This window comes from Schistocerca americana, chromosome 3 (genome assembly GCF_021461395.2).
Source record: "Schistocerca americana isolate TAMUIC-IGC-003095 chromosome 3, iqSchAmer2.1, whole genome shotgun sequence".
NCBI classification, from domain to species: Eukaryota; Metazoa; Arthropoda; class Insecta; order Orthoptera; family Acrididae; genus Schistocerca; species Schistocerca americana.
This window is the reverse complement of record NC_060121.1, coordinates 770,661,324-770,733,412: the sequence shown is the minus strand read 5'-3', so window position 1 is coordinate 770,733,412 and position 72,089 is coordinate 770,661,324. Positions and strand designations below refer to the sequence as shown.

General features: G+C 40.8%; 1 protein-coding gene across 1 annotated transcript; it reads right to left on the bottom strand.

Moving 5' to 3' along the window:
* Positions 1 to 21,051: 21,051 nt before the first annotated feature.
* LOC124606393 (UDP-glucosyltransferase 2-like) lies at positions 21,052 to 65,949 on the bottom strand. Its single transcript, XM_047138374.1, has 4 exons — positions 65,779 to 65,949; positions 63,634 to 63,782; positions 48,348 to 48,587; positions 21,052 to 21,328 (listed from the first exon to the last, which is right to left on the bottom strand). The coding sequence occupies exons 1-4, from the start codon at positions 65,947 to 65,949 to the stop codon at positions 21,052 to 21,054; spliced, it is 837 nt and encodes a 278-aa protein (XP_046994330.1).
* Between the last annotated feature and the right edge of the window lie 6,140 nt (positions 65,950 to 72,089).

Here is a 72,089-nt window from a genome sequence, read left to right as displayed (position 1 = left end):
CTCAAAGCATGGCTGACCATCACTTCAGCATTCAACACTTGTTTACAGTATTTTGGAAAAAGAACTACAACACATGTTTTTGTTCATTTTATTTGCATACCAGCATGCTTTTCAAGCGAAATGGTGTAATTTTAGTACTGTTTCTAGCTCAAGATCAAAGAGAACTGGCGTAACTTTAGTGAGATTTCTTTCTTGCATTTGAAGAGAAATTGCATAATTTTAGTGCGATGTTTACAGTGTACTGTAGCACATTTGCACGTGATCAATGGGCATCACAGCTTCACTTATTTTACGTGCTCTGCCCCAGAAAATAATACCATAAGTCATCTGGGTGATAAATATGCAGTATAAGCCAACTCCCTTGTCTTTATGTCAACAAAATGAGAGCGGAACATACTGAACTGATCTTTTTGATTAATTTATCTCTGTGTTGATTCCATTTTAATTTTCTGTATTACTGGAACTCATGGAATTTTCAACCAGGCATTTCATATAGTGTATGACTATGAATGTCTACTTCTGGTGCTGTAAAGTCATTTTTGCTCATTTGAAATGATGTAAGTTGAGTATTTACAAGATTTTGCACAGTTTGTCGTAAATCAGTTGTATTACCATTCAGCCATTACCTGACTTTTGTATGGAAAGACTGAATTTGGACCCTTGATTAGTATTTTTGGGCCATCACAAATATCACAGTTTTCTAACCATCCTTTAAAGTAATAGGAAGATCATTGATGTGGTTAAGAACAGGAGTGGATCTAGTATTGTTACTTGTGTAATCCTACATGTTATGATGCCACATTCTGAGATTAGTTCAGTCTTGTGAGATAGTCTTGTCAGGGTGCCCTTTTGCAGGTAAATGTAAGTGAATATAAGCTCTCTGCACATGTAATTAGAGAAAATATGGAAAAAGGAGGAGGTGCCATATATGTCAAAAGTTATCATTGTGCAAAAAGTATAGAAACAAATAAGTTTTGTGTAGAGAAACATATAGAAGCATGTGCCTGTGAGCTTAAATTAAATAAAGGCACATTTATAATTGTAACTGTGTATAGGTCCCCATCGGGAAATTTTCATCTATTTCTGAAAAATTTGGACTGCTTCTTGTGCTATCTGTCAGACAGGGGGAAGCAAAGTATTATTTGTGGGGACTTCAATGTAGATTCTCTGAAAGAGGGTAATAGGAAAAATGTCCTTGAAGTATTACTCGGTTCTTTCAATTTGACACCCGTTATTGATTTTCCTACTCGGTTGGTAAAGGATAGCAGCTCACTGATAGATAACTTCTTTATAGACCAAGATAAGTTTAACCAGATAAATGCTCAGCCTGTTGAGAATGGTCTTTCTGATCATGGTGCACAGCTAGTTACAATATATGACATAGCTCCATTCAGCAGTACTAAACAGTCCTCCAAAGTAGTACGTTCAGTCAATGATTCAACAATTGCAAATTTCAGGGAAAGCCTACAGCAGTTAGACTGGGATAAGGTGTACCGTGAACCTGATGCCAATTTAAAATATAATTTATTTCATGACACTTTTGTAAATGCATTTGAAAACTGCTTCCCCAAGAAAATAGTTAAATATACTTATAAGAAACCATGTAACAAACCATGGCTTACTAAGGGTATAAAAATATCTTGTAACCGGAAAAGGGAAATGTATCTGACAGCAAGAAAGAATTGTGACCCAGAAACTATCAAAAATTATAAAAACTACTGTGTTATATTAAGAAAAGTTATTAAAAAATCCAGAAGTATGTGTATCAGGTCTGAAATCAGCTACTCTGATAATAAAATTAAAACAATTTGGAATATTATTAAAAGAGAAACAGGTTAACCAAGGGCACAGGAAGACAGTATTACCAATAAATTCAACGAAAACTTTACGAACAAAAGGTCAGAAGTTGAAAATATTTTTAATAATCATTTTCTATATGTTGTGGATATAGCAGGATCCAGGTGTTCATTAGAAGATTCTAGGCTGTTAATGGAAGAGGCCATACCTATGCAATTTGATACAATTGAAATCTCACCTACTTCTCCCTCTGAAATTAGGAAAATAATAAACTTGCTTAAAAGCAAAAACTCACATGGAATTGATGGCATTTCCAGCAAAATACTAAAAGCTTGTTCTCAACAGATAAGTAAGATTCTCAGCCACCTGTGTAATAGCTCTCTGGAACAGGGCATTTTCCCTGATAAACTGAAATATACTATTTCTATAACTTTGCATAAAAAAGGGGATAGATCTGATGTCAACAATTACCATCCAATCTCCCTTCTAACAGCTTTATCCAAAATTTTTGAGAAAGTAATGTATTTAAGAGTAGCTTCACATATCTGTAAAAATGAAGTACTAACAAAATGTCAGTTTGGTTTCCAGAAAGGTTTTTCTACGGAAAATGCCATATATGCTTTCACCAATCAAATTTTGAATGATCTGAATAATCGAACACCACCCTTTGGGATTTTTTGTGATCTCTCAAAGGCTTTTGATTGTGTAAATCATGAAATTCTGCAAGACAAGCTCAAGTATTGTGGCATGAGTGGGACAGTGCACAAATGGTTTAATTCGTACCTAACTGGAAGAGTGCAGAAAGTTGAAATAAGCAGTTCTCATAATATTCAAAGATCAGCACATTCCTCAAACTGGGGAACTATCAAGAATGGGGTTCCACAAGGGTCAGTCTTGGGTCCTTTGTTGTTCTTAACATACAGGGTGAGTCACCTAACGTTACCGCTGGATATATTTCGTAAACCACATCAAATACTGACGAACTGATTCCACAGACCAAACGTGAGGAGAGGGGCTAGTGTAATTGTTTAGTACAAACCATACAAAAATGCATGGAAGTATTTTTTTAACACAAACCTACATTTTTTAAAATGGAACCACGTTAGTTTTGTTAGCACACCTGAACATATAAAGAAATACGTAATCAGTACGGTTTGTTGCATTGTAAAATGTTAATTACATCCAGAGATATTGTAACCTAAAGTTGACGCTTGGACCCTCCGACGTTCAGTTGCGTGTTGTAACAAACACTGGCCACGGTCGGTGAGCAGCATCTACAGGGACATGTTTATGATGACGACCGTGTTTACAAGTGTGGCTGTAGTGCACTGTTGTGGTTTGGTCTAGCTGCCGCAGTGTCCGCATGTAGCGCTTGCTGCTATTGTTATTCTGCATTCATCTCCGCACGCAGACCAACTGTAGTACACCGTGTTACCAGACGTCTGTGATAGTGTAGTGTTGTAGGAACTGTGACCATGGTGTATTCGAACTCTGAAAAGGTGGAGATGATACTCATCTATGGCGAGTGTCGACGAAATGCAGCTGAAGCCTGTAGGGTGTATGCAGAACGGTACCTGGACAGAGAACGTCCAACGTGCCGCACATTGCAAAACATCTACCGCCAACTGTATGCAACAGGTATGGTCGTAGCATGCAAACAGGTCCGTAACAGGCCTGTCACAGGAGAAGCGGGTGCAGTTGGTGTGTTAGCTGCTGTTGCCATGAACCCTCACATGAGTACACGGGAGATTGCGAGAGCCGGTGGACTGAATTAAAGTAGTGTCATGCGCACACTGCATCATCACCACTTCCACCTGTTTCATGTGTCGCTACATCAGCAATTACATGGTGATGACTTTAATCATCGAGTGCAATTCTGTCAATTGGCATTAACAGAGAATGCGTTGCAGTTCTACCTGTTTACCGATGAAGCGGGTTTCACAAACCACGGGGCAGTGAATCTACGGAGCATGCATTACTGGTCCGTGGACAATCCTCGCTGGCTCAGACAGGTAGAGCGACAGTGACCGTGGACTGTAAATGTATGGTGATGGTGCGGAATCATTGGCGACCACCTCATTGGTCCTCACTTCATTGCAGGGGCCCAAACAGCTGCAACATACACCGCGTTTCTACAGAATGATCTGCCAACGTTGCTCAAAAATGTCCCACTGGAAATGCGTCGACGTATGTGGTATCAGCATGATGATGCACCTGCACATCCCCCAGTTAACACTAGGCTGACCCTTGACAGGATGTTCGACGGGCGTTTCATAGGACGTGGAGGACGCATAAATTGGCCAGCCTGTTCTCCTGATCTTACACCTCTGGACTTCTTTCTGTGGGGTACATTAAAGGAGAATGTGTACCGTGATGTGCCTACAACCCCAGAGGATATGCAACAACGTATTGTGGCAGCCTGTGGCGACATTACACCAGATGTACTGTGGTGTGTACGACATTCATTACGCCAGAGATTGCAGTTGTGTGCAGCAAATGATGGCCACCATATTGAACATCTATTGGCCTGACATGTCGGGACACACTCTATTCCACTCCGTAATTGAAAACGGAAACCATGTGTGTATGTGTAGCTCACCCCTCATGGTAATGTACATGTGCGTCAGTGAAAAAAACCAATAAAAAGTTGTTAGCATGTTGACGTAATGTGCTGTTCCAGTCTCTTCTGTACCTATGGTCCATCACCGTTCCCTTTGGATCCCTACGTAATTCGGTGCTCTCTGATACACACGATCGAACAGCGGAGGAGTGGTACGCAAGCATCAACTTTAGGTTACAATATCTCTGGATGTAATTAACATTTTACAATGCAACAAACGGCACTGATTACGTATGTTCAGATGTGCTAACAAAACTAACGGGGTTCCATTTAAAAAAACCTAGGTTTGTGTTAAAAAACATACTTCTGTGCATTTTTGTATGGTTTGTATTAACCAATTACACTAGCCCCTCTCCTCACATTCGGTCTGTGAAATCAGTTTGTCAGTATTTGATGTGGTTTACGGAATATATCCAGTGGTAATGTTAGGTGACTCACCCTGTATATTAATGACTTGCCATTCTATATTCATGAAGAGGCAAAGTTAGTTCTCTTTGCTGATGATACAAGTATAGTAATCACACCTGACAAACAAGAATTAACTGATGAAATTGTCAGCAATGTCTTTCAGAAAATTGCTAAGTGGTTCCTTGTAAACTGATCTTACTGAATTTTGATAAGACACAGTACACACAGTTCCCTTCAGTAAATGGTATGACGCCATTAATAAATATAGACCTTAATCAGAAGCATACAGCTAAGGTAGAATATTCAAAATTTTTAGGTGTGTCCATTGATGAGAGATTAAATTGGAAGAAACGCATTGATGATCTGCTGAAATGTTTGAGTTCAGCCACTTATGCAATAAGGGTCATTGCAAATTTTGGTGATAAACATCTTAGTAAATTAGCTTACTATACCTATTTTCACTCATTGCTTGCATATGGCATCATATTTTGGGGTAATTCATCACTGAGAAATAAAGTATTTATTGCACAAAAGTGTGTAATCAGAATAATAGCTGGAGTCCACCCAAGATCATCCTGCAGACATTTATTTAAGGATCTAGGGATATTCACAGTAGCTTCTCAGTATATATATTTTCTTATGAAATTTGTTATTAACAACCAAACCCAATTCAAAAGTAATAGCAGTGTGCATAACTACATGACTAGGAGAGAGGATGATCTTCACTATTCAAGATTAAATCTAACTTTGGCACAGAAAGGGGTGAATTATACTGCCACTAAAGTCTTTGGTCACTTACCAAATAGTATCAAAAGTCTGACAGATAACCAACAAGTATTTAAGAAGAAATGAAAAGAATTTCTGAATGACATCTCCTTCTACTCCATAAAGGAATTTTTAGATATAAATTAAGAAAAAAAAGAAAAAACAAACAAAAAATTATAAGAAAAATTAAAAAAATAAAATAAATAAGTTGTTATATTAACTTAATTATGTTGTTAAATCAACTTAATTATGTCATGTATTGGAAAATTTGACTCGTTCCACATCATTACGAAATATCGTATTCATGATCCATGGAACTAGTATTAATCTAATCTAATCTAAACTTTCTGTTGTGAAGATAAGACCCTGTCTGTACAAGTGGGATGCCATTAATGCCATAACATTTTAGTCTGAAAAGTATAATTTTGTGGTATGTACAATTAAGAAAGCTTTAGTATGGTCACAAGACATACTTAACACAAAAATTCTTCTTGTTTGCTTCTTCCAGGTGTGGTGTAACTACCTTCCTGGGGGAAAATGTTGTCAAAAGAAAATAATTCGAAGTGAACATGCTTATGAAATATTAATTTTGTTAATTGCAGCTGAAATAAATGTTCTTTAAGTTGGGTAGGTGTAACTCGGTTTGTTCAAAATAATAAGAATTGACCCCAAACTTATCTTCATTTTGTTCCTTTGTTGAAGATAACTCCTCCTGTAGGTTTCTTATGCGAGGATGGCCAGAGAACACTGTGGTTCTCAAAAGATGTGAAAAGTCAGTTATTGTTTCAGCTGTACAACTTATTATGTCACACAGTGCTGCTCAATATCTTACATCATACTGGATCTTCCCACATGATTTCTCACAGATCTTATATACTTTTCGTAATAATTATTATATCATTGCATGTAGTAAATTCATTAATTACAATTACAGAAATTGTTGGTGATTACAAAAAAATGTTGTCATCCATTGGTTACAATTGAAATGCATGGATAAGATATAAAGACAATCACAGGTCTTTTGTTTTCATGAAAAAATAAATGAAATGACATGAATTAACAGTGCTGATTCTTTTTGTTAATTACACTGAAACTACATTATCTCAAATATTCCATCATGTTTCCTATTTCAAATATGAGTACATTATTTTTTAGTGTGAATAGAATTTCAATATATAATACAACAGCCCAAATAAACACTTTGTTTACATTCTTAACTTGGTTTCATTCGATTAATTACAATAAATACAAGGTTTCCTATTTCAAATATGAGTACATTATTTTTTAGTGTGAATAGAATTTCAATATATAATACAACATCCCAAATAAACACTTTGTTTACATTCTTAACTTTGTTTCATTCGATTAATTACAATAAATACAAGGTAATTAGATGTTGTTATGTTACACAATAGCATAGCAAGCTGACAGTGTGATAAGCAGAGCTGTTAGAGGTTTCAAACATTGTAATTACAGTATATTTGGTATCTCTTTTGATACTCAATTTTTTGTAAATGTAAAGACCTAATTGTAATTAAATGAATCTACAAGACATGTTCCTATTAACGGATGGGCGTAATATTACTGAGTTCTTGGACATGAAGTTGTTGAAAATTACATTATAGAACTCATAGGCAAAATTACACAATGGGTCCCACTTAATGACATAATGGTTAATCAAGCAATCCAAATTAACTTTGAAATCATACAAAAATAAGCTTTGAAATCATACAAAAATAAGTTTTGAAATCATATGAAAAATTAGATGCTACATTTAACAAGACTTAATTTGAAATTTCTTGTATGGCTTTCTCTCTAGAGAATCCCACACAAAGGAAAACAGAGAGGCAGTCAACAAGTTCTGCTCATAGTAGTGAGTAAGTGTTCTGTCATAGGCCACATTCTCAAAACTCTTTCAATAAACTACAATGAGTGAAATGAGTTTTCAATTAGTAGTGGTTTACTTATCTTCATTTTTGTATACAAATGTTATCATGGCATAGCTGATTACAAAGATAGCTTCAGGGCTATCCTAACTAGCCAGTACAGTGTGGTGATGCTTATGAACACCACCATACTCAGCACAAATATTGCTTTATTGTGTTGGGAATTTTATAATTTCCTAAGGCATTTTCCCTTTAAAATTAATGTCTGTTGTGACTCATACGGTGTCTGCTGAAGAAAATCTAATGCATCTGTAGTTGGTATTTTGTGAGTGTGTACAGTGCTTGCTGTAAATGTGTGGAAGTAATCAATGAGTTTGGTTACCAATGATTCCAGTGTGTCATCATTTCCACAACAGCTATTTCCTGGGCACTGGATTTAATTTGCAAAACTACTTTTGTTTATTTCTTCTGCAATAACGTTTCTTATTGTTTTTCACTTATTCTTTGAGTTTTGTTGTTGTTGTTGTTGTTGTTGTGTTCTTCAGTCCAGAGACTGGTTTGATGCAACTCTCCATGCTATTCTATCCTGTGCAAGCCTCTTCATCCCCAAGTAACTGCTGCAATTTGGAATTTGCTTAGTGTATTCATCTCTTGGTCTCCTTCTACGATTTTTACCATCCAAACTTCCCTCCAATACTAAATCGGTGATCCATTGATGCCTCAGAACAAGTCCTAGTCCTTCTAGTTACATTATGCCACAAATTCCTCTCACCCCAAATTCTATTCAGTAACTCCTCATTAGTTACATGATCTACCCATCTAATCTTCAGAATTCTTCTGTAGCACCACATTTCAAATGCTATTCTCTTGTTGTTATTGTTCATATTTTCATTTCCATACAAGGCTACGCTCCACACAAATACTTTCAGAAACGACTTCCTGACACTCAAATCTATACTCGATGTTAACAAATTTCTCTTCTTCAGAAACGATTTCCTTGCCATAGCCAGTCTACATTTTATATCGTCTCTATTTTGACCATCATCAGTTATTTTGCTTCACAAAAAGCAAAGCTCTAAGCTCATCTACTACTTTAAGTGTCTCATTTTGTAGTCTAATTCCTTCGGCATCACCTGATTTAATTCAACTACATTCCATTATCCTCGTTTTGCTTTTGTTGATTTTCATTTTATATCCTCATTCCAAGACACGGTCCATTCCCTTCAACTGCTCCAAGTCCTTTGCTGTCTCTGACAAAATTACAATGTCATCGGCGAACCTCAAAGTTTTTATTTCTTCTCCATGAATTTTAATACCTACTCCAAACTTTTCTTTCATTTCCTTTACTGCTTGCTCAATATACAGATTGAATAATGTTGGGGACAGGCTACAACCCTGTCTCACTCCCTTCACAACCACTACTTCCCTTTCATGTCCCTCGACTCTTATAACTGCCATCTGCTTTCTGTACAAATTGTAAATAACCTTTTGCTCCCTGTATTTTACCCATGTCACCTTCAGAATTTGAAAGTGAGTATTCCATTTAACACTGTCAAAAGCCTTCTCTAAGTCTACAAAGGTTAGAAATGTAGGTTTGCCTTTCCTTAACCTATGTTTTAAGATAAGTTGTAGGGTAAGTATTGCTTCACATGTTCCAACATTTCTATGGAATCCAAACTGATCTTCCCCAAGGTCGGCTTCTACCAGCTTTTCCATTCACCTGTAGAGAATTCATGTTAGTAGTTTGTAACTGTGACTTATTAAACTGACAGTTTGGTAATTTTCACACCGGTCAACATCTGCTATCTTTGGGGTTGGAATTATTGTATTCTCCTTGATGTCTGAGGGTATTTCGCCTGTTTCATACATATTGTTCACCAGATGGAAGAGTTTTAACTTGGTTGGCTCTCCTGAGGCTTTCAATAGTTCTAATGGAATGTTGTCTACTCCTGTGGCCTTGTTTCAATGTAGGTCTTTCAGTGCTCTGTCAAATTCATCACACAGTATCATATCTCCCACTTAATCTTCATCTATCTCCTCTTTCATTTCCATAATATTGCCCTTAAGTACAACACCCTTGTATAGACCCTTTATATACTCTTTCCACCTTTCTGCCCTTCCTCGTTTGCTTATGACTGGTTTTTCATCTGAGCTCTTGATATTCATACAGGTGGTTCTCTTTTCTCCAAAGGCCTCTTTAATTTTCCTGAAGGCAGTATATATCTTACCCCTAGTGATGTATGCTTCTACATCATTTGTCCTGTAACCATCCCTGCTTAGCTATTTTGCGCTTCCTGTCGATCTCATTTTTGAGATTTTGAATCCCTTTTCACCTGCTTCATTTACTGCATTTTTATATTTTCTCCTTTCATCAATTAAATTAAATATCTTTTCTGTTAATCAAGGATTTCTGCTAGCCCTCATCTTTTTACCTACTTGATCCTCTGCTGCCTTCACTATTTCATCTCTCAAAGCTACCCATTCTTCTTCAACTGTATTTCTTTTCCCTTTTCTTGTCAATCATTCCCTAATGCTCTCTCTGAAACTTTCTACAACTTCGTATTGTTTCAATTTATCCAGGTCCCATCTCCATAATCTCATACTGTTTTACAGTTTCTTCAGTTTTAATCTGCAGTTCATAACCAATAGGTTGTGGTCAGAGTCCACATCTGCCCCTGGAAATGTCTTACAATTTAAAACCCAGTTCCTAAGTCTCTGTCTTACCATTACATAATCTATCTGAAACCTTCCAGTGTCTCCAGGCCTCTTTCATGTATACAACTTCCTTTCATGAGTTTTAAACCAAGTGTTATCTATGATTAAATTATGCTCTGTGTAAAATTCTACCAGGTGGCTTCCTCTTTCATTCCTTATCCCCAGTTCATATTCACCTATGTCTTTTCCCTTCTCTGCCTTTTCCAACTATCGAGTTCCAGTCCCCCATGACTATTACATTTTCATCTCCATTAACTATCTGAATAATTTCTTTCATTGCATCATACATATCTTCATCATCTGCGGAGATAGTTGGCATATAAACTTGTAACACTGTAGTAGGCATGGGCTTCATGTCTATCTTGGCTAAAATAATGTGTTTTCTATGCTGTTCATTATTAAACCTACTCCTGCATTTCCCCTATTTGATTTTGTATTTAGAACCCCATATTCACCTGACCAGAAGTCTTGTTCCTCCTGCCACTTAACTTTACTAATTCCTATTATACCTAACTTTAACCTATCTGTTTCCCTTTTTAAATTTTCTAACCTACCTGCCCAATTAAGGGATCTGACATTCCACGCTGTGATCCGTAGAATGCCGGTTTTGTTTCCCCTGATAGCAATGTCCTCCTGATTAGTCCCCACCCAGAGATCCAAATGGGGGGCTATTTTACCTCTGGAATATTTTACCCAAGAGGATGCCATCATTTAACCATACAATAAAGCTGCATGGCCTCGAGAAAAATTATGACTGTAGTTTCCCCTTGCTTTCAGCTGTTCACAGAAACAGCACAGCAAGGCCATTTTACTTGATGTTACAAGGCCAGATCAGTTAATCATCCAGACTGTTGCCCCTCCAACTGTTGAAAAGGCTGCTGCCCCTCTTCAGGAACCAAACATTTGTCTGGCCTCTCAACAGATACCCCTCAGTTGTGGTTGCACCAACAGTATGGATATCTGTATCACTGAGGCACGCAAGCCTTCACAACCAATGGCAATGTTCATGGTTCGTGGGGGCATGTAGTATTATTTTTGATATACTGCATGGGTTATATTTTGTTTAGCAGTAGGCTGGAACATTTATTAAAACTGGTTGTAATGGAGTTTCAGCTCTTGACTACTGCTTGTTCTCCAAATTTGGTTGACCCCTCTTTTTTTAGTGTGAGGTACTTTAATTCAAGAAGTTACATATCTCCTTTCCTTACTTCTGTTCAGTTTTACCATCATTTGTTTTGGGGGAAAACAAGACTTAAAGTATTATTTATTATATCAACACATGCATCAATTAAAACAACAACTTCAGTACACATTTAAACAAAAAATAGACATGTGCAATTTACACTATATAAACTACAAATGGCCCAGAATGAACATGAATGTTGGAAGAATCAATCCAGTTGAGTGCCTCATGTAGACTTTAGTTTTCCAAATACCACCATAGTCACAAATACTGTCACTACTAAAGACCCACTTGTGCATGTTGTGCTTGCACATACCTTCTCCCATCTGGTATCCATTAAACTGTAAACAGACCTCCCTAGGATGATGAACTTTAACAGCTGCTGATTCTGGTTTTTTATGGCTTGCCAGTCATATTTCCACTCACTTTCCCAGTTGAATCCAGCAGAGAGCATTTGGACTTCTTGTTCATATGTTGGCCTTGTGGATTTGAAGCATTTCTTAGGCAACGAGAGTAAACATTCATGAAAAGAGATTGATTCATTTTTATAAATTTGTGGGCAAAGGTTGTAGAAAGCCACCTTTTGATGAAGATGAACTGGACAGGCGTTTGATAATGTTGGCAGTAAGCACATAGATGTAGATCTTCCACTGCTGCTAGGGGTTATCATAGCTGCATTCAAATGAAAGTCAACTTTCTTCACATGAGTGCTGTGGAGCAAAACTGCTGTGCAAATGAAGCAATGCTCCATGGAGAACAGATGTATTAGCTCTCCATGTACTACCGGCCACATTCCTCATTATGTTCACTCATATTTGTACCTTCTTAGATGTGTTCGAAAAGTGTTTATGATATGCTAGGATTGTTTCTAATGTGACTCCAAGGCACTTTGGTTTATTGTTGCATTTGTCTATGCTAAGGGGGCAAACAATGGACAGACATACTTCTGTTTTAGAAACTTTAGGTCTTAACATATTCATAGAGTTTAGTGAAGCTGCTTGTTAGGTGTTCTTCACATTCAGGAAGTTCTTTATTCTGATAAGAAATTTCAAGTTCATCTGCATATTGTAATTTCTGGAAGGTCAGTCTCAGCAGTTCTGCTGTGTAGAGGTTGTATAACACCAGAGATGGAACAGAGTCTTGAACCAAGCCATCACTGGGCATATACCATCTGCCCATCTTTCAATTTGGTATACTTTAAACTGCCAATTGCTCAACATGTTATTTAAGAGGTTGTCTAGAGTTTTACATGGTACAGCTTTTAAAAAAATTCAACCTTATACCCTCAAGATGACAATGGTCAAGGAGAACATTTGCTCACAGTAGCTTCTATAAGGTCTAAATACAGCTTGTTCAGATGGTACCCCAGAATTACTTATGTCTACATTTGGCTTAATATCATTCTTTCCAACAGTTTTTAAGCACAGTTAAGTGGAGGTAGCAATAATTTTAGCTCTTTTAAAATTTACTGATGATGTTCCTGTGCAAAGAATTTCATTAAAAAGCCAAACTAACTACTTTTATGTTGCAGGTCTACTGTGTTCCAAAAATTTAGGGTGGATCCCATCTCAATCTGCAGATATTCTTCGTTTTATGTGCCGTGATTGTAAATGGAGAAGAGAATTCTGGATTAGATTGTAGATATGTCTTGATTTCAACTAGGTCTTTGTTTACTTGTCAAACATTTGCTTTATCTGCTATAATCCTGGAAACTCTTGCTTTGTGACTGGCAATTGTGTCATATGACATTTGATTACCCTCGATTCGGAAAGTGGATGCACTCAGCAACTGTATGTGACTTACAAATTATAGAGAACTGTTATTGATGCCCAAACAAGAGGGCCTTACATGCACTGAGAATAAAAAATAGCACATTGAGAATGGTTAGTTACTAGCCAAAATCTGGATTTGCATAATAAAATCTAAAAAGGACAACTGATTGCTGCACTCTATAATTTATAAGTCATATGACATTTTCGACTTCATTGTGTTGTGGGACCAAACTTTTCTACTGGAAAGTGTGAGGTAAAGGTGCCTGGTTTCTATCTGACATTTTTCTCTCCTCTGTTCATTCAAGGAAAGGTGCCTAGTTGCTGTGTGACGTTTTTCTCTCCTCTGTTCATTCAAGGAAATTATCAAATTTATAGTTGTTTCTTGGTCCCCAGTTTCCTTGAATTTATTAAATAAACAGCTGATCTCTTGTTTCCATATAGAAATGTATTCTTTACGGCACCCTCTGGGTATCCTTTTTGGCAATAAATAAGTCAGCTCTTGGAAAATTTGAGTATGAGTTTGGTAGGGCAGGAATCTCTTCTACTGGTCCATTCAACCCTTTTGAGATTCTATACCAATCTACTTCTTGAAAGTTCCACTAGAGGAATATGTAGGCTGTAGGGAATGAGAATGGGGCAATGCTGACTTCTGGGGAAGTTGTGAAAGGCCATTCTGATGATAGATCTTGTACTCGTCCCATAAGTGTTCACTGTTGACAGCCAGAGGCCTATTGTGCTCTGTGTGCCCTATCTTCTGGACCAGAATGTGCTCTTTCCTTTTGCATCATAATGGAGCATTTAGTTGTTGGCCTCCATCCATTCTGCAAGACATCTTTCACTTTTGACATGTTCACCACTACCATCACGTTCCCTTCACCTGCTTTCTCTTTGGTAACAACTGAGACATACCTTAGGTCACTGCAAACAAGAGTGGAAATCCTGTGTTGAGGGTGGTTAATGCTGGACACAAATTTATAGCCAGAGATATGACCTCAGTTGCACAGAGTGTTCTCATCTTTGGAGTGAATCACTTGCAGAGCTATGGCATCTCCCGTATACTGACATAAGATTTTTGATAGTAGTTTAGTGTTACTCCTGGAAAGTCCCTCAACATTCAATTGATAAATTCTGAGCACACTTTCAGGTTGCCTCTGAAAAGTACCATTTGTGAAGGAGGTCATATTGGTGTGTATTTTGTTTTCAGTGGCCTTCTGTGTCAGCCCAATTGGATTACTAGCAGTAATCAACAAAAAAGAAGATGCATTTGAAGGCAAACATATTGACTGCACACATGGAGGTCTTGCACTTGCTCCTCACTCAAAGTGCTGTACTCATTTCTATTCTTGTAATTTCTCTGTAAATATTGAGACTGAGTCCTTGTTTATGATTTGGTGATACAATAATTTTCTGCTATGATCTAAAACCAGTTGGTCAAGAACATTTTATGAAATTTACATGTATTAAAAACTGTGAGCCAGGCTTACACTTGAATGTAGAATGTCACCTTTCACAGGATATGGTATTATGTACTGAACTATCCAGACATGCTCACACGTCTTTGTCTGCTACTAGCACTCTACTCTCCAAACTTACAGAAGATCTCCTGCATACTGGTACCTTAAGGATTACCACTCCTGGATGAAAGATACAGTGGAGAAATGGTGAAGCTATTACTCAGGGGTTTGTTACCAGACTGAATATTTCACTCTGCACCTCTCTGATCTGAAACTTGGAAACTAGTGCTTGGACTTGAAACAAGCAAATTGCAAATCAGCCATGCATATAGCCTCTTGCCATGTATTCTCAAGAATGTGCCAGAATCATTCCCAGCTGTGTAATTGAAGATGTTGTCAAAATTGTTGCCTACATTTTGTTCTGTTATTGTAAGATCTTCTTTTCCCAGATCCTCACCCTACAACTTTAAATTACATGTTACATTGTTGATCCTTTCTATTGGCTTAAAAATAAACGTTACTTGTAAAACATCAGCCAAATAATTCTGTGTTAGTTCTGAGATTCCCCTTGTATGATTACTACTAGTGATATCACCATCTTGGTGTTCTTAGTATTTTTCTGCACGGCCTTAGTTTTTGCATATGCCCTCTTCTGTTAGACTGCTTCCAAACTTGTTGTGTTGTCTATATTCTTTTGTTCACAGTTTTCATAACACTGCAGTAATTGGAGGTAGGTAGACTTATGCTTTTAGAACTGTAGACTCTCCTTTATCTCTTCAATGCAGCGTCATTTATAGGGACTGACTGTAATTTCATCTTCTCATCTAACTTTAGCATTAATATAGTAAACTAAAACTCACAACTGTGCTAACTTCTTCTTGTGCTGCTGCCAGTTCCCCTTTAATTTTCAAGATTAACTGCTTTTTTTTGGTGATCATGTAGTGGGAATGATAAATACTTCATTTCTAGAATTGGTTAGCAACATTCTAGTCATAAGCTATATGCAACACACCAAATAAAAATAAACTGAAATACTTAACACCGATTTCCATTCCTGGGTATTCTGTGGCAGCTTGCACACTTGCCCATTTTTACAGCTGCATTTTTCTTGAGCATTTAGTTTAAAGATCTACGTCCAATGAAAGATAATGAATAAAGGATTTGTAAATCTGATTTTTGCCAGACTTCAAATGAAGGAACATTTTTAATAAAACATTTATCCCAAGAAGATTTCATTAACATTATCATCAGGTCCAAAATTCAATAACAAATATCAAGAAAAATAACATTTCTTGTTATAAATATGTATTAACTTGTAGATAAAACTACACAAATATTGTTATAGCTGCAAATGCATTAAAATTAAACTTTTGTGGTAATGAATTTGTAAACAGCAGTATTTAAAGCATTAATTTACCTAAACTGAATAGCTCTTGAATAACAAGACATACCACATAGCACAGCAGTGCAAATTCCATGTTCCCTAGACTAATTAGTAAAATCATTGAATTGAATTGAGTTGTCATCTTACCTATGAAACAGGTAACAAAGAATAGTAATTGAAGAAAATGGTAAGTGATTCTTCTCAAGTTGGAAAAAACAGAACAAGGTGTACCATAAGGATCTTTCCTTGGGCCAATATTGTTCCTGTATTATATAAATGACCTTTCACCTAACATAAATTCAGACACTATTCTGTAAGTGGATGACTCTACAGCAATAGTCTGTTGCAAGAAAAGTGAAATTTTAATCAGTCATCTTCAGCAGTCTCTAGCTGAAATTGAGGCCTGGATGAGAAATAATGGTCTGAAATTAAATCTAACGAAGACACAAATCATTCACTTTACCACAAAACAAGCTGTACAGGATATATTAGAAATACCATATGAGGACAATCACCTTGCCACAACAAACTGTTCCAAATTTTTAGGTGTAATGCTGAACAAGAATTTATCATGGACACACCATGTAGATGTCATATGTCACTGTCTAAATAGTCTAATATTTGTAATGAATATTATAAGCAGTATAATAGAAACACCAGTCAAAAAAGTTGTATGTCATGCATATTTTGTATCTGTGATTAGATGTGGTATAATTTTTTGGGGATCAGAGGAAACAAACTTACAGTCTTTAGGCTACAGAAAAAAAAATCATTAGATCCGTGACAGGTGCAGTAAAAAGACAACTGTGCAGACCTCTGTTCAAGGCCCTTGATCTTATGACTGTTCCCGGCCTCTATGTCTACGAGACAATTAAGTTTTCTAAACAAAACCCACAACTTTTTGAGGATAGCCTGTTTAAGCATGATTATGATACAAGTAACAAATATCAGTATAAGTTACCAATTCATAGGCTAAAACTGCTGGAGAAGACACCTTACTATATGGGTATGAGGCTGGGAAATAAAGTCTGTGAAAAATTTAAAAATTATGAACCAAAAGAATTTGAACATCATTCAATAACATACCTAGCAAGTAAATATTATCACAGTGTAGAAGCATTTATGACTGGCTGTCACAAATAACTGTGCCTCATGTTACATTTTATATTGTCATGCTAAAAAATTACTTTAAGTAAATACTTATTCTTAATTTTACTTTATTTTCAACATGATTATTTTGTGGCACTTAAAATTACAAAATACCTGTAATTATTCTGTATACTTCCAATTAGAAAGTAGTCTTAAACTGTCGAGTGACCTATGTCCCAATCATCTGATTGTATATGACATGTTATGTGACAATTAAGTTTCTGTTCTATTCTACAAGGAACTAACTACCAATTCAACACATGATTTCAGTACTTTGGCTGAAACTCACTGTAGCTAAAAGAGCTACAATTTCTAGTGACTTTATGATTTTTATGTACTTTCCAACAGCTGTGTTGACAGAAACAAACAGTTACCAATACCAGTTTTGCACCAACAATTCATCATCAGACAGCTGTTCAAATTAGATTACAGTTGTTGCTGTTTACATTAATTATCAGCTACATTTTCCTTGCAGCAAAAGTTCATTTGGGTGGTGATCTGGAACAAGTAGTGACAATTTCTGTGTAAATGAACAGTCTTATTAACAGTGGCTGGTTGTTGTTTTCTTCTCTGAAAGAATCAGCCACAGTCTCAAATTGTTAGTTTTCTAGAAAATAGCACTGAGTTGACAAAGCTGATGTCTGCCAGTGGAGACTGCAATGTCTGCCGAAGTAAATCGACTGGATCTGATTTCAATCATCCATTATTTGTTTCAATGTATTTGTCTGCTATTATGAAAAAATCAATGACTTCAGTGACTATGGTTCTAAACAAACATTATCTGTTTTGCAACTGTGGTCTGGCACTTGAATATCTATTTACTTGAAACTTCCTGGCAGATTAAAACTGTGTGCCCGACCGAGATTCGAACTCGGGACCTTTGCCTTTCGCGGGCAAGTGCTCTACCAACTGAGCTACCGAAGCACGACTCACGCCCAGTACTCACAGCTTTACTTCTGCCAGTACCTTGTCCCGAGTTCGAGTCTCGGTCGGGCACACAGTTTTAATCTGCCAGGAAGTTTCATATCAGCGCACACTCCGCTGCAGAGTGAAAATCTCATTCTGGATCTATTTACTTTACTGAGTTTTTTGTTTTAATCCTTAAAGCTCCAAACTGACTCTGCTTTTTTCTTGAAATTTTTAATTTTTTGAGAATAGTGCAATGGTTTTTCTTTTTGATAACACAATGAAGAATTTTGCTATACCTTTATGTCTTGATTGGAAATGACCTTCTGCATCAAATAAAATCAAATTAAACAAAGCCCTCTCCTCCTTTAGGTTCAGCTACTTACGGTATTAGGGTTAATACAAATTTTGATGATAAACGTACCTGTAAATTAGCCTGCTATGTCTATCTACATTCACTACTTTCATATGGCATCATATTTTGGGTAATTCATCATTAAGAGAAAAAGTATTCATTGCGCAAAAGTGTGTAATCAGAATAATACCAGAAGCCCACCCAAGACCACCTTGGTTTTTATTCAAAGAATTCAGGATATTCACAATACCTTCACTTAAAAATCTGCAACACTAGAAGTAATGATGAGCTTCACTGTTCTGAGTTAAATCTGACTTTGGCACAGAAAGGGGTAAATTATGCTGCCACAAAAATCTTTGGTCATTTGCCAAATAGCATTAAAAATCTGACAGACAGCCAACCAGCACTAAAAAAATTAAAAGAATTTCTAAATGACAACTCCTTTTAACCAGCAGATGAACTTTTAGATTTGAAAAATGCAATTCACAAACTTGACTGCTGTCTCAGGCAACTGAAACCACACTGAGAGCAGCAGTACCAGTGCATGATGGAAGCGGAGACTGGGTGGGGTAAGGAGGGGCTGCGGCAAGAGAGGGAGGGATAGTATGGTGGGGGTGGTGGACAGTGAAGTGCTGTAGGCTAGACGAAGGGCATGGGAGAGGTGGAAAGGGGGGGGAGGGGGGGGGGGGGGAAGTAACGCAAAAAGAGAGAAATAAAAGAATTGGGTGTGGTGGTGAAATGACGGCTGTGTAGTGCTGTAATGGGAACAGGGAAGGGGCTGGATGGATGAGAACAGTGACTAAGAAAGGTTGAGGCCAGGAGGGCTGTGGGAACATAGGATGTATTGCAGAGAAAGTTCCCACCTGCATAATTCAGAAAAGCTGGTGTTGGTGGGAAGGATCCATACAGCACAGGCTGTGAAGCAGTCATTGAAATGAAGGATGTTGTGTTTGTGGGCAGGACATTTCTCATTTCAGGGCATGATGAGAGGTAATCAAAACACTGACGGAGTGGTACTGAGTTACGAGGGGAATGCTCCTCTGTGGCTGGACGCTGGGATTTTGGGAGTGGTGGTAGACTGTAAAGATAAGGCATGGGAGATTTGTTATTGTACAATGTTGTTGTTGTTTACATTAATTATCAGCTACATTTTCCTTGTGGCAAAAGTTGCTTTGGGTGGTAATCTGGAACCAGTTGTGACACTGTCTGTGTAAATGAGCAGCCTTATTAACAGTGGCTGGTTGTTGTTTTCTTCTCTGAAAGAATCAGCTTGTATTTTGTACAAAGCCACAGTCTCAAATTGTCAGTGAAGGCTTCAGTGGGACCCTCGACATATTTTGAGAGGGACTACTCATCACTGCAAATGCAAATGTTAAAAAACACCCAGAGGTTTGTGTGTATAGACATTTAAACAGGCTGGAAAGGAACAACTCCACTACCAAAAAGGAGATGTCAGCAGTTACTTACAGAATAACCTATTCTTGATATTTTTACGATCAGAAATTTAAAGTGGTAACAGACCATGCATCATTGTAATGGTTGTTGGAACTCAAAAATCCTTCTAGTAGATTGATGATATTGGCACTCAAACTGAGTGAATTCGACTATGAAGCTGTTCATAAACCTGGTAAGAAACATAAAAATAAAGATACTTTAAGCAGAAAGATCACAGTGCTATAGGTACTAGACAAAAGTGTGATTGACTGGCAGAAGGCGCAAGCATCTGACATCATGGCAAAAGGCAAAAGCACCTGGTATCAGCTGATAGATATTCAGGTCACAGTCACAGTTCATGATGCTTGATGGCTTACTATGCAGGCTGCTGAACTGTGGACCACATGTGGCGGTTTCAGCAACATTTAGAGAAGATGTTTTGTAATATGTGCTTGACCACATGTTAGCAGGTCATAGCACTTGCAGAACGATTGTGGAGTTTTTGTGGCCGAGTGGTTCTAGGCGCTACAGTCTGGAACCATGCGACCGCTACGGTCACAGGTTTTAATCCTGCCTCGGGCATGGGTGTGTGTGATGTCCCTAGGTTAGTTAGGTTTAAGTAGTTCTAAGTTCTAGGGGACTGATGACCTCAGAAGTTAAGTCCCATAGAGCTCAGAGCCATTTTTTTGACCAAACTTGTTGTTTTTCATAAAGTTACACAAATCTATTGCGCAAATCATTATTTTTTCAACCATCTAGTGTTTTAGGCAGTTGGGCTACCTCGTGCAGTAAGAGTTAACTTTTCAAGTAACCTCCATCCCGCTGGTTGGACATCAATTATGTCGTCTTCTTTTACCAGCCCTTCTTTTCAAATCATCCCAGAGAAATTCTGGAGTGGGTCAAACTGGTAGGACATTATCAGCATCTTTTCCAGTAAAATGAAGTTAATTTTAGTCCTGATTATTTATTACAATTGTTTTTATTTTCATTAAAAAATTTTCTTGTTCAATTATAAATATTTGTGAGTGTTCTTTTCTGTTTTAAACTTTCGAATATTTAATGACATGTTCCACGATTCTTGATCACATAAGCAGAGGTCCTACAAAATACGAATAAAGAAGTACACAAAATAAAATCATACTGCACTTTCTTTTGGAAACAAACTGTTTTGCAGTACTGGATGCGGCCAATTGCGAGCAGAAAAAAAGAACAGTGTGTCTGTGTCAATTGGTCTTCTGCTTCTGTGGATGCTTCTGTGCAATTAAGAGCCAGTGGACCACTTCGTAGAGCAGAAATACGGCGACAAACGTGGAAGCCAGTATGAAGGCTATGACATCGAGCAGCAGCAGCTGCCACCATCTCAGGTTCCGGGTTGCGCTGCGCAGGTGAGGGGCCCCCTGGTGGCGGATCACGTACTCCACCCACCACACAGCACGATCCACGGACGTCTCCTGGTGCTCACGGAATACTGCTGAGAACTGCTTCATGTTCTCTTGGTAGCTGTGAACAACACAGGGAAATCATAACGTACTCAATGCAGAATTAGATTTGCAGTCTGTCCGGGTTTCACGAGTCACCATGTGGTCAGCCTACATCTGTTTATTCAGTGTTTCCATAGGATGCTACTGCTTCACTCAGTCCTTCTCCTGTCATCATCTGTACGTGTTGTAGCAAGAGTGACTAATTTGCTAAGACCTGCTGGTTTTGCATTTAGTTGTTCGCTTAAGTCGAAATGGCTCTAAGCACTATGGGACTTAACATCTGAGGTCATCAGTCCCCTAGACTTAGAACTACGTAAACCTGACTAACCTAAAGACATCACATACATCCATGCCCGAGGCAGGATTCGAATCTCCGACCGCCGCAGCAGCGCGGTTCCGGACTGAAGCGCCTCGAACCGCTCGGCCACACCGGCTGGCTCGCTTAAGTCATCATGTAATGTTGCTGTCCTTTTTTGAAAGTCCTTAGAAACTTCATTTCCATTTGCTGAATTTTGGTGTAGTCAGCTCTGTAGATGGTCCCAGTTGCAGAACCAAGAGGTCACTGTCTGCTTCTGGCTGTAAAACCTCTGTGAATGTGTCACTGGCCAATCTCTACTAACGTAGCATTTCCAAATGAGCGTTTTGTAACATGTTAACACAATTATGGAATTTTCTTTCCTGTCATTACATGTCGCACCCTGGCAAGAACAATGACACAACTCAAAAGTGCAATACCTCAGAAAAATCGACTTAAAAAATTTGATACAATTTAACTGACATAGTATAAGCTTGGTCTTAATGTCAAGTAAGTATTAGTGGTGCCCGCCCGGAAAGCCGTAAGTTAGACTGCATGGCCAACTGGGCAGGAAGGAGCGCCGGTCCCCGTCACGAATCCGCCTGGCAGATTTGTGTCGAGGTCCGGTGAGCCAGTCAGTCTGTGGATGGTTTTTAAGCGGTTTTCCATCTGCATCGGCGAATGCAGGCTGGCTCCACTTATTCCGCCTCAGCTACACTATGTCGGCGGTTGATGTGCAAACAAGTTCTCCACGTACGCGTACACCACCATTACTCTACCACGCAAACATAGGGGTTACACTCGTCTGGTGTGAGACGATCCCTAGGGGGTCCACTGTGGGCCGAACCGCACAATAACTCTGGGTTCGGTGTGGGACGGCGGAGGGGTGAAGTGGACTGCGGTAGTCGATTGCGGCTGCGGCAGGGACAGAGCCTCTCCGTCGTTTCTAGGTCCCCGGATAACATAACATAACATAACATAAGTATTCGTGATAAAAAAATTCCATTATATTCTATACAACAGTAATATTTACATATAGTCCTGTTCTCGTAGTCGACTTTTCTCAAGTATTACATTTTTCAGTCTACCGCTGTCTTTCTGGGGAGCGGTACGTATCAGATATGTGTATTATAACGTTTTCATGGGCATGGGATACCGTTTAGTTGGGTATCGATCTTTTAATTCGCCATTGAAATGCGTCATCTGATAGTTCATTTTATTATTTTCGTGGTATGACACTCAGTTCGATAATTTTATCCTTCTTCCCAAACAATATTTCTGTATCCAGAATGAAATTTTCACTCTGCAGCGGAGTGTGCGCTGATATGAAACTTCCTGGAAGATAAAAACTGTGTGCCGGACCGAGACTCGAGCGCGGGACCTTTGTCTTTTGCAGGAGAGTTTCTGTGAAGTTTGGAAGGTAGCAGATGAGGTACTGATGGAATTAAGGCTGTGAGAATTGGTCGTGAGTTGTGCATCAGTAGCTCATTGCCGGCACGGTAGCCCAGCTCGTTCGGTCAGAGGGATAGCTGCCCTCTGTAACAAAAAACCTGAGTGAATGGATGAATGGCGAACAAGAACAAGTGTCATGGGACATCCACCTCGAACAAATATAACGACCTACAGTGAACAAAATGAGATTAATATTTTTTAATAAAGAAAAAAGTGGGTACAGCACTTCCTCATGAAAGGCAAAGGTCCCAAGTTCGAGTCTCGGTCCGGCACACAGTTTTAATACGCCCGAAAGTTTTAATATTTCTGTAAATAACGCTTGTACGTGCATTTGTCATATTCAAACCAACAATGTTGTTGTTGTTGTGGTCTTCAGTCCTGAGACTGGTTTGATGCATCTCTCCATGCTACTCTATCCTGTGCAAGCTTCTTCATCTCCCAGTACCTACTGCAACCTGCATCCTTCTGAATCTGCTTAGTGTATTGATCTCTTGGTCTCCCTCTACGATTTTTACCCTCCACGCTGCCCTCCAATGCTAAATTGGTGATCCCTTGATGCCTCAGAACACGTTCTACCAACCAGTCCCTTCTTCTAGCCAAGTTGTCCCACAAACTCCTCTTCTCCCCAATCCTATTCAATACCTCCTCATTAGTTACATGATCTAATCAAATAATCTTGAGCATTCTTCTGTAGCATCACATTTCGAAAGCTTCTGTTCTCTTTTTGTCTGAATTATTTATCGTCCATGTTTCACTTTCATACATGGCTACACTCCATACAATACTTTCAGAAACAACTTCCTGACACTTAAATCTATACTCGATGTTAACAAATTCCTCTTCTTCAGAAACGCTTTCCTTGCCATTGCCAGTCTACATTTTATATCCTCTCTACTTCGACCATCATCAGTTATTTTGCTCCCCAAATAGCAAAACTCCTTTACTACTTTAAGTGTCTCATTTCCTAATCTAATTCCCTCAGCATCACCCGACTTAATTCGACTACATTCCATTACCCTCGTTTTCCTTTTGTTGGTGTTTATCTTACATCCTCCTTTCAAGACACTGTCAATTCCAAGTCCTTTGCTGTCTCTGACAGAATTACAATGTCATTGGCGAGCCTCAAAGTTTTTATTTCTTCTCCATGGATTTTAATACCTATTACAAATTTTTCTTTTGTTTCCTTTACTACTTGCTCAATATACAGATTGAATAACATCGGGGAGTGGCTACAACCCTGTCTCACACCCTTCACAACCACTACTTCCCTTTCATGTCCCTCGACTCTTATAACTGCCATCTGGTTTCTGTACAAATTGTAAATAGCCTTTCATTCCCTGTATTTTACCCCTGCCACCTTTAGAATTTGAAAGAGAGTATTCCAGTCAACATTGTCAAAAGCTTTCTCTAAGTCTACAAATGCTAGAAACATAGGTTTGCCTTTCCTTATTCTTTTTTCTAAGATAAGTCGTAGGGTCAGTATTGCCTCACGTGTTCCAACATTTCTACGGAATCGAAACTGATCTTCCCCGAGGTTGGCTTCTACCAGTTTTTCCACTCAACTGTAAAGAATACGTGTTAGTATTTTGCAGCTGTGACTTGTTAAACTGATTGTTCGGTAATTTTCACATCTGTCAACACCTGCTTTCTTAGGGACTGGAATTATTATATTCTTCTTGAAGTCTGAGAGTATTTCGCCTGTCTCATACATCTTGCTCACCAGATGGTAGAGTTTTGTCAGGACTGGCTCTCCCAAGGCCGTTAGTAGTTCTAATGGAATGTTGTCTACTCCCAGGGCCTTGTTTCGACTTAGGTCTTTCAGTGCTCTGTCAAACTCTTCACGCAGTATCGTATCTCCCATTTCATCTTCATCTACATCCTCTTCCTTTTCCATAATATTGTCCTCAAGTACATTGCCATTGTATAGACCCTCTATATACTCATTCCACCTTTCTGCTTTCCCTTCTTTGCTTAGAACTGGGTTTCCATCTGAGCTTTTGATACTCATGTAAGTGGTTCTCTTTTCTCCAAAGGTCTCTTTAATATTCCTGTAGGGAGTATCTATTTTACCCCTAGCGATACATGCCTCTACATCCTTACATTTGTCCTCTAGCCATCTCTGCTTAGCCATTTTGCACTTCCTGTTGATCTCAGTTTTGAGACGTTTGTATTCCTTTTTGCCTGCTTCATTTACTGCGTTTTTATATTTTCTCCTTTCATCAATTAAATTCAGTATTTCTTCTGTTACCCAAGGATTTCTACTAGCCTTCGTTTTTTTACCTACTTGATCCTCTGCTGCCTTCACTACTTCATCCCTCAGAGCTACCCATTCGTCTTCTACTGTATTTCTTTCCCCCATTCCTGTCAATTGTTCCCTTATGCGCTCCCTGAAACTCTGTACAACCTCTGGTTTAGTCAGTTCATCCAGGTCCCATCTCCTTAAATTCCCACCTTTTTGCAGTTTCTTCAGTTTTAATCTACAGTTAATAACCAATAGATTGTGGTCAGAGTCCACATCTGCCCCTGGAAATGTCTTACAATTTAAAATCTGGTTCCTAAATCTCTGTCTCACCATTATATAATCTGTCTGATACCTTTCAGTATCTCTAGGCTTCTTCCATGTATACAACCTTTTTTATGATTCTTGAACCAAGTGTTAGCTATGATTAAGTTGTGCTCTGTGCAAAATTCTACCAGGCGGCTTCCTCTTTCATTTCTTAGCCCCAATCCATATTCACCTACTATGTTTCCTTCTCTCCCTTTTCCTACTCTCGAATTCCAGTCACCCATGAATATTAAATTTTCGTCTCCCCTCACTACCTGAATAATTTCTTTTATCTCATCATACATTTCATCAATTTCTTCGTCATCTGCAGAGCTAGTTGGCATATAAACTTGTACTACTGTAGTAGGCGTGGACTTCGTGTCTATCTTGGTCACAATAATGCGTTCACTATGCTGTTTGTAGTAGCTTACCCTCACTCCTATTTTTTTATTCATTATTAAACCTACTCCTGCATTACCCCTATTTGATTTTGTATTTATAACCCCGTATTCACCTGGCCAAAAGGCTTGTTCCTCCTGCCACCGAACTTCACCAATTCCCATGATATCTAACTTTAACCTATCCATTTCCCTCTTTAAATTTTCTAACCTACCTGCCAGATTAAGGGATCTGACATTCCATGCTCCGATCCATAGAACGCCAGTTTTCTTTCTCCTGATAACAACGTCCTCCTGAGTAGTCCCCGCCCGGAGATCCGAATGGGGGACTATTTTACTTCTGGAATATTTTACCCAAGAGGACGCCATCATCATTTAACCATACTGTAAAGCTGCATGCCCTCGGGAAAAATTACGGCTGTAGTTTCCCCTTGCTTTCAGCCGTTCGCAGTACCAGCACAGCAAGGCCGTTTTGGTTAGTGTTACAAGGCCAGATCAGTCAATCATCCAGACTGTTGCCCCTGCAACTACTGAAAATGATGCTGCCCCTCTTCAGGAACCACACGTTTGTCTCGCCTCTCAACAGATACCCCCCCATTGTGGTTGCACCTACAGTACGGCCATCTGTATCGCTGAGGCACACAAGCCTCCCTACCAACGGCAAGGTCCATGGTTCTTGGGGGGGGGGGGGGGGGGGGGGGGGGGCGGACAAACCAGCAAATAGCACTTATTTTTATTTTTATGCTCACATTATAAAATTATAATGTCCCAAATGTCAATTCAGTCATCTGGAACTGAATGTATGTGGACGTGCTGAAAAGCAATGCACCCGAATTTTTTATGTGAAGACTCCTAAAGCTTTTTGAATAAAGCAAACGCTATTAACATTCTGCATCTTTGTTCTTCATGTCCACACATTTATCTCTCAACATAGCTCCCTTACGACGAACACATTTCTCGCAAAGAGTGTCCAGTTTGTTGATACTGTCACTGCAGAATGTTTGAATTGGTTGATGGAGCCACAACGTCACCTCCGCTTGCACTGCTTCATTACTATCAAAGCGAAGTCCTTGTAGGTGTTCGTTAAGATTTTGAAAAAATCTGAGCTCTGTCACACACGTTTCCTTCACGATGAGCACAAACAACCCATTGTCGCACATTACTGATGTCGATACAAACATCGCCTTACAGAAGTTTCATTCTTCTATGGATTTCAATGGGAGCACGTTTCCTGCAGACAGAAACTCGATTACAGCACACTGTTTCTCCCGCACCAATAGTTAAGTTGCGCACCGCCATGTTAAACGCTACAATTCGGAGCCCTCTAACGGCAGAGGTTTGCAACATGCCTCAGCGAAGCGGGAACATCGGCCATGAAAAATACATGACATGTAATACCTGAGCCAACAGCCTTGCCGAAGCGGTAACACCGGATCGCGTCAGTTAAGCGCTGCCGGGCTGGGCTAGCACTTGGATCTGTGACCATCGGTGTACCGAGCGCTGTTGGCAAGCGGGGTGCACTCACTCCTTGCAAGGCAAACTGAGGAGGGCCGGGAGAGCGATGTGCTGACCACATCCCCCTCGATATCTCCATGACGCCTATGGTCTGAGGATGACACGGCGGCCAGTCAGTACCATTGGGCATTCACGGCCTGTTCGGACAGAGTTTAGTTTTTACTTTTTATATATTGCCTGAAACGACATTGAAAACAGATAAAACATCCGGAGGTGTTACTATTCAGCACACCCACGTATGTTGTAAACAAAGAAAAAGTTAAAACTACAGATCTTTTATTTTAAAAAAATTAAATTTTCCAAACACTAGGTGTAAACATTTGAATTATATAAATATCTCTGTATTTACTAATCTTTTTTGGACACCTGTATTATAAGTTAATGAGAGTTCAGATCAGGTGTTAACCTAAGTAGGTTGTGACAGGTGGGTATGAACCATACTGGTTAAAATAAACATAAAACTCGATGAGAAATAAAAAAAGTTTAAATTATTTCTGAAACTACTGAACGAACTAAGAGCTCACGATATTTAATACCGAGTGCGAAAGTAACCAAGGCGGTGGTTTGAAAATGATATGCAAAGTAATTAGAGGTTAAGATTAACTGAATTTTCCATTGGCGCTTGGCAGAACATGATAATATTAAGTAGGACACACCTCCTAAGGTTCTACAAAATTATATCTGTTTGGTCCAGCTTCATAAGTAATTTTGCAGAACATTAAAAAAGTGTTTCCTGGGAACAAATCGCCAAATTAGGTTGGGCATCATTGCCTCATCCACACTATGTGCGACTGGATTCGTGATTTCCTGTCAGAAAGGTCACAGTTCGTAGTAATGGACGGAAAGTCATTGAGTAAAACAGAAACAATATCCGGCGTTCCCCAGGGAAGTGTTATAGGCCCACTATTGTTCCTAATCTATGTTAACGACATAGCCGTCTTAGATTGTTTGCAGATGATGCTGTCATTTACCGTCTTGTCAAGTCATCAGGTGACCAAAACGAATTTCAAAATGATTTAGATAAGATATCTGTATGGTGCGAAAAGTTGCAGTTGACCCTGAATAAAGAGAAGTGTGAAGTTATTCACATGAGTACTAAAAGAAATCCGCTAAATTTCGATTACGCGATAAGTCACACAAATCTGAAGGCTGTATATTCAAATAAATACTTAGGGATTACAATTACAAATAACCTAAATTGGAACGATCACATAGATAATGTGTGTAGAGGCAACCAAAGACTGCCATTCATCGGCAGAACACTTAGAAGGTGCGATAGGTCTACTAAAGAGACTGCTTACACCACGCTTGTCCGCCCTATTCTAGAGTATTGCTGTGTGGTGTGGGATCCGCATCAGATGGGACTGACGGGATGAGATCGAAAAAGCACAAAGAAAGGCAGCTCGTTTTGTATTATCGCGAAGTAGGACAGATAGTGCCACAGACATGATACGTGAATTGGAGTGGCAATCATTAAAACAAAGACGGGATCTTCTCATGAAATTTCAATCACCAGTTTTCTCCTCCGATTGCGAAAACATCCTGTTGGCACTAACTTACATAGGGAGAAATGATCATCAGGATAAAATAAGCGAAATCAGGATAAAATTTAAGTGCTCGTATTTCCTGCGCGCCGTTCGAGAGTGGAATGGTAGAGAGACAGCTTGAAGGCGGTTCATTGAACACTCTGCCAGGCACTTTATTGTGAATAGCAGAGTAATCATGTAGATGTAGATAGTCCATTTCTGGTGCCCACAATCTCACATCAGTTTAAGCCACTTAAGTATTCTCTACCTGGGACAAACTTTGAAAACGACGAGAGCGTAATTCATGGAGTGAAAAGTTAGCTAAGAGCCCAGGACAAGAGATTTCACCAACAGGGGATACACGCCCTTACACAGTGTTACCATAAGATCACAGAATGCGGTGGAGTATACGTAAGAGAAATGTTAACTGAAATTGTCGCTAAATTCTCACCCTTAAGTACAAATGTATTCCGATAAAAAAATTCTTGGACATTATTTACTGAACGGCTCTCGTAACAAGGCGTAACAACAGTGGTGCCAGCCGATACGGACCAGAGACGAGCGCGACACCTTGGCAACTGGTTTCAAACCCGACAGGAAGTGCTATTGTCAGTGACTGCTGGTGCATCTCAACCAGTTTTCCAGTGAACTTCGCGAAGGGAACTTCGATGACGTACTGAAATATTAATGCCTCTGAATCTTTAAATAAAACCAACGTTTTTAACATTCTGCGTCCTTATTTTTCTTTTCAACATATTTATTTCTCATCGTAGTGACTCTGACGATAAAAGCATTCCTGCCAACAAGACGCCAGTTTCTTTATATCGTCTCTGTAGAATGTTTGACTTCATTGACGGAGCCATATCTGCTAGCACCACTTCATTACTTTCAAAGTGAAGTCCTCGAAGGAAATTTTGGAAACCGATGAAACAGGGTGGGGCCAATATGGTACTGTATGGAGGATGATCGATGACAGTGAACCCAAGGGGTAGAAGTGCTGCAGATGTCTCATTGCTCATGTGTGGCATGGCATTATCGTGCTGAAGGAGAATGTACTCCATGTGTGGACGAACTCTTTGAATTGAAAACTCGATTACAGCACATAACATACTGCCATGTTACACACTACAATCCAGAGTACTCTGATAGCAGAGGGCTGCAAATATATAGACATGAAGAATAAAGATGAAAATGTTAATAAGTATTATGTAAAGTGAAGGTGAAGGGAGGAGAAAAGCAAAGAAAGGGAGGGAACTAACGATATCAGCTGCATCTGGACTTTATCCGGAATCAGTGGCGACGAGTGAAAATGTTTGCTGGACTGGGACTCGAACCTGGGATCTGCTGCTCACTAGGCAGCTGCATTAACCACTGACCCCCCCCCCCCCCCCCCCCCCCCCTCTCAACACAATCGCAAATGAGCGGACTATCTCGGTACGCTCCCGGGTCGACTCATATTCCCACCTAGCCATCTGCATTAAGGTTGTGGAGTCATTGCGAATCGTTTATATGAAACTCGACCAAAAAGCGCAGAATCCACGCTTTCATATAAAATGTTAAAAACGTTTTTTTTACTTAAAAAACTGGAAGGCGTTACCTTTCAGCACGCCCTCATACATGCAATAACCATTTGGAGTCGCAAAAGGCCATATAAAGCAGCATATAAAGCTATACGTCGTCAACGAGCCTAATAAATGATGCGAGGTGTCAAGTGAACTGATAGGCAGATGAAGCTTTTAACGTGCAGTATGTGGAGGGTTTAGTTCAGTTCAGAGAGCGATTCTGTGATGTTTTGGCTGTTTTTTAGCATCATCACTCGGAACCATCCATTCAGGGTACTGCGAACGTGAACCAGATTGTTTATTTAAACATTATTGGTCACCAGGTGTTCCTCTTTCTTTTGTGTCTCCACGGCGGGTTTGCTACGGAAACTACCATCTTCCATAAGGAGAACAGCTGCGTTCACAGGGCTGCGCACATGCGTTCCTATTGGAACTGGACTAATCCACTATCGCCACATACGAATTCTGTAGAAAATGTCTGAAACTATATGTTACAGCGCGTGAATCGAAGCAATCAATATCCCTGCAGTCTGATAATTCTATGGGATCTAGTAATCGATGGATAGCTTTAGCTGGATATGGCATGCCTGAAGAGACTTTTTGAGGCATGCTTATGTCCACGAATCAGTATGGTTTTACAAACCGTCGCTTGTGTGAAACTCAGCTTGCACTTTTCTTACATGTTACACTGGGAACTGTGAATGAAGGGCAACAAGCGGGTTCCGTATTTCTAGATTTCCGGGAAACATTTGACACGCTGCCCCAGTGCAGGCTGTTAACCAAGGTACGAACATATGGAATAAGTTCACAGATATGTGAGTGGCTCGAAGACTTCTTTAGTAATAGAACCCAGTAGGTTGTCCTTGACGGCGAGTGTTCATCAGAGACAAGGGTATCATCAGGAGTGCCCCAGGGAAGTGTGACAGGACCGCAGCTATTTTCTATATACATAAATTATCTGGCGGATAGGGTGGATTGCAATGTGCTGTTGTTTGTTGATGATGCTGTGGTGTACGGTAAGTTGTCGAAGTTGAGTGACTGTAGGAAGATACAAGACGTGTTCGACAAAATTTCTAGTCGGCGTGATGAATGACAGCAAGCTCTTAATCTGGAAAAATGTAAATTAATGCGGATGAGTAGGAAGAACATATCTGTAATGATTGGTCACAGTATTACTAGTGTCCTGCTTGACACGGTGAAGTCGTTTAAATATCTGGGCGTAACATTGCAAAGGGATACGAGGTGGAACGAGTATATGAGAACTGTTATAGGGAAGGAGAATGGTCGACTTCGGCTTATTCGGAGAATTTTGGGAAAGAGCGGTTCACCTGTAAAGGAGTCCGCATATAGGACGCTGATGCGACTTATTCTTGAGTACTGCTCGAATGTTTGGGATCCATACCAGGTCGGACTGAAGGAAGACATAGAAGCAGTTCAGACGTGGACTGCTAGATTTGTTACTGCTAGGTAAGAACAACACGTAAGTGTTACGGAGATGCTTCAGGAATTCAAATGGGAATCCCTGGATGGAAGGCGACGTTCGTTTCGAGAAACACAGTTCAGAAAATTTAGAGAATCGACATTTCAAGGTGACTGCCGAACGATTCTACTGCCGCCAACATACATTGCGCACAAGGACCATGAAGATAAGATTCGTGAAATTAGGGCTCATACGAAGGTATATAGACAATCGTTTTCCCTCGCTCTATTTGAGAATGGAACAGGAAAGGAAAGGACTAGTAATGGTACAGGGTACCTCCACCACGCACCGTACAGTGGCTTGCGGAGTATCTATGTAGATATAGATGTAGATATCATCGCCGAATTGAGGTCGTTATCAAGGCCAGGGGCGGTGATGAGCTTGATGTGTCCTTGAGACGACTAATTTCCACAGAGCATAATTCAGGCTGTGGTCATTGCATATGAAGAGACTTGGGGAAAAATCTTGGGATTAAAAACCTTGAGATCAGCGACAACACCAATAATACTAAACATGTATGTTGTGCCTCATCTTTATATCTGGTTGGTGCATAAGCTCATAACGTTTATCCGTAAGTTTAACAAAAACGACAAACAACATAACAGAGACTTTAGACATCAACAATGCACTCTTCTTCGCTATTTACATCTGCCAACTCTGGGGTAACTTTTCCATTCCACGACTGTAGAAATCACGTGAGTTTGTGGCGAAGAACTCTCCGAGACAAGTTCGGAGCGCAGTTTCATCCTGAAAGGATGTTACTTGGAGATTGTTCGACAAATAGCAGAAAAGGTGAAAAACTGAGGGAGCAAGATCAGGGGAATAAGATGCGTGCAGAATGGTTTGCCAACCCATCTCCTGTAGCTATAATGTTTTTCGACAGTCTTGCAGACCGCGGGCGGGCGTTGTCGTCGAGTAGCGCCACTTCACGGTGTCTTCCTGGTCGTTGGACTGCGTCTTCAAGAGGTCTCAGTTGTTGACAATAAATGTCAGTCGCGATGGTTACACCTCGGGGAAGCAATTCGCAGTACACCGCAACATCGCTGGTACCTTTGAGAGGTGGCTACACTGAGTCACAGCGACAGAGATTGCGCTTTAGATTATTATTCCGGCGCCTCCACTGGTGCAGTTGTAGTTCAGAGGTTGCCGGGGGCAGTACTTGTCGAGAGGATGTCGAAAGCAGTAGAGGCAAAGGTGGAAAAATGGGCCCCTGCTGGTATTATGGCCCCCCTACATATTTGAAAGTACAGGCCACGAACTCTAGCGGAGAGCATATGAACTACTAAGAGTAGCTTCACATATCTGTAAAAATGAAATACTAACAAAATGTCAGTTTGGTTTCCAGAAAGGTTTTTCAACAGAAAATGCCATATATGCTTTCACCAGTCAAATTTTGAATGACCTGAATAACCGAACACCACCCATTGGGATTTTTTGTGATCTCTCAAAGGCTTTTGATTGTGTAAATCATGAAATTCTGCTAGACAAGCTCAAGTATTGTGGCATGAGTGGGACAGTGCACAAATGGTTTAATTCATACCTAACTGGAAGAGTGCAGAAAGTTGAAATAAGTAGTTCTCGTAACATGCAAACATCAGCACATTCCTCAAACTGGGGAACTATCAAGAATGGGGTTCCACAAGGGTCAGTCTTGGGTCCTTTGTTGTTCTTACTATATATTAATGACTTGCCATTCTATATTCATGAAGAGGCAAAGTTAGTTCTCTTTGCTGATGATACAAGTATAGTAATCACACCTGACAAACAAGAATTAACTGATGAAATTGTCAATACTGTCTTTCAGAAAATTACTAAGTGGTTCCTTGTAAACGGACTCTCACTGAATTTTGATAAGACACAGTACGTACAGTTCCGTACAGGGAATGGTATGACGCCATTAATAAATATAGACCTTAATCAGAAGCATATAGCTAAGGTAAAATATTCCAAATTTTTAGATGTGTCCAATGATGAGAGATTAAATTGGAAGAAACACATTGATGATCTGCTGAAACGTTTGAGTTCAGCTACTTATGCAATAAGGGTCATTGCAAATTTTGGTGATAAACATCTTAGTAAATTAGCTTACTACGCCTATTTTCACTCATTGCTTTCATTTGGCATCATATTTTGGGGGAATTCATCACTGAGGAATAAAGTATTTATTGCACAAAAGCGTGTAATCAGAATAATAGCTGGAGTCCACCCAAGATCATCCTGCAGACATTTATTTAAGGATCTAGGGATATTCACAGTGGCTTCTCAGTATATATACTCTCTTATGAAATTTGTTATTAACAACCAAACCCAATTCAAAAGTAATAGCAGTGTGCATAACTACAATACTAGGAGAAAGGATGATCTTCACTATTCAAGATTAAATCTAACTTTGGCACAGAAAGGGGTGAATTATACTGGCACTAAAGTCTTTGGTCACTTACCAAATAGTATCAAAAGTCTGACAGATAACCAACAAGTATTTAAGAAGAAATGAAAAGAATTTCTGAATGACAACTCCTTCTACTCCATAGAGGAATTTTTAGATATAAATTAAGAAAAAAAAGAAAAAAATATTTAAAAAATAAAAAAAATTAAAAAATAAAGAAAAACAAAGTTGTTATATTAACTTAAGTATGTTGTTAAATTAACCTAATTATGTCATGTATTAGAAAATTCGACTCGGTCCACATCATTACGAAATATCGTATTCATGATCCATGGAACTAGTATTAATCTAATCTAAATATAATCTAATCTAATCTAAAACTAGTTGCCAAACTTCACTGTAGAGTGCGCAGACGTAGTAGCTGTCATGGTTTGTGAGTAGTTGTACTGTCAATTTTTTCGCTGTCCTCAAAAGTTTGAAAGGTTAGTGTTTACTTGAATAAAACTCAAATTTCTAACATGTTATTCGTAGAACTAAGGTAAGGTACGTATTTGGCTTGCTGTTGGGATATCGTTGTACGTTAATTAACGTCGGTTGCGAACCAAACTAATCGTAGGAAAGATCGTTTTTCCCAAGATGGCGAGGGTGGATATATGGGCCCCTTTTGCTGATAGTATTATGGGACCCGTAAAATCGTTAGATATTGCTACTCTTTATGTTTTAGATGGCTCGAACACATCTTGTACCCCCAAAAAAATCGAAACGGCAATCGTGGGACAAAGCAAATATGGCAAATGCTATTGTAGCTATTAAAGAGAAAAAAATGGGGTTGAAAAGAGCGGTTAAAGTGTACTCTGTCCCTCGTTCTACGCTCCAAAGGCTTTCCACCGGTTTTACCACAGGGACTTGAGGACGAACTGGTTAAATATCTTCTCATTATGGGATCCAAATTCTACGGCCTTACCAGAAATGACGTCAGGCGCATGGCCTATCAGCTTTGCACAAGAAATAAAAAGTTGGTGTTTCCGTCCCTGATGTTGATGACGCTGTATGTCTATTTTGTGAAGGGATTTTTTTCAAAGGACACAAAAGGTGAACTTTGGGTCCAGTATATAGCCTGTGAGATGTGCTGGATGCGAATAAAATGCTTATGTGTGTAACTATTGTAAATAGGCTAGGCGTAGGCTGTGAAAATCATCCCACCTGTAGACTAATTAACAATGTTCAGTGTGAATCTTTCTTTCATTATACAGAAAAATTAAATAAAATTATATTTTTCAAATTTTTGTTTCTTTTTATTTCAAACTACCTTGGGGCCCATATTACCAGCACAAATTCTTGACGCAACAAAATGCAGAGTATCAGGAAAAAAATAAAATTTTGTTTTAAATATTAAAAAGTCGAACTATGTCGTAACTATGTCGTAACTGTTGCAGGACATACTAGAGAAATGTTTTATGTTAATTTTAGGTGATTATACTAAAAATAAAAGGTGTTACATAAAAAAACAGAGTGGGGGCCCATTTATCCACCTTTACCTCTACTAGTTCAGAGGATGTCGAGTGCAGTTGATCTGTTGAGCGAGAGGGTAGATCGTTTGGTGTAATGTATAGATGGAAGATGTTGCAATGATCACAGTGTATTTTTCGTCAATATATATTGAGGTAAAAAAAAAAAATTTCACATTTCTTTAATGACAATGCCTCTTGGTCACAGGTTCAGTCAACAAAGCATTTGGCTCGTGTTCATGTATTAGACTTGTAATTCTGGTTTCTATGTGCAATTATAGTATTTGTGGTTTTTCAATTAGTTCATTGTAAATGGTGTTTAAAATATTTGTCGTATTGAGGAAGAACCGAGCCAGATACATGTACGTTGAGTCACACAACCACACACAGAACATTTACACTAGAGCTTTGTTGTTTCGTAGCTTTTATAGTTGCAGGGGACTTAATTAATCAATTGTGTTAACGGAAATTTCTTGACATTCTTTATTTTTATTTTATGCAGTCAGATTGCGTGCTGATACTACTCAGGGCCAACCGGTTACGAGATTTCGTAACCGGACACACAGCTACTAATGTTATTGCATTTATTCATTATTCTTTTTAATTAAGCCCCGATGCACCTTTTGTGGATTCCCACAGGTCTTTGTGCGGGCAGTAGCTGCCTTTTTTTTTTTTTTTTTTTTTTTTTTTTTTTTTTTTGGGCCCAGCCATCCCTTTTCTTTCCTTATTCCTTTCCTTTCCTACTCCTCGTCACCAGTAACGTTACCGAAAACGAACCAATTGATGACGAGCAAGAAGAGGTGCACATCTGGCCACCAGCTGATTTTTGTGATTGTGGCTTAGAGCATGCGTTTCCTGTATTCCCGCTTTTTGAACCTTCGCTACGGCAGGGAAAATGTAGCACAGTCCATCACATATAACAGCTCTCGAGTATACTAACGTGGGCCATTGTGGATCAGGGCTATTACAAATGATTGAAGCGATTTCATAAATTCACTGTAGCTCCATTCATTGACCTATGGTCACGACACACTACAGATACGTAGAAAAACTCGTAAAGTTTTGTTCGGCTGAAGCCGGACTTCAGGTTTCTGCCGCCAGAGCGTTCGAGAGCGCAGTGAGAGAAAACGGCGACAGGAGCCGAGAAAGCGTATGTCGTGCTTGAAATGCACTGACATCAGTCAGTCATCACAGTGCAACGACACTTCAGGACGAAGTTCAACAAAGATCCACCAACTGCTAACTCCATTCGGCGATTATATGCGCAGTTTAAAGCTTCTGGATGCCTCTGTAAGGGGAAATCAACGATTCGGCCTGCAGTGAGCGAAGAAACGGTTGAACGCGTGCGGGCAAGTTTCACGCGTAGCCCGCGGAAGTCGACGAACAAAGCAAGCAGGGAGCTAAACGTACCACAGCCAACGGTTTGGAAAATCTTACGGAAAAGGCTAAAGCAGAAGCCTTACCGTTTACAATTGCTACAAGCCCTGACACCCGATGACAAAGTCAAACGCTTTGAATTTTCGGCGCGGTTGCAACAGCTCATGGAAGAGGATGCGTTCAGTGCGAAACTTGTTTTCAGTGATGAAGCTACATTTTTTCTTAATGGTGAAGTGAACAGACACAATGTGCGAATCTGGGCGGTAGAGAATCCTCACGCATTCGTGCAGCAAATTCGCAATTCACCAAAAGTTAACGTGTTTTGTGCAATCTCACGGTTTAAAGTTTACGGCCCCTTTTTCTTCTGTGAAAAAAAACGTTACATGACACGTGTATCTGGACATACTGGAAAATTGGCTCATGCCACAACTGGAGACCGACAGCGCCGACTTCATCTTTCAACAGGATGGTGCTCCACCGCACTTCCATCATGATGTTCGGCATTTCTTAAACAGGAGATTGGAAAACCGATGGATCGGTCGTGGTGGAGATCACGATCAGCAATTCACGTCATGGCCTCCACGCTCTCCCGACTTAACCCCATGCAATTTCTTTCTGTGGGGTTATGTGAAAGATTCAGTGTTTAAACCTCCTCTACCAAGAACCGTGCCAGAACTGCGAGCTCGCATCAACGATGCTTTCGAACTCATTGATGGGGACATGCTGCTCCGAGTGTGGGAGGAACTTGATTATCGGCTTGATGTCTGCCGAATCACTAAAGGGGCACATATCGAACATTTGTGAATGCCTAAAAAAACTTGTTGGGTTTTTGTATGTGTGTGCAAAGCATTGTGAAAATATCTCAAATAATAAAGTTGTTGTAGAGCTGTGAAATCGCTTCAATCATTTGTAATAACCCTGTATATTGAGGTAAAAAAAAATATTTCACATTTCTTTAATGACAATGCCTCTTGGTCACAGGTTCAGTCAACAAAGCATCTGGCTTGTGTTCATGTATTAGCCTTGTAATTCTGGTTTCTATGTGCAATTATAGTATTTGTGGTTTTTCAATTAGTTCATTGTAAATGGTGTTTAAAATATCTTGTCGTATTTAGGAAGAACCGAGCCAGATACATGTACATTGAGTCACAATACCACACACAGAACAGTTACACTAGTGCTTTGTTGTTTCGTAGCTTTTATAGTTGCAGGGGACTTAATTAATCAATTGTGTTAACGGAAATTTCTTGTCATTCTTTATTTTTATTTTATGCAGTCAGATTGCGTGCCGATACTACTCAGGGCCAACTGTTCACGAGATTTCGTAACCGGACACACAGCTACTAATGTTATTGCATTTATTCATTATTCTTTTTAATTAAGCCCCGATGCACCTTTTGTGGATTCCCACAGGTCTTTGTGCGGGCAGTTGCTGCTTCTTCCTTTTTTTTTTTTTTTTTTTTTTTTTTTTTTGGGGCCCAGCCATCCCTTTTCTTTCCTTATTCCTTTCCTTTCCTACTCCTCGTCACCAGTAACGTTACCGGAAACGAACCAATTGATGACGAGCAAGAAGAGGTGCACATCTGGCCACCAGCTGATTTTTGTGATTGTGGCTTAGAGCATGCGGTTCCTGTATTCCCGCTTTTTGAACCTTCGCTACAGCAGGGAAAATGTAGCACAGTCCATCACATATAACAGCTCTAGAGTATATAAACGTGGGCCATTGTGGATCAATGCGTTTAAACGATCTCCATCAAACCCCGGAGGTCTTCCTGAACCTGGAGAGTCACTAACGTCGAAACGATCCTCCTTAGAACGAGAAAACCATTTTCTTGATGGGCTCTGTGTCATGGCATCATCCCCATACACGGCGCATATGTTTGTGGCTGCCTCCGCTGCTGTCACCCCCCTTATGAAGTGAAACACAAGAATATGTCGGAAATATTCCGATTTCTCCACTTGCCACTAAATTTTCTAGCATCCGTGGCTCCACTCACCGTCTCCAAATGACAAAATGACAATATGTAAATTCAAATAGCAACAGTGAAGTATAAATAAAAAATGACAATCGATAAATAAGCCCGTAGCAGCCGGAATACCAAGACGCAAAACAAGGACGCTACGATCTTATGCACCAACCTAACAGTGGCAACTATTTATTTACAGCTCGTACAAAATAGATACGTGTTTCAAAATTTACTGACCTTCATAATAGTCACCTGCATTGTGTATAATCCGTAGCCAGCGATGTGGAGGTCGTGGGATACTCTTAGCAGTGCCAGTTGTGTTGACAGTTCGACCGGCGCGGTCTATTGCCCGACGAATAAACAGCAGTTCTGAAGCGAATGCCGTGAAGTGTTTCCTTCCGTTTAGAAATCGAGTTGAACTCACGAGGGCTTAAGTCAGGGGAGAGCAGTAGGTCGTATAGAACTTTAGCAGCCCCATCAGTCAAACAAATCAGTAACAGCTTGCACTGTATGTGCTTGAGCATTGTCCTGCAAAATGATGGTCAGGTCCTGCAGGAAGTGCCATCACTTCTGTCTCTACACTGTTCATTTTTGGAACACAACCTACGACCAGCTTATAGACAGAAGTGATGGCACTTCCTGCAGGAACTGACCATCATTTTGCAGGACAATGCTCAAGCACGCACAGTGCAAGCTGTTACTGATTTGTTTGACTGATGGGGCTGCTAAGTGCTATACGACCTACTGCTCTCCCCTGACTTAAGCCCTCGTGAGTTCAACTCCATTTCTAAACTGAAGGAAACACTTCACGGCATTCACTTCAGAACTACACTACTGGCCATTAAAATTGCTACACCAAGAAGAAACGCAGATCATAAACGGGTATTCATTGGAGAAATATATTATACCAGAAATGACATGTGATTTCATTTTCACGCAATTTGGGTGCATAGATCCTGAGAAGTCAGTACCCAGAAAAACCAACTCTGACCGTAATAACGGCCTTGATACGCCTGGGCATTGAGTCAAACAGAGCTTGGATGGCGTTTACAGGTACAGCTGCCCATGCAGCTTCAACACGATACCACAGTTCATCAAGAGTAGTGACGAGCCAGTAGCTCGGCCACCATTGAACATACGTTTCCAGTTGGTGAGAGATCTGGAGAATGTGCTGGCCTTGGCAGCAGTCGAACATTTTCTGTATCCAGAAAGGCCCGTACAGGACCAGCAACATGCGGTCGTGCATTATCCTGCTGAAATGTAGGGTTTCGCATGGATCGAATGAAGGGTAGAGCCACGGGTCGTAACACATCTGAAATGTAACGTCCACTGTTCAAAGTGCCGTCAATGCGAACAAGAGGTGACCGAGACCTGGCACCCCATACCATCACGACGGCTGATACGCCAGTATGGCAATGACGAATACACGCTTCCAATGTGCGTTCACCGCGATGACGCCAAACACGAATGCGACCATCATGATGCTGTGAACAGAACCTGGATTCATCGGAAAAAATGACGTTTTGCCATTCGTGCACCCAGGTTCGTCGTTGAGTACACCATCGCAGGCGCTCCTGTCTGTGATGCGGCGTCAAGGGTAACCACAGCCACGGTCTCCGAGCTGATAGTCCATGCTGCTGCAAACGTCGTCGAACTGTTCGTGCAGATGGTTGTTGTCTTGTAAACGTCCCCATCTGTTGACTCAGGGATCGAGACGGTTGCACGATCCGTTACAGCCATGCGGATAAGATGCCTGTCATCTCGACTGCTAGTGATACGAGACCGTTGGGATCCAGCACGGCGTTCCGTATTACCCTCCTGAGCCCACTGATTTCATATTCTGCTAACAGTCATTGGATCTCGACCAACGCGAGCAGCAATGTCGCGATAGGCTACAATCCCACGTTTATCGAAGTCGGAAACGTGATGGTACGCATTTCTCCTCCTTACCCGAGGCATGATAACAACGTTCCACCAGGCAACGCCGGTCAACTGCTGTTTGTGTATGAGTAATCGGTTGGAAACTTTCCTCATGTCAGCGCGTTGTAGGTGTCGTCACCGGCGCTAACCTTGTGTGAATGCTATGAAAAGCTAATCATTTGCATATCACAGCATGTTCTTCCTGTCGGTTAAATTTCGCGTCTGTAGCACGTCATCTTCGTGGTGTAGCAATTTTAATGGCCAGCAGTGTGCTACAAAATCGTCGGGCAATAGACCGCGCCGCTTGAACTGTCAACAAAACTGGCATTGTTAAAAGCATCCTACGACTTACACATCGCTGCAACGGGTTATACACAATACTGGTGACTACTTTGAAGGTCAGTAAAAGTTTGAAACACTTATATATTTTGTACGAGCTGTAAATAAATAGTTGCCACTATTAAACTTCCAACCGTCGTAGTTGTTACTATGCTACTTCTAAAGTTGAGAGATCACCTTGGAGTTTCCAAAACGCGTCGAATTGTTCGGTGTGCTGATTCGTTGGTAATTTCATCCAGTTCCAGCTTCTCACCTATTCCTGCGCTAACCATCTTTGCAACGTTATAGGGCTGATCTCCGAAGCAGGGTATTCCTAGAAGAGGAACTCCGAAATACGATGCCTCGTTGAAGCTCTGCAGACCGCCCTGTGTGATAAACAGGCGGATGTTCGGATGAGCTGAAACAAGAGAAGACTCGTGTTTACAAACTTGTCAAAGTCATCACTGGTAGTCTGACGAGTCTGTGTAGCGATTCATACCTAATACTTCATGCTGTGGTAGCCATTTTGCGATCTTCACGTTCTCCGGCCTTCCGGGCATATTATCGTCCTCAAACTTCCACAGTACTCTTTGCGGTAGCTCGGAGAAAGTTTCCAGCATTGCCCTTATGACTGTTTCAGGGAAGAAAATACTTCTCATGTTCGACCCCAAGCTGAAGTTGATGACTCCGTGTTCACCTCCGTCCAGAAACTGCTGGATATCCTGCCATGAACAGAATCCTTATAAAACATCGTATCGTGTTTCACCAAGAGGACCTATATACTGAAACGATTATCAGTGACTCATAGGCCTATAATTTTATTAATTCAAGAATCCTAAAGTTTGGAAATTTGTGGTAAGTTCCTATGGGACCGAACTGCTGAAGTCATCGGTCCCTAGGCTTACATATTACTTAATCTAACTTAAACTAACTTACGTTAAGGACAGCACACACACCCATGCCCGAGGGAGGACTCGAACGTCCGACGGGGGTAGCCGCGCGAACTGTGGCAAAACGCCAGAGACTGCGTGGCCACCCCGCGTGGCAGTCAAGAGTCCTAAATAAGTGCTTGTAATGTTCAACGCGCAGGGTAGTAACTACCAAATCAAGAGCGTGATTTACATCCAGCTCCAATCCCCACGGCGACCAATGATCGTTGACATGGTATACCGGCCAGGCTGAATGTGGCTTTTAGGAAATTTTCCACGCTCGTTTTGGCAAATAATGGAATGGTCCCCAAGTCTACATGATTTACAGACAGATGGCTCGTACGACTTCCGTCCCTTGGATTAAGTGATGACTATGGCGACACGCAAGGCATCCAGCCACAAAGCTAAAATAAAAGTCGATTAGACACATAATGAAAATGAAAACAGTGAACCATTACGAAGGGATACGCTATAGGAGAGATTATTTCAATAGTCCCTTATGGAAATAATGAAGCATAAGAAAATTAACCTCATTTTTCTCAGTTTAGTCCTTTTCTTATTAAGCTTTTGTATGTCCATCCTTTTAGCAGGACGTCTCTGGAATGACGGCCGTTTACTATCGTGACAAAAAATAAAAACACCTACAGCCGTCCTTATGATTTTATTTTATTTTGTCGCTACCAGTTTCAACGCTTCATTGCGTCATCTTCAGGCTGTTTTGGTGCGGTACAGGTTGATACGATCCCCATGCATAGCCCATCAGCTGCCAGCGTTACTGGATTCGCAGACAATGTGTCAGCACTCCAACCATCAACTGCCCAAGCAGCTGATGAGTTATGCATGGGGATCGTATCAACCTGTACCGCACCAAAACAGCCTGAAGATGACGCAATGAAGCGTTGAAACTGGTAGCGACAAAATAAAATAAAATCATAAGGGCGGCTGTAGGTGTTTTTATTTTTTTAACTTTTCCTGTTAGGTCTCCAGCTCTTTTTGTTGCCACTCAGTTTCTGTAGAAATTATTTCGTAAGTCCCCTTGCTTCATTCTTGTTATCTACAGTGCTTTGAACAACTTGCTTCATATAATGTTGTTATGGATTACTCATACACATGCATGTCTAGACAGTGTCTCAGATTTTCTTTCATTTGTCTTTCCTCGACTGACAGTTTAATGTTTTAGCTTGACCTAAGCTACTGCCGCGACCGACGTAGCATGTGGAAACTAAGATGGATGCTAAGTCCGTAGCCGAAAACGCACTGGTAAGTAACGTGAGCGGCATCAGTGCCTATGGATGAAACTCATATTCGTCTTGGCCGGCCGGTGTGGCCGTACGGTTCTAGGCGCTTCAGTCTGGAACCGCGTGACCGCTACGGTCGCAGGTTCGAATCCTGCCTCGGGCATGGATGTGTGTGATGTCCTTAGGTTAGTCAGGTTTAAGTAGTTCTAAGTCCAGGGGACTGATGACCTCAGATGTAAAGTCCCATAGTGCTTAGAGCCATTTGAACCATTTGAGGGATTATCGACTGTGAGCTGCAGAATAATAAGTGGGAGAAATGGCTATTGTGGTAGAAGGTGGACCATTAGCTGTCTTTTGAAATTTGAAAGACTTTTAATTACTCTGTTGTTCTGAGGAACACTGTTCCAAATTCGAGTTCCTGATTCAGAAAATGATTTAGAGAAAAGGACAGTGTTATGTAATGGTACAGAAAGGATTTTACTTTGTTGCGAACGATTATTTCTGCTGTGCTGTTCAGATAGTAGTGTAAGAGTTGAAGATAAATAAGGGGGAGTGCAATGATTGAAAAGACGATAGAGCAAAAATAGAGTGTGATAATCTCTACGCTTATAGGAATGCAGGCATGATAAATGCTCATAGACAGGATTGACATGGTAGAAATAGTGTATGTCACAAATGTTCCGTACACAAGTATTCACTGCCATTTCCAGCCGGCACGCGCTTTCATGTGAAAAGTCCTTGGAGAGTAACATCAGCATAGGAAGTATTACTGATTCTACGAGCTTCTTTTTAAGTTCGAAAGGAAATACTGTTCCATATTTCTGTAGTGTATGGAATGAAGCTTACACCTTCGTACTGACTGCAGCTGTGTGTTCAGTCCACTCTAAGTGGTGGTCCAAAATTATCCCCAGGTTCTTTGTGGAAGAAGAAAAGGTTATGTTTCTGTCATTTTCGATTAAGAGTGGAAGAGATTCTCTGAGCTGCACAGTAATAAGTCTTTTGTGAAAAAAATGAGATTGAATGCGTTTTAGATGGTCTAAGTTTCAAACCAATATTCTGCATCCGCAGTGTCAAGGCAAGAAAATCAGCAGTGTAGCAAGTAGAATGTCGAAGTTGTTGAAATCCAAAAAGCACATAATAGTAGCCTGTTTTCTGTCCAGAGCTTCTTTCAGTTCATAAGTCACGTTTATAGGAACTACTAGAAACTAGACCGGTATTCATCTAAAAGGTTATTTCATGTAAAATAATTGGAAATCTGTTCGTGAAGTATGTAATTTCAAGCCTTGGATGATTCTGGTAGAATGCAAATGAGCTTGTAGTCGAAAGACTGTTTAGCAGATTCCTTCTTGGGTATTGATTTTATGTGTCTATGCTTCCACGCTGTTGAGGTATGCTGCAGGTCGCAGAATGGTTTAAAATGTTCTTTATTTGAGGCAGTAGTGGATCGCCGAGAAAGTTGATCATCTGCACTGCAATATTATCGTGTCCAGCAGCTGCCGAACGGTTTCGCGCAGTTGACTTCCTTACCAGCTGTAGAAAAAACTGTTTTTATACCACGCACTGATACTTTAAGGGGAGTACAGAAGGTGGTGTGGGTACAATGCGTCCATTTTTATTTTCTTGCGGAAAACTGTTGTTTGGAGTTTTCACTTTAATTTGATGTATGTTCAGTGCACAAGTAAATTCCACAGGTTCCATGAGTGCCTGTTCAGTTACGACAAGATATCTCGGGAACTGTTTGCTCTAGAAGGTGGGAGTTTATGTTTATTTATATAAATACCCTGCTGCATAGGTTGGCTGCACAGGACGCTGTGATATTACTTTGTGTTTTTGGTCTAATGAATCATATCATCCACATTTTATCAGATGCAGTACACCTTTCGTTGTGTGTACCAGGGCTCGTTTCTCACTGAGTTGTGTTTCTCTTTTTAATATGACTCCACCCAAGGGAATATTTAAGAAGTGAGGAAATAAGGAAAGTAGGTTCTACAGAAGATATCCCATTGGAAATTAACATCCAGAGAATGATGTTAGGACAAGCAACACTGAACAAAGTTCTTCACCACCAAGTGTTTTCAAGAAGTGTCTTGTGAACAGTAATGATGTGTACAGTGAAACTAGTGCCACTGATATCATTTTACTATTAGGCTTAAGTGTACTAAAAACAATATTTAGTCAAACTGTGTGCTGTAATTTGTGTGGCGGAGAGATGAAGATTTATGAAAATTTCTTCAAAAGAAATGGTTTAGTTCTTAGTTTGGAAGTCTCTAGTTTGAATTGTGAGGGCAAGAAAGAATTTTGGACATATAAAAACGTGGAAACAATAAGCTTTTTGAGACGAGCGTCAGATATTTCTGTGGTTTGAGATGCATCGGTAAAGGCCTTCTGGAGAAACTTTCTGTGCTCTTGTGAATCTGCCATGCCCTCTATTAATCTTTCAAGATACACTGGTGCTTTAGGGGAAACAATAAAGTAATCGAAGAAGACACAATGAAATCTACAACATTGGAAGCAGTTGAAGAAAATGATGGCAACAACAAAATTTGCACAGAATTTGACGGATCATGACAGAAAAGGGGCCATGAATCTAAAAATTCTTGTGCGTCTTCCACAAATATCGATACCAGGAAGATGCCTGATGTTGAAGTACTGCAAAACATTGCCATGGATGGACCAAAGTGGGTACCAATAATGAGAAGTAACAATTCCATGAACGCAACTGTCAGGAAGCATATGAGGGATCCAGAGGAGGAATGGAAATTATCCCAGCTGTGAAGATCTTTCAGCCTCCAAAGGAGGAATGGAAATTATCCCAGCTGTGAAGATCTTTCAGCGCCCTCAAGAACAAATTGAAGTTCTCTGTTCGAAAATCTTTGGTAATGGCGATTCCAGTTCATTCAGATCCGTAATTGACAGCAGGCCCTATGATGACCCAACACCACAGAAGTTAGAATGTGTCTGTCATGTGCAGAAACGAATGGGTGTCCAACTACGTATAATCAGGCAGAACTTTTCTAGCAAAATGCTTGAAGATCGAAAGACTATTAGAGGACGTATGACCGACAAAACAATCAAACAGCTAAGTGAATACCTTGACCAGTCCATTAGAAAGAATACGAACAACCTGGAAGGAATGAAAAAAGCATTATGGCCAACGATATTCCACAAGACGTCAAGTGGTGATGAGCCACTACACAGTTTGTTCAATTGACTGGTGTAAATACAGCAAAGCTGAGGCAGCATGAACCGATAGAAACACCGTCCCTGAAGCTTTCTGGAGCAGTAATAAATCCAGTATACAGAGATCTAGCACATCCAGATCTTCTGAAGAAATGTCTCACAGGAAAACTCAAAATGTAAATGACTCTTTCAACAACGTCCTATGGACCAGAGTGCTTAAAGACGTATCTGTGGGCTAGAAAACACTGAATAATGGCATCAGTGATGCTGTGATCACCTTCAGTGATGAAAACGCAGGCAGAATAAATGTTCTGAAGCAATTTGTTATTAATTCTGGCCATAATACGAAACTAGATAGACAGGGAGCCTCCAGGACAGAAATTATGGTAAAAGACACAACAGAAGGAGCAAGACCCCTCAGCAGGAGCAGGAAACTGCATCTGGTTGATCCTCAAGTAGATAATGATTAAAAATCTTTACTTCAACTTTCAAGTGCACTTCTGAAAATTTACTTTTTTTTTTGTAAATGTTTCCTATTATCTCAGAAACTACATAAGCTATGGCTCTGAAATTTTTACCTCTTATTCACAGCAGAATTATGTTCATGCAGATCTACAGCGGTACAGATAGATCTTATAGTTTGATCATAAAACATTTTTTTTTAATTACATAAATTTTAAGACCTCCATTGAAAATGCATACCTTGATACCTAAGAAAATTAGATTCTTGGAAACAGATCAATGAATGTATAAGATTGGACTCTGTATCTGGCACAGTTTTTTTCATTGTCTTTGACAGTTCCTTAGCAAAATAGATATGAATATGTTACATTTATCTTTATCAAGATAGGGCTTTGAAACGCTCCTTAAGGGAATTGATGGTTCCGTCTTTATGCACTGGTCAAATAGAGATGTCGGCAGGATGAAATGCTCATTTAGATCCTTAATAGGAACTCATTATAGTCAATACTCGTTGCCGAAATGGAACATGTACCACAGCCCTCCCATTTACAAGACAGGAGCACTATCCTGGAACTGCCAAGATCAGCAGTGACAGAGCTGTACTATTTACACTCAGTAAAACATCACAGTTTGTGAAGTACAGATTTTTAGAACATAGTTTCTTTTCTGTACAATAAGATTTGTGTAGTTATTTACAAAGCTTCTTACAGTGTGTTTATTAATTTACTTTTACAGTTCTATGGAGAACTGGACTGCTTACCTTCGGTAAGGGGGTTCGCTTCTTTTCGATGTGCAGACCAGTCATTTCTACTACACCTGAGAGACGTGGCTGAGGGTAACTGGCACTGAAGTGGTTATTCGTAAGTATAAGACTGATGTTTAAAAACATCTCGCCTAGAAGAGGAACGTCTGATCCAAAGTACTTGCGTATCAACCTGTCGTTTTCAGGGTAGATAACAGTATAACTGGAATACAATTGCCTGAGGAAGGAAAGCGTGTTCTGCAGCCTCTGCCAGAATGTCATATGGTCACTGTAGGACGTCATGACATCCGCCATGTATGCTGGGTTCACGTAGTCTCCCATGGCGTAACTCAGAGTGCCAGGGACACCAGACGAGAGGAAGCCGACAACCGGTGGCGAGCCCAGTTGGTGAACAAATCCAAAATAGCAGAACACAGTCACAGTCTCCATGATGACCAAATCGAGCTTCTGCTCCTGCCTGTAGTAGCATAATAAGCATAGTGTGCAGACACAATAAAAACATATTTTAATTATTTTATTACGATACACAGGATTCACTAATGTGTAATGTGATTTCTCAGATTTTTTTTTTTTTTTTTTTTTTTTTTTTTTTTTTTTTTTTTTTTTTTTTTTTTTTTTTTGCGTGTCTTTAGGTTTCCAGGCAAGCCGGCGGTTCTATTTTGCACACTAATATTTCTATGAGTGATCGAGTCATCTTGTTTGTAGGGATATGAAACAGAATGAACATATAGGTTCAGTCGTAGGTGTATCTGATGGCAGACTTCAGTTCATTCGGACACTGGGAAAACGCAGCTGGGTGGCATAAGAGATTTATTACAAAACACTGTGGTGAGATCCATCCTAGAATAATGCTCCAGTGTATGGGAAAAATACGAGATAGAACCAATAAAGGGTATAGGACGTACACAAAGAAGTATAGCGCGAATTGTCACACATCTGTTTGATCGATACGAGAGCACCATGGTAATACAGAGAAACACTGACTGGCAGGCACTCGAACATCGACACCAACTATTCTGCGCAATCTTACTTATAAAATGTCAGAAACAGCACTGAGTGAGGAAACTAGAAGTATGCTACAAATTCTACGTACTGTTCACCTTCACCTTTGGCCCTTATGCAAGCAGTTATTACGCTTGATGTTGATTGATAGAGTTGCTGGATGTCCTCCTGAGAGATATCATGCCGAATTATGTCTAATTGGCGCGTTAGAGCGTCAAAATCCCGAGCTGGTTGGAGAGCCCTGCCCATAATGCTCAATTGGGGAGAGATCCGTCGACCTCCCTGTAGAAGGTAAGATTTGGCAAGCATGATGACAAGCAGTATAACCTCTCACCGTGCGTGTATGTTTGTGGGGGGGGGGGGGGGGATTATCTTGCTGAAATGTGAACCCAGGATGGCTTGCCATAAAGGGTAACAAAACGGAGTGTACAGTATCGTCGGCTGGCGCTGTGTTCTAAGAGTGTCACGGATGCCAACCAAAGGGTTCTTGCTATGGAATAAAATGGCAACCCAGACCATCATTCCTGGTTGTCGGCCATATGGGGGGCGACAGTCAGCTTGATATCCCACCTCTGTCTGGTGCGTCTGCAGATGCGTCTTTGGCCTGGAATCTCACTCACTGGAGTAGAATTGTCCACTTCGAACAGAGCTCCAATGACCAGCGAAGAGATGTCTGGAGACGCCCCAACAGCAGTGGGGTACGAACCTGACTGCCGCCTCCCACACGGCCGAAAACCAGGAGTGCCATTTTACTTCATAGCAGGACCTCTGCTGTTGTCATCCGGTGCACCTTTATAGAACAGTGGTACATCGATTATATTCTACGCCTCGTTATGTTGCCCTTCATGGCAAGCCATCTTGGGCTTGCATTTTCGCAAGGCAGTGCCTGCCTGCACAAGGTGAGAGTTTCTACTGCTTGTCTTCATGCTTGCTGAAACCTGCCTTGGACAGCAATGTCGCCGGATCTCTACCTGTCTTGGTCAGCAAGGTCGCCAGATTTCTCCCCAGTTGAGACCATTTGGAGAATCATGGCAAAGGTCCTGCAATCAGCTAGGGATTTTGACGATTTAACATTCTAATTGTACAGAATTTCGCATGGTATCCCTCAAGAGGACATCCAACAACTCTGTCAATCAATACCAAGCCGAATAACCACTTGCATAAGGGCCAGAGATGGACATCTACCAATTTCCGTCCCATTTGGATAGTTGGCTGATTCCTTCATGATCGCGCGTACTCCAACCATACTACAGAAGCTGACAAACAGCGAGGAAAGTCAATATAACGCCTGTTGAGGAGGAGTCTAATAACAGCAGGAAATCGCCGAAACTAAGCACTGTCCCAGCAGCTACAATGACGTTGATGATGGTATGAATCATTCTCTGATCGTCTTTTGGACATAACGTCTTCGCGATACACCACTTGTAGTTGTAGCTGAAGATGGAGCTACATCATCTGACACTAGCGTTGTGAGCAGTTAGCTAGTTTTCTGTCGGAAAATTAAACTGGTGGGGACGTTAAAATAGTATCGAAGTTTTTTGTTTTATTTTAAGCCTCCATTTTTTGCATTTCCAGTTATACAAGCAACATGAATCATATTCCGGATTTCGCGACTGTAATTAAGTCTTAGTTAGGTCATATGCGTTTCACTCTATTTCAAAGCGTCCTCAGTGGTCACTGTAACATTTTCATTTGTCTTACAAACCCATTTGTCAAGATCATAAACAGTACTCATGTCTTACGTTACTGCTATTAAACAATGTTAAATTACTGTGGTGACTCACGACTTTTTCATCCTGCTACATTTCACACACAGATCCTCGGTTTTTAGAACATTGCACTTCACTGACGGTTGAGTACATGCGACAGAAACTAAAACCAAGAAACAATCGTAAACTGTAGTCTGCTAGTTTTGGGGCATAAAACTTGGCCGAAAGGGAATAAATCGAGGTGACTTTCGAGACAGATAGTTAATAAGTGGTGAAGTTAGCGCGGTGCAAGTGTGAGTAGTTTTGCTTTCTGAGCCTCTTCTGTAATTTTCTTTGTTTTTTTTAGCCCTAGTTTACTAAATCCTCGCAAAATTTAGATTTCATTTGGTACCAATTCGCTGTTCTCAGCAATCTTGTATTGTCATATCGGGTATAAAACAGGATGTTTGTATTTATTTTGTATGTGGCGTACCATTGGAGATCTTATAACTGTAATTAACTAGTGCATAAACTATAAATTACGACTATACTTTGAATAAAATATGGAGTAATAGAAACTATGATGGTTTCAGTGTAAGGCAGCGAAGTTACACCACCTAAAATATATTCAGAACAAGTAAATACATCAACGAGCGATTTTCAGGAAGTTACACCGGACACTGGACCAATTTTGGTGATGCACGCAAGTAATTTTTAACATTTGTAGCATCAGAATTATGACTTCGACTATGTTTTTATTTAATGGAGCTATCTACTTTCACCGAAGATTTGGAAAGAGCCTTAGAAGAAGACTTCAATGGCACAAAATTTGTGAAAATTGACAAAATAGCAGCAGCATAATAACGCCGCAAACCGCTGTTCAGCTGTCGGGAGAAGATATCCCTACGGCATCAAATATTAACAAACACTTGAGTCAGGTACGATCTGTGAAATTATTCTAATGACTGCCACATCTCCAAAATATTGACCTTCAGCGTTGACACTTGTTATAAAGGTAGTCCAGATAGACAATACTGCACTTTAAATTTCATCTGGAGTTATTGCAGTACAGTCCCACGGTACACGCAATTCGTGAATTCGGTATTCGTCCGAGATACTCTGTGGACCTCTCGCTTTAATTTTCTTCACAGATAATAGTCCACAGATGGTAAACCTAGTGAGTGTTCAGGTTAATTTGTATTTGCCAAATGACTGATCTAGCGATCTCCAAATGTAATCAACCACACTAATGGTTGGGAGGTAGTAGTGCAACACCGGCATCAGGACAATTTGGTAGTGTGGGTTCGCTACATTCAGGGACAAGCTTACATTCAGGGGCAAACCTATTGTTGTCTTTTGATGGTTCAAATGGTTCAAATGGCTCTGAGCACTATGGGACTTAACATCTGAGGTCATCAGTCCCCTAAAACTTAGAACTACTTAAACCTAACTAACCTAAGGACATCACACACATCCATGCCCGAGGCAGGATTCGAACCTGTGACCGTAGCAGTCACGCGGTTCCGGACTGAGCGCCTAGAACCGCTAGACCACCGTGGCCGGCTGTCTTTTGATTAACAGGTCCCCCTTGGGGATAATCCTTCCTTCTGATTGACTTGTCCTTAACCTATTGTTCCCCCACCTATTGCTCTCCCACTCCTCCTCCCCCTCTCCCACCTCCTCCCCCTGCCTTCCGGCAAATCCGCTCGCCGATACAACCACACCTCTGATATGAATTTCATTGACTAATTAATTAAATTGATCAATTAATTAAACACCACTCCCTCCCTCTGGGAAAACAGCCATTCACTTCCCTCCCCATCCCCCAAGGAATTAGTAGGAAAAAGACTCTGCTGATTGCCCATTTGAGGGAAATCTATTGCAGTGTATGGAATATTGTTTAAATAATTCAGAGAATGTGTGGATCATTCTTTATTTAAACAACTATGGAATACAAAACTGTGTACGAAATATAGTTTATTTATTTAAAGAATTTGGTGGGGAACGATTGCATAGTATGGAATATTGTTTAAACAATTTAGACAATGTATGGAACATTGTTTATTTAAACAAAGGATAGAAGGTGACATGTGGAATATTTAAACAATTGCGATGCTTCTGCATTCTGATCACATAAGGAAACGTATTTACACTGTCACAGACTGCTTAAACATATTTGAAAACTTTCTCACATCTCACCACACGTGCAGACTGCCCAGAGTCAGGATGCATCGAAGGGATTTTGGAAATGCCAGCGAGCTTGCTGCACTGTTTTCAGCTGTCGACTGCCATCTCAAGAGGTCTGTATGCGTGAACCAACCTACTGGATACCAGTTCACATGGGAGACGTCTTCCTTCCAAAGCAAATACCTGATTGGGAAATGATCCTGAAATACTGCTGAAAGTAATAAATGGTTAATTTCCAGTCACATGATCCCGATGTAGGGAAATGAAATGAGCATATGGCATTGTTGGCCAGGAAGCGCCATCCAGTGCAGTTCAGCTGCTGAGCGCAAGTCTTATTTCAGTCGACGCCACATTGGGCGAGTTGCGTGCCAGTGATGAGGATGAAATGAGGACGATAACAGCCCAAACCCAGTCCACGAGCGGAGAAAATCTCCAACCTGGCTGGGAATCGAACCTAGTCCCGCTGCATAAGAGGCAAGCAAGTTAACACTCAGATAAGCAGGCGGACGTGAGCCCATGGCGGAATTAAATATCTAATGCTAATTCATACATCACCTGCAAAGCAAACTACAGCTCCTCTCTCTCTCTCTCTCTCTCTCTCTCTCTCTCTCTCTCTCTGTCTCTCTCACTGTGTGTGTGTGTGTATGGAACGATCTTTTTTGTACAGTATATTTTGAGTCATCCTGCTACTACTTTTGTGACATAATCAATTTGTATGTGTGTGAAATAGCTACCATGTCCGCCTTATTTCCCTACATCACGATCATATGATCAGAAATTAATTATTTAATTTGTATGTGTGTGAAATAGCTACCATGTCCGCCTTATTTCCCTACATCACGATCATATGATCAGAAATTAATTATTTATTAACTTCAATAGTGTTTCAGGGTTGATTTCCAATCAGGTTTTTGCTTTGGAAGGAAGGCATCTCTCATTTGCGCTTGTATTCGACAGGTTGGTTCACGCACACACGCCACTTGAGATGGCAGCCAACAGCTGATAGTGGTGTGGCGAGCTTGCTGACGTTTCCAAAATCCATCCAGTGCGTCCTGACTCCAGGCATCCTGCGTGTGCGGCGAGACGCAAGAAAGTTTTTCAGATATGTTTAAGGGGTCTGTGACAATGTAAATACGTGTTTCCTTACGCGATCCGAATGCAAAAGCTTCACAATTGTTTAAATATTCCATATGTCACCTTCTATCCTGTAAATTGCTTAAATAAACGATATTATACAGTTGTATACGTTGTTTAAACAATATTCCATATACTGCAATCGATTTTACACCAAATTCTTTGTACAAATAAATAATCTATATTCGATACTTGGCCTCATATCTCATAAATTGTTTATATAAACACTATTCCACACATTGTCTAAATTTTCTTAAACAATATTCCGTACAATACAATCGATTTCCCACCAAATTCTTTAAATAAATAAATAAACTATATTTCATTCACATTGTTGCATTCCATAGATTGTTTAAATGAACAATATTTTGCACATTTTCTAAATTATTTAAAGAAAATTCCATACAATATAATCGATTTCCCTCAAAGTGGCCAATCAACAGAGTTTTTTCCTGCCAATTTCCAGGTGGGGTTTTCCTCAGAAGCAGGATTGGTGTTTAATTAACTGATCGATTTCATCAATTAGTCAATCAAATTGATATCAAAAGTGTGGTTGTATCGGCGATAGGTGTTCCTAGAGGGATGGGAGAGGAGGAGGGGAATGGTTAGGGGAGGAGGAGGGGGAGGGGAATAGGTGGGGGAAGGAACTGAAAATTAAAAGAAAGGATTATCCCCAGGGGTCACAGTCCTCTTAGCAGAGCAATAGGTTTAGGACCTGTCAATCAAAAGAGAACAATAGTTTTGCCCCTGAATGCATGCTTATCCCTGAATGTAGCCAACCCACACTAACAATTTGTCCTGATACTGGTGGTGTCCTACTACTGTGGGACATTTGCAACATTAGTTCCACATGGATAGGTTCATGTTCACTGGGATATCTTGCAACAACTGCTGGAGCATATCTGTCAGGAACTGAATACAGGATGTCCCAGGAGGAATTGTGAATAGTTATGGATATGACAGGAACGATCATTCGAAGCAAAAAGGACTCTAAAATGCATACCTCAAGAGCCAGGGGCACTTTTTCAACTTCACTTCTGTGAAACACATCTCTGCTACTGATCACGATGATTAGGGGGGGGGGGGGGGGTTGTTCTGGGGAAGGAGTCCAGACAGTGAGGTCATCGGTCTCATCAGTTTAGGAAAGGTCGGGGAAGGAAGCCGGCTGTGCCCTTTCAAAGGAACCATCCCGGCATTTGCCTGGAGCGATTTAGGGAAACCATGGAAAACCTAAATCAGGATGGCCGGACGCATGATTGAACCGTCGTCCTCCCGAATGCGAGTCCAGTGCCTAACCACTGCGCCACCTCGCTCAGTACTTGAACAAGAGATCAGAGCTTTAAGGTAAGCACTTTGGAATCGATTATTTCTTGTTCGGTCCATACTAACTCCTCCAAAGATATGGAAATGAGATTCGTTTCTTAGAATCGAATATGAAGAAGTGACCATAGCTCATAAGGTAAGCATTTTAGAGCTCACATTCATTAGACTTCTTTTTGCTCTGAATGATCGTTCCTGTCATATTCTTGAATACTGATCATTTCTCCTGGGACACATTGTGTACTTGTGGCTATTTTAGAGTTCCATTAATAATAATGGAAACTGATTTGATTCCTGAAAAGTTGCACCATCTACTGACAGACCAAAGTCATCGTTTATCCACTTCTCTCAGCCAGAAACAATATTCAACTAACCACTAGTGCATATTGCGGTTACTGATTCGCCTATTGTTTTTAAACCATGCTTCATCTGCAAATAAAATCTTTCATAAAAATATCGCAGTACTTTGCAGTCTTCAGAGACACCATCAGGAGAACTGTATCTGAGGCTGAAAGTCTTTGCCATGAGCTTCTTGATGGAATGAAATGAGAAAGGTTGGAATTCGTTGGAATGTATCATTCTCAGAACACTCGATTGGCTGATCGCACTCGCACAGTCAAGCTGACACGTAGTAAGACATGGACTGTGCCTTTACGCTGCTAAAATTTTGGTTGCAATTGTTTCACCATTTGCTGTTCTTTCTCGTTGGCGTATTTTATTCTTCGCACTTTCAGTTCCTTGAAATTTCTTGTAATGTTTGCAAAGACAGCTCATGAGGGCTTGTCGCGATCAGGATACCTTCTCAAATATTGCCGCAGTTTTGCTCTAACAGTTTGGCGACATTCACCACATACGAAAACCATGTCCTCTTTGTCGCCTGTCGTAGCCGTCTACCTTGTGAAAGTATGAATACCTACACGAGAATGTTGTCCGATCTGTACGACATCAGAGTGCAAACTGATGTTCTTCAATGGCACAGTTAACCACATGAGCTACACATTATTGCATATAAGTTCTTAGCCATGGATACTGATGAAAACTTAAACTCGAAAAGAGATGTAACAGATGTTCTACAATGTTTAGGTTCGACTGCTTCTGCCATAAGAATAACTGCCAATTTTGGGGATATGCAAGGTGTTTCACGAACCATGTTACACACTTCTAGAGGTTGTAGAGGGGACTTCTCATTCCAAATTTTACATAGGAAGCCATGTCCGGGAACGTCATCCAACGACGCTTCAGGGCGTCAAAGTTACAGACACCGGCGTCTGTACGGGGTGGTTCCTGATGTTACTAATTTTCAGGGATGACTGAGAGGAACAAATGTATCAGCTGAGGCAATGCTCCCTGGTTCGGAAAGAACGAGTCGAAAATTACAACCGAAAATCATTCTGATACTTCATACTGTGGAATATGTGTAGCTGGACTGTCGTTGCTAGTTAATCTTCGCTAATGTGAAACGCATCTCCTCTGTTGAATAAGTGCTCATAGCTCTTCATGTATACATTTTAGAGTGCATGTTTACCCTCGACATTTTTTCTTGTCTTGGTCCATACTACCACCTCTGAATGCTACATACCTTATATTCTTAGCAACGACAGTACCGCTACATGTATTCCACCGTCAGAGATATAAGAACAGTTTTCACCCATAACTTTCGACTCGTTAGTTTCCGGTACAGGGAATCTTACCTCAAATCGATACGTTTGTCCTTCCCCATCATCTACGAAAGTTTGTAACATTATAGGAGGCCCATGACTAAGGGATTTATTGCTAGTGCACTCGGGCAGATGTAATTTCGATGGATTGCTCACGCGCTGCCTGGGGATATGTAAGCTACAATAGAATCGCAGACCAGAGAGCAGTAGTAGTTGTAGCTCCAGCAGTAGGATTAAGTAGTAGCCAGCAGTTGAGTGTATGGAGTTGGTGGGGCCGTTCGTGGGGAGCGATGGCGGTATAAATGGAAATGTCGTGTGGCTAGGGCCTCCCGTCGGGCCGCGCGCATATGTAGTTTGTTACAACTAAATTTGTACTATTGTTATATCAAGTCCCAAGTAAATGTTTTTAAAAATGTTTTAATAATAATCTTTCTTATAAAATTAACTTTTGACAGTCATTCATCTGAATTTAGAGATTTTACTAATTTCTCCTATCCATGGTTATCCCGATTATCGTAAAAAAAATCAGTTGTTTCTTTTTATACATGACGAATCTAGTGGCCAGCATTGCACTGGGCTGTCCCAAAAAAATTTCTTACAGGAGCAGATAATACACTTTATCCGGCGACTTCATCGAGGTAAGAATTTTCAGTTTATTCAGAATGATCTTTCAGGGCCATGACGCAGCACTGCTGACGTCCAAAATTTACCAATATAAATTTTCAGTCAATTATTGAAAGGTTATAAGTGAACCACAATTTTATTGATAGGTTAGTCACATTTTTATTGCGAGATTACGGAAGTAAACTGTTGGGAGGTTACACTGAACGTGAATGGTATAAGTATTTTTTCTGCAGGGAGGCAGTGCGTGAGCAATCCATCGAAATTACATCTGCTCGAGTGCGCTAGCAATAAATTCCTTAGGCATGGACCTCTTACAACATCATCACAGAATCACCCTGTACACACATACATTTACAGGCACCGCTCTGTACGTCGTTGGATGACGTTCTCGGACATGGTTTCATATGTGAAACTTGGTTTAATAAGTACCCTCTGCACCCTGTATAAGTGTGTAACATGAGTTGTGAAACACCCTGTAGACGCCATATTTAGCGTATTTCATTTATTGATGCTTTACTTGATAAATTCTGGGTTAACTACTAACTTAGACAAAAAGTATTCATTGCAGAAAAGTAAGTAATTTAAACTGTGTGTGTGGAGTTCACAAACGTTCGTCTTGCAGGTATCTGTTTAAGCAGCTGGGAATATTGACCACAGCCTCATAGTACATTTTTCACTTATAAAATTTGCTTTCCACGATCCATGTAAGTTTGAGAGTAATAGAGGTACTCACAAGTATAACACTTGAAGGAAAACCGAGCATGGTGGCGCAATGAATGGTTAGCACACTGGACTCGAATTCGGGAGGAAGACGGTTCAATCCCGCGTCCGGCCACCCTGATTTACGTTTTCCGTGATTTCGCTAAATTGCTCCAGGCAAATGCCGGGATGGTTACTTTGAAAGGGTACGGCCCACCTCCTTCTCCGCCCTTTCCGAATCCGATGAGACTGATGACCTCGCTGTTTGGTCTCCTCCCCCAAACAACACAACCCCAACTAGAAAGAAAAATGATCTGCATTACGCTCTAATACACCTAACTTTAGCGCAGAGAGACGTGAAATATGCAACTATTAAAGCATTTGACAATGTAACCACCCCAGTCGCCGCAGTAGTGTAGGTTGAATATGTTTCTCCTTAACACCTCCTATCATACAGGATTTCTCGAATGGAGATAATTATTTGAGGAGATAAACAGTCTTGGCTGCAAAACAGGCTTTATTATTTTATTTTTTGCCAATAACGCGTTTCGCCTTGTTTAAGGCATTTTCAGATTGACTGGCATAAAAGATGTTAAACACATGTGTTGCCGTTAATGCAAATGTCTTGGCAGACAAACACCGTTGTCAACATTTTAAGAACATTGCGTAGTACCCTGATATAAAATAGTGTTGAGTACACGGAAAGTCACATTTAAAATACGTAGGTGCTCTTGTCGAGTTTTGAGAGACTTCACGCAGTGGCCTTGTAGAGTATAAGGCGCGGAGTCTCTCAAGACTCGACAAGGGCACCTATCCACTTTTGTGTTTCTTTGCTAAGACGATTGCATGGGCAGCAACTGTTATGCCAGCCAATGAACAACTGTTATGTCAGCCAATCTGAAAATGCCTTAATCAAGGTGAAAGACGTTATTGGCAAAATATAAAATAAAAAAGCCTGTTTTGCTGCCGAGACTGTTTATCTCTTCAAAACATTTGTCACTGGTTGCTGTACCATACTGCCATGAAACTAAAATAGTTCTAGAGATAATTAGTTATTTTTAACGAAAATCTCAGTAAACAGCCAGCATTTAGCCATGCTGTTGTTGTTAAGGTCTTCAGTCCTGAGACGGGTTTGATGCAGCTCTCCATGCTACCCTATTCTGTGCAAGCTTCTTCATCTCCCAGTGCATACTGCATCCTACATCCTTCTGTATCTGCTTAGTGTATTCATCTCTTGGTCTCCCTCTACGATTTTTACCCTCCACGCTGCCCTCCAATGCTAAGTTTGTGATTCCTTGATGCCTCAGAACATGTCCTACCAGCCGGTCCCTTCTTCTTGTCAAGTTGTGCCACAAACTACTCTTCTCCCCAATTCTGTTCAATACCTCCTCATTAGTTACGTGATCTACACAACTAATCTTCAGCATTCTTCTGTAGCACCACATTTCGAAAGCTTCTATTCTCTTCTTGTCCAAACTATTTATCGTCCACGTTTCACTTCCATACATGGGTACACTCCATACAAATACTTTCAGAAACGACTTCCTGACACTTAAATCTATACTGGATGTTAACAAATTTCACTTCTTCAGAAACGCTTTCCTTGAATTTGCCAGTCTACACGTTATATCTTCTCTACTTCGACCATCATCAGTTATTTTGCTCCCCAAATAGCAAAACTCCTTTACTACTTTAAGTGTCTCATTTCCTAATCTAATTCCCTCAGCATCACCCGACTTAATTCGACTACATTCTATTATCCTCGTTTTGCTTTTGTTGATGTTCATCTTATATCCTTCTTTCAAGACACTGTCCATTCCGTTCAACTCCTCTTCCAAGTCCTTTGCTGTCTATGACAGAATTACAATGTCATCGGCGAACCTCAAAGTTTTTATTTCTTCTCCATGGATTTTAATACCTACACCAAACTTTTCTTTTGTTTCATTTACTGCTTGCTCAATATACAGATTGAATAACATCGGGGATAGGCTACATCCCTGTCTCACTCCCTTCCCAACCGCTGCTTCCCTTTGATGTCCCTCGACTCTTATAACTGCCATCTGGTTTCTGCACAAATTGTAAATAGCCTTTCGCTCCCTGTATTTACCCCTGCCACGTTCAGAATTTGAAAGAGAGTATACTAGTCAATATTTTCAAAAGCCTTGTCTAAGTCTACGAATGTTAGAAACGTAGGTGCCTTTCCTTAACCTATTTTCTAAGATAAGTCGTAGGGTCAGTATTGCCTCATGTCTTCGAACATTTCTACGGAATCCAAACTGATCTTCCCCGAGGTCAGCTTCTACCAGTTTTTCCATTCGTCTGTAAGGAATTCGTGTTAGTATTTTGCAGCCGTGGCTTAATAAACTGACAGTTCGGTAATTTTCACATCTGTCAACACCTACTTTCTTTGTTATTGGAATTATTATATTCTTCTTGAAGTCTGAGGGTATTTCGCCTGTCTTGTACATGTTGCTCACTAGATGGTAGAGTTTTGTTAGGCATGGCTCTTCCAAGGCCGTCAGTAGTTCTAATGGAATGTTGTCTACTCCCGGGGCCTTGTTTCGACGCACGTCTTTCAGTGCTCTGTCAAACTATTCACGCAGTATCATATCTCCTATTTCATCTTTATATACATTCTCATCCATTTCTATGATATTGTCCTCAAGAACGTCGCCTTGTATAGACCCTCTATATACTCATTCCACCTTTCTGCTTTCCCTTCTTTGCTTAGAACTGGGTTTCCATCTGAGCTCTTGATATTCATGTAAGTGGTTCTCTTTTCTCCATTGGTCTCTTTAATTTTCCTGTAGGCAGTATCTATCTTACCCCTAGTGATATGCGCCTCTACATCCTTACATTTGTCCACAAGCCATCCCCGCTTAGCCATTTTGCACTTCCTGTCGATCTTGTTTTTGAGACGTTTGTATCCCTTTTTGCCTGCTTCATTTACCGCATTTTTATATTTTCTCCTTTCATCAATTAAATTCAATATTTCTTCTGTTGCCCAAGGATTTCTAGTAGCCCTCGTCTTTTTACCTACTTTATCCTCTGCTGCCTTCACTACTTCATCCCTCAGAGCTACCCATTCTTCTTCTACTGTATTTTTTTCCCCCATTCCTGTCAATTGTTCCCTTATGCTCTCCCCGAAACTCTGTACAACCTCTTGTTTAGTCAGTTTATCCAGGTCCCATCTCCTTAAATTCCCACATTTTTGCAGTTTCTTCAGTTTTAATCTACAGTTCATAACCAATAGATTGTGGTCAGAGTCCACATCTGCCCCTGGAAATGTCTTACAATTTAAAACCTGGTTCCTAAATCTCTGTCTTGCCATTATATAATCTATCTGATACCTTCTAGTATCTCCAGGATTCTTCCATGTATACAACCTTCTTTCATGATTCTTGAACCAAGTGTTAGCTATGATTAAGTTATGCTCTGTGCAAAACTCTACCAGACAGCTTCCTCTTTCATTTCTTACCCCTAATCCGTATTCACCTACTATGTTTCCTTCTCTCCCTTTTCCTACCCTCGAATTCCAGTCACCCATGTCTATTAAATTTTCGTCTCCCTTCACTATCTGAATAATTTCTTTTATCTCATCATGCATTTCATCAATTTCTTCATCATCTGCAGAGCTAGTTGGCATATAAACTTGTACTACTGTAGTAGGTGTGGGCTTCGTGTATATCTTAGCCACAATAATACGTTCACTATGCTGTTTGTAGTAGCTTACCCGCACCCCTATTTTTTTTATTCATTATTAAACCTACTCCTGCATTACCCCTATTTGATTTTGTATTTATAACCCTGTAATCACCTGACCAAAAGTCTTGTTCCTCCTGCCACCGGACTTCACTAATTCCCACTATATCTAACTTTAACATATCCATTTCCCTTTTTAAGTTTTCTAACCTACCTGCCCGATTAAGGGATCTGATATTCCACGCTCCGGTCCGCAGAATGCCAGTTTTCTTTCTCCTGATAACGACGTCCTCTTGAGTAGTCCCCGCCTGGAGATCCGAATGGGGGACTATTTTACCTCCGGAATATTTTACCCAAGAGGACGCCATCATCATTTAACCATAGAGTAAAGCTGCATGCCCTCGGGAAACAATATGGCTGTAGTTTCCCCTTGGTTTCAGCCGTTCGCAGCACCAGCACAGCAAGGCCGTTTTGGTTAGTGTTACAAGGCCAGATCAGTCAATCATCCAGACTGTTGCCCCTGAAACTACTGAAAAGGCTGCTGCCCCTCTTTAGGAACCATACGTTTGTCTGGCCTCTCCCCAACAGATACCCCTCCGTTGTGGTTGCACCTACGGTACGGAAATATGTATGGCTGAGGCACGCAAGCCTCCCCAACAACGGCGAGGTCCATGGTTCATGGGGAAGTATTTAGCCATACAAACATAAAAAATTTGTACATAGGTGTTCTGTGATAGCTCTGTTGACACGTTCCACATCATAACATTTATCGTGAATTTGATCTATGGAACAGTTAACTAACTGACTAACTGAGTTACTGAATACGTTTGGTACAGCAGGACATATGTTTGTAAAATCTTTTCTCCTGAAGACGGGATATTGGTTTGCGGGACTGTTACCTCTTACTATTTGATGAAGTTCTATGTATTTAATACTGCAAAAGCGCTCTTCGAAGGCTCCTTCAAATGCACAGAAAAATTATATTGTGCCATTAAAAAATCGACGTTGATGTCATAATTCAGGAGCTATAAACGCCAAAAATTATTTGGGTACATCAGAAAATTTGGGTACACTCCCATGTAGCTTAGCGTCAGCCGTTCATCTACATATTTACTCCTGACCCTAACTGGGATGGCCTGTTAGCTGTCTCACCTTATGGAAGTAATTACTTTAATTAGTTTAGGTCATGGTTTCTACCTTTTGGTTAAAATTCCTGTCCGTACTATTTTACCTTAAAACAGAAGTATTATTTGCATTATTGGTAACAGTAATAGCTTAATTTTGAAATTACTGCTTTTTTTAATGTCACTAAGATTTAGGGATAGAAACAAGAAATAAAATCAAAAACGAGCTGTTACAAAAACTAACATTAACAGTATCTTACATTGAAGAAGATGAAAGTATCAGAGGACAATTAACTGCATGTAAATGATGGTAAACTTACCTCAGTAGCTCATTTAATTCAGAATGGTTGAAATGGGCATCTCACAACATTTCGTTGTAAGGAAGCAGCATCTCAGCTAGTTTTTCTGGAGGAGATTTTAATACATTCAGCATCATTTCCTTAACGTCCATCAATTGGCCTTCTCTCGGATATGTAAATGGCATATCAATTTGAGTCAAATTTTTTGGCGGATCCTGCAAAGAAACAGGTAATTTCACACTTGGAGGCAGTGGTTAGACGCAGTTCTGGCAGCTCAGTTCTCATCGAATACCGAGTGATGTATTGAAGCGACCACTTTATTTCTTTTTAGTCGTGTTTGGAGGGAGCTGATGTCAAACCCTTTTTGGGCATTCTGATTGAGCTTGCCTGCAATTTCTTCGCATACCCAAGTGGGCCCTCCGACAGCACAGACTCCCAAGAACATCGCCGTCCCATAACATCCCTAAAGGCGCCATAAAAGCGTGGTTGTTGATGCACCAAGCGTTCGGGTTGCTATTCATAGAAATCACTTTAAAAAATGGTTCAAATGGCTCTGAGCACTATGGGACTTAGCATCTGTGGTCATCAGTCCCCTAGAACTTAGAACTACTTAAACCTAAATAACCTAAGGACATCACACACATCCATGCCCGAGGCAGGATTCGAACCTGCGACCGTAGCGGTCACGCGGTTCCAGACTGAAGCGCCTAGAACCGCACGGCCACACCGGCCGGCAATCATTTAAAAGATCTCACATGAGTGTACACTTTTCAAGTTTACTCAGGCACCCAAATAGCTTTTTCCATAAACTGTTTCCCCGATTCCTCTTGTGGCTGGTCATGTAAACATTTCGCTATCGCCTATGGTACTGCAAGTCTGGCTGGCAGATGTCCGTTTCCACAATTGCTTTTCGGCGCCTTAAGGACGCTCTACTGCATATGAGTCGTGATTCGGTTGACAGGTTGTGAATTACTTGCTAAAATGTTGGTTGATATGGAAGAAGAGATTTGGATTTAAGGAAAAGAAATAGTAGAGTGAATAGGAGGAAGATGGTAAATACACTGACGGAAAATATCCCAACACCAAGAAGGAATCGCGCGAGACGAACGGAAGTTGGTAGGCGTGTTCTTAAATCTAAACTATACGTCTATTCAGATTTCGCCACAGTTGCTTAAGAGCGGCGTTAGTAGCTCGAGAAGCTGGATGTTCCTTCAGCGATATTGCAGAAATACTTGGCAGGATTGTAGCCGCTGTACATGATTGCTGGCTGCGGTGGTCACAGGAAGGTACGGAAGCAAGAAGACCGGGCACCGGACAGCCACGCGGCGCTACCGAGAGGCAAGACCATCGTGTTCGGTGTGTGGCTGTGGCGCATCGTACTTCGTCTGCAGCAGAAATTCGAGCAGCAGTTGACACCACAGTGACACAACGAATTGTTACAAATCGCGTACTTCAAAAACAGCTCCGAATCAGACGCCCTGTTGGTGTATTCCACCGCCCCCAAACCACCAACATACGCGACTACAGTGGTGTCAAGCGACAGCTCGTTGGAGGGCAGAGTGGAGGTCTGTTGTGCTTTCTGATGAAACCTGGTTCTGCCTCGATGCCAGTGATGGCCGTGTGTTGATTAGGAGGAGGCCAGGTGAGCGCCTGCATCTGACTTGTCATCTTGCTAGACACATTGGACCTGCGATTGGAGATACGGTCTGGGGTGCGAATTCTTATGACATCAGAAGCACTCTCGTGGTTACCCCAGGAACCTCCACCCCAGTTTTCTACGTCAGTCTGTTGATTCGACATCTTGTGCTGCCATTCATTAACAGCATTCCAGGGGGTATTTTCCGAGAGGATAACGCTCGTCGACGTGCTGCTATTGTAACCCATGTCGTACAGTGTGTCGACATCTTGCCTTGGTCTGCTCATTCATCAGATGTTCCTGATATCGAGCACGTATGGTGCATGATAGGACGACAATTCCAGCGTCATCCACAAACAGCATTAACCGTCCCAGAAAACAGGTAACTGAGAGTTGTTGCAAACGGAAGCATAACCACCCGTCTGCTATCGTATATTCTCATGGAAAAACAAGTGGGTTCATCCTGAATTCTTAGGAATAAACGGCTATTACATATTGCCCCTTCATTATATGCCTGAGTTCATAGAGAGACGTCGAGTAGGGTTTGGGCAGAGAGTGATACACCGGACGCTTACCTCTATCGGGTTGGTGGTGATGGCGGTCACCTGGTGCCCCCTCTCTGCGAGAGCCCGCATGATGATGAGGAACGGCTTCTGGTGGCTGATGGACGCCGAGGGGTTGATGCCCAGGATCCTCGCAGACAGTGCAATGCCAGGAATCACTAACAGCAGCGGCAGGGGTCTCATGGTGTCTGCTCAAGGCACGATCTGAAACGCAATAATTTTTTAGATGCGGCATTTTAGCCCTTTCACACCCGCTGGGTACAATTGTGTACATCAGTTTTTAATTGTATTAGCTGAATCGGAAAAATTTTTCATCGATGGAAATCTGATTTACACATATGTGAATGTTCAGTCTTCTCATCAGGCATAAGTACTCCAACTTGCTGGACATCACTGTAAAAATATCAATAAGTGAATATAGCAATGAGCAGGAGATTGTGGCCGCTCGAAATCACGGAAGTTGTTGGTTAGTTACACTCCAGCGTATAATTGAATATTGTGATTGTTATTTGACCTGGTTATTGTGAAGTTAGCATTTCATTTATTACAAGAGTGAGTATTTCAAATTTATTTATTTTAGTCTATAAAAAGAAGCCAAGTATACAAAGTATGCGTAGAAAACGAGTACATATATTTGTATAAATCATGCATCTAAAAATCATAAAAAAATCAGCTAAGCGTATTAGAGCACAAACAAAAATTTCCTTACTCCAGACAAAATTCAGGTCTGCATGGTTAAGAACCTGAGGAATGTACCAACATTTCTGCTTAGCAGACGTGATATTAAACACATTGTTGGTTAACTGACATGTCGTCAACAAACCCCCTGTGGAGATGAAAATGATTATCAAGCGATAAAATTCAATAGTAATGTGCAATACCTGTAGTGCCGGGCAATTTTAAAGAATGGCTGTGTTAGAAAGTTACTATAAAACGAAGAGAGCTTCATCACGGGCTTAAACGAAAATTTAAACTAAAACCCTGTTGATAAATAAAAGTAACTTGAGTTCGTTCAACGAATTCCGATGTGAAACTATGCCTTAGTTTTCCACAATGTCACGAAGTGGATCAAAGTCAAATATACGAAGTGAATGTTAAGGAAAGAGAGAAACTTTGGATGATAATTCCTAAAATGAATAGGATGTGGCGCTACTGGACCTTTTCGTTAATTGTGTTCCCGGTCTACTTCTGGTTAGACATCAGATCGGATGGTCGGAAGTATCCACACATATTTTAAAAATGGATGTACATATACATGTACGTATGTATTTTACTCGTCTTCCCCTAAACCACTGGACCGATTTCAATCAAATTTGGTTCAGGCATCACTTATTGTCTGGAAATCATCGCTGTGGGGATACGAACCACCTACAATCATAGGGGTAGAGGTGAAAAAGCAGTGTAGCCCGCGAAGTTCGAATATCCATACTTAAGTCATCCACTATTTGAGAACAAGAGCAGAGACTTGTAACAAACTTTACACATAATTTCACATCGTTGCGAAATTTTTTGTCATTGACGACCCCCACAAAATGACGAAAGGAAGAAAGTTTATCGCTAACTACATTTTCGCTCATCATGCAGTAAAACTATCACATGAAGCATGACGTTTCAATTTATTATTTCTTAACTATTATCTGTATTCATGACCTCTTTTGCAGGCAGTATTCACATATATCCTTGCGTGTACCAGCAAAACTATATTTTTTACGACACATAGTTCAAGAGATACGCGACGTAAACACTGGAATGACTGAAAAATCGCCGATGACGGTTTAATTTATTATTTATTTACTACTAACTATTCACAACACATTTGGCAGACAGAAGTCAAATACTCGTATATCACTGGACGTACCACCAAAATTATATCACTGTACGGCAAGTAAATCAGGATATACATCGTAAACATTCAGTTACACGAAAGACGAAATTCTCTAGAGATACAGGTAAAACATGTGTACAGATATGTATGAGAGATGTTACATATATGTGAAATATATTCGAGATGTGCATGCGTTGGCAAAGCCATGGGTAAAATGCCCATCCTAAAACCTAAATCCTAAACCAGGTTTAATACACATATTAGTTGCAATGCGGAAAGAAATACTGTGGGGGTAAGAACCACAAGTTTCTTAATGGGATGAGCGTGATAACATGGAGAGAGAAAGGGGGAGGAGGAAATGGACGGACAATGAGGGCGAAGGAGCAGATGATCACAGATGGAGGGTGGAGAGGAGGACATGGACAGAGAGAGGAGAAGGGGGAAAAGGACAAAGAGAGGGGGTGAGGGGAGAGGCGGATATGAATGGAGAAAGAAAGGAGGGGGATATGGACTGGGGCAGGGAGAGACGAGATAGGGAGAGTGAGTGGGCAGAGGAAGAGGCAGAGGGGGAGGAGGAATTGAAGGGAAGAGGAGGAGATGGACAGAGAGAGGGGACAGGAGGAGATGAACAGAGAAAGAAAAGAGGAGGAGATGAACAATGAGAGAGGGAGGAAGAGATACACAGACAGAGGAGGAGGAGAAAATAGAGAGGTTGAGGATATGTGAAGAGGCAGAAAGAGCATGGAGGGGAGGAGCAGAATGACTGAGAAAGGGGGAGAGGGAGGAGACGGACAGAGAGGGGGGGGGGGGGTAGAGGAGATGGACAGAGAGATGAGGTGAAGGAGATGAATTATCAGAAGATTTGAATAAATACATACCAAGGCCAATGTCGATGGAAAGTGTCGCTTTGTTTACCATTACAATCAAAATTATAAAAAAATGGTTCATATGGCTCTGAGCACTATGGGACTTAACTTCTGAGGTCATCTGTCCCCTAGAACTTAGAACTAGTTAAACCTAGCTAACTTAAGGACATCACACACATCCATGCCCGAGGCTGGATTTGAATCTGCGACCGTAGCGGTCGCGCGGTTCCAGACTGTAGGGCGTAGATCTGCTCGACCACCCGGCGGGCTCAAAATTATACTTATGGCGAAATTCTATGTGCATATTCAATACAGCGGCCCCAAATTAGAGTAGTGCGATATTCGTTTTATCGATATGTATCAGCAGGGACAGTAAAACATGAAGAATAACGGGTACTCCAGCAGCGACAGCACTACCCTGGCCCACACTGACTGCTGTCGCCATGCAGCAGCGCTGCTCAGTCGCTGCTATATTATTTGTTATTCTTCGGTTTTATTGTCACTGTTAATACATATCGACAAAACGAATATCACACTGGACTAATTTGGGACTGCTACAGGGTGTTATAAAAAGGTACGGCCAAACTTTCAGGAAACATTCCTCACACACAAATAAAGAAAAGATGTTATGTAGACATGTGTCCGGAAACGCTTAATTTCCATGTTAGAGCTCATTTTAGTTTCTTCCACCTACGCTCAATGGAGCACGTTATCATGATTTCATACGGGATACTCAACAACAGATTCGGCGACCAATGGATTGGTAGAGGCGGACCAATTCCATGGCCTCCACGCTCTCCTGACGTCAACCCTCTTGACTTTCATTTATGGGGGAATTTGAAAGCTCTTGTCTACGCAACCCCGGTACCAAATGTAGAGACTATTCGTGCTCGTATTGTGGACGGCTGTGATACAATACGCCATTCTCCAGCGCTGCATCAGCGCATCAGGGATTCCATACGACGGAGGGTGGATGCATGTATCCTCGCTAACGGAGGACATTTTGAACATTTCCTGTAACAAAGTGTTTGAAGTCACGCTGGTACGTTCTGTTGCTGTGTGTTTCAATTCCATGATTAATGTGATTTGAAGAGAAGTAATAAAATGAGCTCTAACATGGAAAGTAAGCGTTTCCGGACACATATCCACATAACATATTTTCTTTCTTTGTGTGTGAGGAATGTTTCCTGAAAGTTTGGCCGTACCTTTTTGTAACACACTGTATATTGAATGAGCAAATAGAATTCCACTTTAAAAATAATTTTGTTTGTAATGGGAAACAAACAAACGCTTTCCATAGACAATGGAAACTGCAAATAATCACTGAAACACCAGAGAAAATGCACCTGACGGCTCTTAGGAGAGACCCTGTACACATATAAAATTGTCAGAAGCAGTCTCGAAAGCTTGCAAGGGTGTTGCAGAGTAGGTTGTGCTAAGAAACAATTGTTAAGAAAAATATTCGATAAGTTGCGTCGTTTCCGAGTTAACTAGCACTGATGTTAGCTAATCAAGCAGTTGTGTGCACCAATTCAAGCAACCCATCAGAGGCGGTGTCGCCAAACGCGTATTTCGTTTGGTTTCCTAAAACAGAACAAGAGAGCGATACAAACATTGGACATGCGACGGTACTAAGGATCGAACCCGAGCCACAGGCTGAGCACTCTCGTGCGCTATAATCTGCGATCTGAGGACAGCTGACACTAATCGTATCTGGCGGGGCGCATGAATTTGAGCTCAACTGCCTTACTGGCTAACTTCAATGCTAGTTAACTCGGAAATGGAGCAACGTATCGAACTTTTTTCTTAACAATTGTTTCGCAGCACAACTTACACGCTGCGACAGCCTTATAAATTTTTCAGACTGTTTCTGAAGATTTTATGTATATATTTACTACAAATTTTTCTGAGCAAAAACACACATCAAAAAAAGTTTTGCATCATCTCGGTTCCCAGAGTGCCGGAACCTGAACAGAAAATTGGAACAGAGATCAATATAAATATCATTCCCGCCCTTTTTATTGCTCATGAAAGCCACACATTGCATGTTGTACCACCACACAGCGAGACCTTCAGAGGTTGTGCTCCAGATTTCTGTACACACCAGTACCTCTAATACCCAGCAGCACGTCCTTTTGCACTGATGCGTGCCTGTCTTCGTCCTTGCATACTATCCACAAGTTCATCAAGCCACTGTTGGTCCAGACTCTTCGACATGATTCATGTCTGCAGAACATGCTGGCCACTCTAGTTTAGCGATATCATTATCCTGAAGGAAGCCATTCACAAAATGTGCACGATGGGGGTGCAAATTGTCGTCCATGAAGATGAATGCCTCGCCAATATGCTGCCGATATGGTTGCAATATCGGTCGGAGGATGGCATTCACGTATCGTACAGCCGTTACGGCGCCTTCCATGACCACCTGCGGCGTACTTCGGCCCCACATAATGCCACCCCAAAACATCAGGGAACCTCCACCTTGCTGCACTCGCTGGATAGTGTATCTAAGGCGTTCAGCCTGACCGGGCTGCCTCCAAACACGTCTCTGACGATTGTCTGGTTGAAGGCATACTGCGACACTCATCGGTGAAGCGAACGTGGTGCAAATCCTGAGCGGTCCATTCGGCATGTTGATGGGCCCATCTGTACCGCGCTGCATGGTGTCGTGGTTATAAAGATGGATCTCGCCATGGACGTCGGGAGAGAAGTTGCGCATCATGCAGCCTATTGCGCACAGTTTGAGTCGTAACACGACGTCCTGTGGCTGTATGAAAAGCATTATTCAATATGGTGGCTATGTTGTCAGAGTTCCTCCGAGCCATAATCCGTAGGCAGTGGTCATACACTGCAGTAGTAGCCCTTGGGCAGCCTGAACGAGGCATGTCATGGACAGTTCCTGTCCATGGCCGAACAACATCGCTTTGGTTCACTCCGAGACGCCTGGACACTTCCTTTGCTGAGAGCCCTTCCTGGCATAAAGTAACAACGCGGACGCTATCGAACCGCGGTATTGAGCGTCTAGGCATGGTTGAACTACAGACAACACGAGCCGTGTACCTTCTTTCTGGTGGAATGTCTGGAACTGATCGGTTGTCGGACACCCTCCGTCTAATAGGCGCTGCTCATGCTTGGTTGTTTACATCTTTGGGCGGGTTTAGTGACATCTCTGAACAGTCAAAGTGACCTTGTCTGTGATACAATATCCACAGTCAAAGTCTATCTTCAATAGTTCTGGGAACTGTGGTGATGCAAAACTTTTTTTGATGTGTGTACAATGCCTTTTAAAAATAATGTCTAAAACATACCGTAGGGGTAAGAAATGACTGAACGCTCACCATAATAGGAACATAAACAGAAGCAGGCGTACTGAGCGAGCACCTTAAAACACTACACCCGTACTAGTGACGTGTATCCCCTGATTATCTAACTCAACATGAGAAAAAGTATGCCTATTACAGTCCAGAACCTCCTCACTTAATCTGTCAATATGCAGTTTAGTATTCGGGAATATGTATTACACACCCCTCGTGGGATAATGGCATTAACAGAGAGAGAGAATGACGACTACCGTTCTATGCAGCTATCTGTCACTGGCCACAACCACAAGTATCCTTTAAAACTTCTGCTGC

Excerpts from the sequence above, each read along its gene's own strand:
- LOC124606393 (XM_047138374.1), bottom strand. The coding sequence starts at position 65,949 with ATGAGACCCCTGCCGCTGCTGTTAGTGATTCCTGGCATTGCACTGTCT. Across the intron at positions 48,588-63,633 it reads CTTCCTTACAACGAAATGTT|GCAGGAGCAGAAGCTCGATT; the intron begins GTGAGATGCCCA and ends ATGCTACTACAG. Across the intron at positions 21,329-48,347 it reads AACACGCTTTCCTTCCTCAG|CTACCAAGAGAACATGAAGC; the intron begins GCAATTGTATTC and ends TGTTGTTCACAG.